At 32.3% G+C, this 72,089-nt stretch overlaps 1 protein-coding gene across 1 annotated transcript; it reads left to right on the top strand.

Moving 5' to 3' along the window:
* Positions 1–26,754: 26,754 nt before the first annotated feature.
* Positions 26,755–43,679, top strand: LOC146531745 (uncharacterized). Its single transcript, XM_085198440.1, has 6 exons — positions 26,755–27,074; positions 30,269–30,435; positions 30,753–30,936; positions 33,229–33,368; positions 39,233–39,452; positions 41,980–43,679. The coding sequence occupies exons 1-6, from the start codon at positions 27,044–27,046 to the stop codon at positions 42,057–42,059; spliced, it is 822 nt and encodes a 273-aa protein (XP_085054566.1). The 5' UTR covers positions 26,755–27,043; the 3' UTR covers positions 42,060–43,679.
* Positions 43,680–72,089: the final 28,410 nt, after the last annotated feature.

The raw sequence follows: 72,089 nt of genomic DNA, 5'->3' as shown, positions 1-72,089 counted from the left end.
TGGGGAATCTTACTTCTGACAATAATTTTAACAAAGTTTTCCCTTGTAACTATTCTAGTATAATTAATATTTACCAAAATAAAAACAAATTTTCTCAATTTTGACCGGATTTTATAATCAGAACCTAACCAAACTTTCATCAAACTATCCTTGAAGTGTATCCTTTCAAATAAGAAAAGAATCATTAGAATCGGTTGGCGTGATATTGAGTCATTCGTCATTTTGTCGCACACGTACCAATACAAATTTAATACTTATGTGATTTTCTCATAGATACCATTGTCAAAAATAGACCAAATAAAAATTAGTTCCCACATGGGAAGCACTACCTTTCAAATAAAAAAAAATCATCAAAATCGGTTCACCTAATCAAAAGTTATGAAGTAACATACATAAAAAAAAGAAACAGTCGTATTGATAATCTCCTTTTCTTACAGAAGTCGGTTAAAAAAGATTTGCTGTTGCGTCTGGTGATTATTATGATACTGTTGATTATTCCTTAAATAAACAGGCTTTGTTCGATTACTTATTGTTTTTTATTTTGCAAATAATAGCTTTAAAAAATATGGTAACAATTTACCCCAGTCTGTTAACAACTTGCCCCAACTCGGGGTAAGTTGTTACTTTCCGACTTCAGTCATAAAAAAATTCATAACAAAAAAGTCTTACAAAGAATAACCCAAATTACTGTTTTAATTGCAAGTCTAGATATGTAAGTTGATTTTGATTATATTGTATAAATACTGAAATCAAGTATTCGTAGCAATATTTGAGGTTAAAAAAAAATCGGAACTTTTGGCCCCGCTCTCCCCTACTGGGATGTAGTATATTTATTATTTCGAAGAAAAGATACAAGAAGACTTCAAAAGCCGTCGCGCTCATTATTTTAGACAGTCATATTCGAACACAGTGCTAACGAGTGAAGCTTTTCATATACAATAAGTATCAATTTCCAAAGAGATACAGAAAAAATATAGATATATGAATATTCGCATCATATGATGAATAGCTGCGCAGTTGTTTTTTAAACTTTTAAATTCTTAAAGAAATATATATATATATATATATATATATTTAAAAAATATTCATTTTAAAAATATATCGTTTTAGAACGTACGAGGTAGTTAGCTACCTAAAATAAAAATATATTTTGTGTATACAAGAATATTTTTCAAATACCATTTATTTAGAATTGAATTTAAATATGTGACTCTACATCCATACCATTATTAATATATCAGCATTATAAAAACTATTTTTGTTAAAATTAACATTTAAATAGTTTAAATGTTTAAATGTTTTATTCAAACACAGTACACGAGGACGCCTCGAGCTATTTTGAATGGAGTGTGTTGGTCATAATTTGTTTCAGTAATTCCAGTCACTTTTTTACTTTGTTTGCATTTTACGTTCGTAAAAGTGTATTATGCTAGTAAATATATTAATAATTTCTCTCTTTATTTAAAACACAAATAAATAATAAAAACTGTAAAGATCCAGCCAACCCATGGAAGTGGATGAGAACCAAGCTGCGGTGTGGAGACAATTAATACAATTAGCGCTTTTAAATCGACATTGTGTATTGTACAAGTATTCAAAATACATTAGTCAGTGGGTGAGAGAATATGGTATGATTTAAAAATAGGATAAAAATCTTGTGAAATTTAAACCCACTTTTATAAGTTTGTTTTAACATTTATTCATAATTTAGATTTTTTTAATAATCTTTACAATTAGATTTTTAAATATATTTGTAAATCACGATAATACCGCTCAACTTATAAATATAACAAAAAATTAAATAATTCGTTCTGCAACTTTTCACATTAAAATATTCCTTTGCTTTACAATGTAAAATATTATAATAAAGTGTATCGTCACATAACTCTAGACAAGTATGAAGTTTGCAGAATGTGAACATAATACATATATCGCAGTAATGTGACGGCGCACTGCAACGACTCTGGCATCGAGCAGTAAATATGTTTTAACATCTGGTTGCCATTTTTCTTATATGAAACTGATATGTTATATTTCACGATTGCGCATAAATATAAAGTGAGAGTGAACATAGAGATCGTACTCCATCGTATTAAGGGTACTTATAAAACACTATAAGTACCCTTAATACGTTGTTATTAAGAACTAGTGACTGTTCACGACTTTGGCCGCATGGACTTTGGCCCTTTGTATTTACTCCTATATACAGCTCGTTGTGATTGAAACATCCAGCAAGTCGCAAGCAAATGGGACCCACTGCCAAGATACTCCTTTCCTGTTATGTAAACACACGTTTTACTGTTCAAATTATAATTAAAACAATTTTTTGTTAATAATATATTTGCTTAATCGATCCTTTCAAATAAAGAATAGAGTCGGTATCATCCACCGAAAGTGCAATGTTTCTTATTAGCGAAAAATTGGGACCAAAGTGATTTATATGTAAGGACAATTTATTTGCATAAAACGTCCCCGTATTCTCCCTTATATTTACATAAAAATATCACACATTATACAAAAATGCTTAAGTAAGTATTAGGTAAAAATAATATTCCTTTTGAAGTATATCAATTAAGAAACACCGACGTGGCTTACTTGGTCGGAGAGCCTGAGCGTGACACCCGGGAGACTGTCCCGCGCCATTTCACTCTGAAACACACACATGTCTTTAAAATACTTTATTCCGATAATTAACAAATTTGAGTGTTAAAATGGAAAAGGGCTTTGATACCTAGTAGTGGTATATCTATAACTTAAATATAAAGTAATGTCTCTAAGAAGTAGTCACAATAAGTATCTAGTACTAATAGCAGCACGAGTTATTAATTTAATTCATGAACTAATAACTTATTATTATTATTATTAGTATTGCAATCTGTGACAGCTGGTACTTGTAGGGATGTCGCTTTTATTGCTAAGAATTGTATTAAAATATTCACTTCACTTCTTACATTCGTCAATTTGTGTTACGGTATAAAAATATAGCAATTAAATATTTGTTCATTGTGTAAACGCAACGGTAGTGGGCTAATTGCTTATTTGCCACCCGGGACAATGATTCTTTTAATATTTTCATTTACTCACTTTGGAAACCTTTTTGATTTTGATTTGATTTGAGCATGAATCTGAAAAATCTTAATATGCAAAGGCATATTAATATTAAGATTTTTCATATTTAAATTAATGAATTTCAATAGTGATAAGAATAATACTAATTTACTATAATATTCATTATATACGAAAATTATGCTATTCACAATTAATTGTTTCGCTTTTTTGAGAGCTACGATGTCACAGATAATCATGCAGACACACACACATACACTCTTATGTCTGTACATACTACAAAAAATAAAGCAATTCATTCATACGAGAGGGAATCTAACTCCCATCGCCTTTATAGTCCTACGCCGTAGCACTGCGCTACGAGGTTCTCACTACAGAGTCTCCAAAGGAATAAAGTTCTGAACAGGAACATTTCACGGGATAGATAATTGAACTAGAAAGATTATTGTTTGGATTTTTTTTTCACAACCAGATTTCATTTTCAACTTAAGGAATGAAATTTTCTAATTACTATTTACAGCACCTCTTATCTGTCGCGGGAGTTCCCGAGTGTATTAAACTTACGCTATTAATTCTTCTAAAGCGAATTGAAAAATTTGACTCTTAGTAGAAAAATATCTTCCTGTTATGAAATTGTTATTACTTAAAATGTATTTATTTTTTAGATTTTTATTCTTTTATATATAAGCGAAAACGTTGAAAATTCATCAACACATTACATTTTTAGGATGTTTAGGATACTCGAATAACGTTACAATCATACATAGGTGTATTTGCACTAAAGTCCGCTACGTTAAATATGTATAATATTCCAAGTGCCATCCCATGTCTAGAAATGGAAATTTGGAAGTTCAAGCCATTCTAAAGCTGTGCGACGTGAATTAACAATAGCAACCGCTCATTAAGCTTTACACAATGAAGACCTTGCTGAGATAAAACCGACTTTGCCTTAGCATTCACAATGAACTTTATGTAAAGACAAATACAAGGTGAAAGGAAAGTTTCCTCTTCACAAACTGGAAAAACCATAATTTTCAAATAAAAATCATTTCATTCAACAAAATTCAAATTCGAACTGCTAAAAGCTAACCGTGAAAAATTTTCTATCATAACAATTTCATCACCTAATCTGATTATTTTATTATTCTTTGAGAATAAGTTTACTTAAAGTTCAGTCTTTAATTTTATGTAAAAGTGGGTTAGATGTAGGTGAAAAAGACTATAAGCAGAGGAATTGTGTCAAATGCCTGAAGGCAATTACTTAAATAAAATATAATATCACACATTTAAAAGTCTATTTCCTCTATAAAATTACTTCGTGCAAAACGACGAGGTTTTCAATATGTTGCGACAGTAAAAGAATATAACTGTAGATTAAAATCACGGAATAAAAGGCTATGATATAACTATAGCTATTGCTGAGAGCACTACAGTTGATCGACGTACTGGCTCTGTAACATGGTATTTCCCTTTGTTAGCCTGTGATGGTACATCGAGCTAATGAACTTACAGCTGACAATGTCACTCGAGCAGGCAGGTCGCATATAGGGCTATTACGCGCTATTGGATTCAGGATTTTCATTAACTCTATGTTAGCGGGATTGTCAGTTAAAGTCCACAATTACAGGTGGGTTGGCAATTATGTTGAATTGATGTACGACAAGTGTTATTTTGTCTACTAATTGATGTTTGTGTTCCTACTTCACGCTCCTCGATCCGTCAACGCTATCGGAGGACTAAGAACGCTGCCAACGCTTTTAATAAACAGCATTAATAAACAGCAGCAAACATTAATAACAGCCTCCGTTACGTATCAATCTTAATGATGAATAAGCGATTTAAGTAAAAAATGTAAACAATCAAGATTATAAACAAATAATGATAAACTTTTATCATTTCAGGGAAACTTTTAGCTGTCGCACTATACGGATAACTTGTATGTATAAACCTTTGAAAGATTATTAATTGTATTTAAAAACAAACACTTTTGCTGTATGGCCGTGATGGTTTATTACGGCGTTTACGAGAGTGGACAGGCAGTCAGACTAATGAACTTTTGTAGAGTTTCCCATGTAACTACTACCGCTCGTAAAACTGGGTAACTGAAAGCGATTGCGCTCCGTACCCACATATTGTTACGTGTAATATAACTTCAATGCGGATGCCGAGATAAGATGCCTCGGCAGCTTATGCAGCAGTTATTCGCTAATTAATTCTAGTCCTTTACTCGAATATGGGACACCTCAACACTAATGTTGCAGTTCCGTCACTATAATCTCTGGCGCACGGCCAGCCTGTCTTAAGCAGTCATGAGCGTTAATTCTCAATGAGGCTAAGCCTATTATTGAAAGTTCTATTGCTTAATAGTAACATAAATATCACATTAAGTAATGCTACGTGTCGTCAATATTCAACAGTGAACGATAATGATTAATGTTTAAGATGAATTCCAAGTAACTATATGTGGAGTTATTCTTGAATCGTAGAATGATGAAATCGGCGAGATTAAGGAATAATAATTGATCTGTACTCGAATGTATGTTTAAAAAAATTACCTTTATCTGAGAAGTACACTCAATTTTACCTTTTTAGTTTACATGATGTGGAAAATGGGTTAAGTTAATGTAAGAATAGGTTGTTTTAAAAACCCACACATTTCTTTGTGCAGGATACTGCATGAAGCTATTTTTTATTAATTTTAAATAGGGATTTACGCGGGAAAAACCATAATTGTCGGCCGTGCGTTTCTGGATAGACATGAAATAACAAAACTAAATAAACTACTACTAAATATTATAATTTTTGGTAGCAAATCAAATAAAATCCCAAAAAAATAAATATACGTGTTATTCAGTGTATTTACAATAGTACTTACAGATATAAGCGTGCTAAAATAATCAAAGATTTGTTTTTAAATACATTTCAATAATATTAAATAAAAAAGCAGGCGAAGCCACATAGGAGACATTAGTGTCTTATATTTTTTAACAAAATGATATAACTAAGCTAAATTTAATTTTAAAGTGTACTTAGGTCAGGTTTTTTATGAACATTGAAAAAAAAGGCACACTTACTTAACCTCTAAAACAATATGGTATTTGAGGCAACAGTAAACATTGTCCTAATTTAACAATACTTAGCGAAAATATTATTACCTTCTTATTACCTCACTTCAATACTCACATCAGCCGACAGCACGAGAATGCACTTTAATAATCCCCAAGATTCCTTACCAAGTAACATTTAATGTTCACGTCTTCGCATCTTTCTTCTAACACGCTTACCTATCTTCCTGATATCAGTCTAAATTGAAACGCTTCTCACGTTTTTCACGTAAAGCAGCGTACTTACACACTGCAGTAAGAATATAGAACGATATTACTAAGAAACACCACTTTGTAGAAAATGCAGCTTTGGTTATAAAAGCCATTTTCGAATGTTTCTTATTTTGTTTGGGGAACGTACCTTTGCGCTTTTGGTAATTTCTCTTTATATTTGCTACGTAATAGAAAAATATTTTAGTTATTCTGTATTCTTCTTTTGCGGCTTTCAGCTTTCCAGGTAAAATAATAATAATAATATTCTTTATTGTACACCCAAAAATATAACACAAGAAAAGGAATCACGATAAGAAAGAAATGTACAAGAGGCGGCCTTATCGCTAAAATAGCGATCTCTTCCAGGCAACCTTAAGGCATAGGACGTAAAGTTAGTCTAACTATATTCACCAAAGACAGAATTAAAAACACTGAAAGTAAACAATATTATATAATCTGAAGGTAATTTATAAGTATAATGTTAAGTTTTAGGTAATAAAATATTTACAGTTTATTACGCCGATTATCTATTTACTGACTTTAGTATTATTGTTTTAGTTACCTTTAATTTTTTTTAGACTAGAAAGATTGTGAGGATGGATGTTTGTTCCACTTTCACATAAAAACCACAGAACATATTTAGATGAAACAGTCATAGAACGAAGCAAAAATTAACTGAGTTCCATTTAGAGCATAATATAAATGCTTGCTGTTGTGTGAAACAGATCCTGCCGTACTGTGCGGTCACATTATTCTGTGAGACCATTTACTAACAAACATTTCTGACAATAGCCATTACTCGTGCTGTCTCTTCATACTAATTCATAATAATAGTGATACTATTATTGGAATTATTGCTTTCATATCCTTAGTTCTGGACTATATCTGTTTTTAGGAATAAAAGAAATATATAATAACTGAATAGACTATAATATAAAAACTTTTAATATTAACAGAACTATTTATAGCTTTATTATTATCTTCTGAAGCTTAGCAGGTTTAGACATTCGTTTCATTGCTCTGAAATAAAACAAGAAGAACTGTTGTACACAAATTGTGGAAATAAATAGATCCTTCTCAATGGCGGTCAAAAATCGTTAGTTAAAATGTATGTGAGCGGAGCAATACATACGAATGTGGTCACAATCTAAACTGGGATAAATCGCGGAGCAGGCGTTACGCTCATAACTCTTCGGCTTCGGACCGCGTGACATTAGCGCGGTCTTGTCCCCTTGCACGGAATATTAAAGTTCTGGAATAGAAATAATTAATTTTCCTAAACAATCAAAATATTGTTTTATCATTTAAACTTTTTTTTGTAAAAAAATATAATTATTTCTTCTCCTAAATTGTTAACAAGCGTTTAGCGTGTAATCAGCAACTGCAAATGAGACAACATATACGAATACCGTCTGCATCACAGAGGAAATACATTTAGTTAAACAGACACTACGCTATACAGATAATTTTATAAAATCTCATAATTTACTAGCCGTGAATTTGTAATGAAATATACAATTTTATAATGTAACAGCTAGTACTAGGCAGGTGAAAATTTACTTACTATAGATGTCTTTCTTACTATTTTTAAAATAAGTCGTAGCATATCCTCTTTTAGTTAACATCATTTTTAGTTAATATTAAACCTTTGAAACATTAAAATTCAGCCCTGCGATTGCAAGAGGTTATCAGCGGGTCCTAATTTAATTCAATATCCCCGCCTTGTCGACCCTTTCCCGACAAAGCGTAAACGACTCTATGCAAAAATCTCTAACTGCGCATATTAATGTGGCTCGCTATAAAGCCGTTTGTTTTCTTATTTTCTTCGCTTATTAGCTTTTTCATTTACATATAACAAGTTAATTATGCGTTACCGTGGCCTATTATGTACAAAGAATAAAAGAGTCATGAGAATGTTGCTTCTAAATCTATTGTTTACATTATACTTGGAAGATAAAAAAGAAAACATTAGAAAAAAATATTCGTTGGAAATAAGAGCCCGCCTAGGTTATCTCATGTTGCAGTAAAATATTATTAAGAAAAAATGTATTAATTTGATTATTAATTATTAGCAAGAATAAGTAATTATTTTAAGTAAGTCCAAAACAATATAACTTAAAATATAGAAAACGAAAGAATATTTTAAAATGTTTAAAGATTATTTGAACAGTAAGTAGCTAATAAATGGAAGTAGAATGTTATAAATTGACCTGTTTGCTCTCGGTGAGAAACTCTGAAACGCAATTGTTTTTATTTATTCTTTGTGTACGATTTATATTGAATACGGTAAGAAAAGAAAGAATTTTTGCAGTTTTCTGTAGCTTATTGGTAAAAGAAAAAAAAAGCAGGGGCACAAGCTTGCAACTGTAAACGCGATGGCTGTGAGTTCAATTCCCACCTGTGGGAATTCCCCATTTCTAGAATTTGACGGAAAGTCGAAATCAGAGTGTCTTGACACTAGGCTAGGGAGCCTAGGGAGGCACTACATGCGAGATACAATGTGAAGCTGAAAAAAGATGCTTTAGATCGTGATAAAATATTTCGTAAAAATAAATTATAATTATCCTGTATATGCAAAAAAACCCCGTTGCGCGGTATTGTTAGATAACAATATAAGGTCCTACGTAGTTTCTAAGTAACTTAATGAGGAAGGAAAACACCCAAAATGTAAATGGAATGAGCTCTAACCGAAGTGGAAGGCGTACATTTATAGGCGGTTATTGATGTTTATGCATACTAAGTACTAACGGACGCAGAGAAATCTTTTCCATTATTATGTCAAGATCTACTTTCTTAAAACCCCTAAAGACTCTTGGATATACAAAGTATAGCCAATATCGAGATATATCTGCAAGTACAAGGAAATACATTTTCTTATAGGTGTATAGGTAGGTAGGTTTGAACTATTAATAGTGTAACATTTTTATGTCCTATTAGTCTTTTTGTTTTCTCGTAATTGATTTATAAATTAATTTCAAATAAAAGCAAAATTTGCTTGAAAAATAACAATATATTTTACATGAACACAATAAATAGTCTACTAGATTAATATTTACCAAAGATGTTACTTCCTTTATAGTGTCAAAGTGTTTTTATAACAGGCATAGTCTGCCTTTTGTGAAACAGTAACCAAAGCCACACAACCACACTTTGAGTTGTAAAAGAACCTACTTTTAATATTATTTTGACCTGACATAGTTGTAGATAACAAACGTAACGGCGGAAATGTCTAAAATTACAAAATACATTTTTTTTATTGTAGTGCCAGCGAAAAAGCCTAGTAGCGACACGAGATAAGAATATAACAAAGGTTTATCAGTTTCTAGCTGTAGGCACGTACTTACAAAGCTGTCGCATTACGAGACCCGAGTTGGCTTAGGATTATCTGTCAACAAGATATCTGAAATGGGCACCTGCAGAGAGGTAACTGGAAACAAGGCGTGAGATGGTTTCCGAGCGCGCGCTGATAAATTCGCGATAGTGCCTACAAAGGCTTATCTGCGTTGTTGTGTGGCATTTTGGACAGGGATATTGTAAATATTGTATTTTCTTAACACAAGAAATACAATTTAATCTCATGAGATGATTGTCATATGGTTAATAATTATTATTTCTTACCAATGACCTCTATTTATAATTTTCGTTTTATTTGGACGCTTATATACATGTTTTAAAGCTTTCGCTTAAATATTTTAATTATTAACAAAAAAAACTGACTTTAAGCAACGAACTAAAAAGTAAAAAATAATTTTACAAAGATTTTATTTTGAAGTCGGTATAATTGACCGCGCTCTGGGATGCCAATGATGATATTCTTCCCAAAGTTCTGTGCTTCATTTTTAAAATATCTTGATTGGTGGCGAAATATTATATTAGACGAGGGTCAACAAAACTATAGCTAAGTCACATTTTTATAAACATCGCGTAAGTACCTAAGTACTGACATAATTTTATTGTTGCGATTCAGTATAAATATTATTAAAAAAATACAATAGATATAAGAAAACATTTTGCTAACGTCTATCTTTTATTGCACCCTAATAATATTATTACTATTTTTATAGAAACAGAAAGTGTCGTTTCGTGACTCCTTTCAATACATTATCGTCGAAGTGTGACCATAAAACAAAAGAACAGTAAAACAGTATCTAATGGACGAATACGCTAATCCTATTAGACTCGAGATATACTCGGCTCGGCGACGAATAATGGATTGCCTTATTTTATTTGAAACTAAACTTCTGATCTTCAACATTATCGTCTCTGACGACCGGATGTAGAGACCCTTATGTTCAAGATCAACATTCACATTACATATATAATACATTGGCTTTGATAAATTTCAATAAATATTTACTTCTACTTTCCTCGAGTAGGCGGAGCCCACAAACAATCGATTTTGCAGCACACTTTGTGCCCTTCCGCCACGACTGGCATCTGTCACTGTCACTTATATCATCATACCGATAAGTACTTTGTATATTTTAGCAGCTTCATATTTTTCGGTGTGATAATGTAAGCAACACGACCAAAATGTTAAAACACTCTGTTCCAAATTCTCACTTTATTTTCGGAGGCAATATGTGCTAAATGTGGCAGAACTCAACACCATATTTTCTCTACCAGAGCGGAGAAATGAATATAATTTAAATAGATAAAAAAATAAATTGTTATATAATCGCGGAAGCCTCAAATTTATATATTACGTTTTTTTAATTAACAGCAAAGAACTTTTTTATAGTTTAATTTTTAACATATAAACTTGAATTATTAGAATTCCAACCCTACAGTCAAAGTTAAGTCCACTGACACCCGTAACGAGACTCCCGGAGGACTTAGCTCTACCAAACTCCGGTTCAACAGCTTTGGGCAGTTTCCTTAACGAATTCAGTATATTTTTGATATATCTCTTGAGATCACTAATATTTATATATACTTATAATAATATGGTATAGGCATTTTTCTAAATGTTTAACATGAATTTTGCGGACTATACACAAATTGAGGACTATAAAATTCAATATTTCACAAACACGTACGCCCGCTGACGTGACAAAGTTTTTGTTGATAAAATATACGTAACAATTTCAATAATTCATCTCGTTTATCAGAATGGGAAATGCATACAAACAAAATGATATGTTTACAAAGCTCTGAAAAAGGGGGGGTTTATTACCAATATTGAAAGTATCGAGCATCATATCCCCACGTCATTGCATTTGCCGCTTGTATTTGCGCGTGCTCGGGGGTTTAATATTGAATTTTAATAATTTGTTTTAATTTCATGCTAATGTGTTCTTGTCATATTCTTTTAATGTATGTATGTATGTATCTATGCTGCAATAATTTTAGATTTTATTATAGAGTTTCATGGTTGTAAATATTGCAGTATGGAAATTAAGTTTATAAAAATATTTATAAAATACCTACTAGATGCCTGTTTATATAAAAAGTTATTATTAAAAATAGATTGTGCATAATTCTTATGTACAGTAAAATAATGATATTGCGTAAAAAAATTAATAATACATAATTAATAATTATTATCAAACTTCAGAACACATAAAATTTTCATACTACCTTCGTAAATTATTAATCTTCATATATTGCACACTTCGTATTAAATAATCCCTAGATTAAAAGATGTAATTTGAGTCTCATTTTATTCAAGTGATATATGAAGGTCGTGGTTTGCCCGCAAAGCTGAAATTATGTCACCAGGCCTTTTCTTTAGGTTTAAACGATCAATCGTTAATTTTTAAGTTAATAGTGTCTGAATGTTATTACTATTATAATTCTATATACTCCCACTTAAGAGAGATCCACTTATAATATTAGTTTGTAACTAACTTTGCTAAGTTTCAATATTCTGATAGTTTCTTCTCTCCAATACAAACACAAATCTCAAAGTTTACTTCTCTTCACAAATCGTCTTATATAGTTAACTGAGCAACTGAACATGAAATTATTATATTCTTGTTATATTGGATATTAATTTTAATTGATATTTTGCCATTTATAATGAATGAATAAGGCCATATAGGCGCAAAAGGAAAGTGCCTGACTGTAAGCACAGTGGTTGTTGATGCTGTCCCCATTTAGGAGAATATATTATTTTCCCTTTCTGGTAATACAAAGGGAAGGTTTTCATTTTATTTTTAAATTGTCTTGACTAATTTCTGCCAACCCTGCTATATATGGGCGTTTGCTATAAAATATATAGTGTGACAAATTCCTTAAAAGAATATAAACTTTCGGCCACGATAATAATATTATATTAGAACTCAATGGAAATGTACAAGTACAAGTAATAGCACAAGTTAACTTCTATAAATAATTTCACTTAATTTATATAGCGCACGATGAAATGCAAAAATTTGCAGTTTTTTCTGGAAAAAATTCCATTAAAGGAAACAATGCTACGGACTGCTGTTACTGTCTTGAAATAAAGTCACGTACTGAAGACATGAGTGGATAACAATTACCGTGAGATCTCAGATGTTGTTGAAAATTACTTTAGAAGCATTAGTTAGTTATGAAATGTGTATTTTTATTATATACAAAACCAACAAGATAGATACTTAAAATTCAAATGTTTGATAACTCATACAAGATGCAAATGTTTTTTTTATTATTTACACTATCGATAATAATCTATATGTAATAAGCGGAGAGTAATTTAATTATGATGACAGACGTGGCGCAGAGGCACAAATGTGTTATGCGCGACTGGTTGTGGGTTCGATCCCAGCTAAAGGAAATAAAGTATTTAATATTTTAATTTCTTCGCTCTGGTGTCAAGGCAAAGCGCGAAGGCCTCTCAACAGGCAATGCCTCCAGAATTAGGCTGAAAATAGGGAACGGGGTGTTTTGACACTGGATTCCCTCTGAGTACCCTGCGGCATTACCTTTACATAGTAAAAAATACAAAAGTTTCAATTTAAGCTTAAATAATTTCCACAATTTCCCACAAGCTTTTAAAAATAATTTAAAAGGAACGCTTCCTTGAGAGTTAATGAGCCGACATTGTGATGATAATGTCTCTGGTGCTTAACGCGTTCTACGCGACGAAAGAATAATATCGTAGGCAGGTGTGGGACGTTTGCAGGCAAATTTTAAATCTCATAATATTTCCACTATCACGTTGTATGATTATAAGAATGGAGTTAAATTATGTAATTTTTTGGCAAGAAAATAATTTAAATTTAAACCTGTCGCGTTCATAGTGTCGCGTTTACCCTTTGTAAAGAAGAATTCATAATAATAATAAGTTACGAAGAAGAAGAATCATTATTGTTCTATTAATGTTTATTTACTACACAATTAGTTTAATACACTTTACCGAACTATTATATTTTTTTAGTTTTATAAAAGTTTTTGAAATAATAACATATAATATTTATTTAACAGCAACTAGTACATGTAAAGTGAAGTAGTGCAGGTCTAAATCTCTCGATTTATTCGCGGTCGTCTCAGTAATACGAAGAGGTACAACAGTGTTCCTTTATACCTCATAACTCAGACTTCTCTACTCTGCCCCTCACGCGAGCCTTCAACACATAACACCTACGCTAAGTAATAAGTATATTTCTAATATAAATGGTAATGTTGCAATTTTTAAGGACTTACCATCATCGTAAGAAGTCTGAAAGTAATCTGACACCAAATTAAAATAGCTTCACAGAGAATTTCGTATAATATGTAATTTGTATACATAAATTAATTTTATATAATAAAATATTATTTATTTTATAACAACGTTTATTTCTAAAATAAAAAAAATATATGTTTTACTCTAACACGTGTTAGTTACTCTAATTACAAAAAAGTGACATTTTGTATTTCGATATAATTTTTATTACAAAATACAATACATTCCGAATGATATTCCTGTGCAAAATAAATCATTTATGTTGCCAAATTATTAAATAATAAATGAGATACATATATATAATGTTAATAGTGTAAACATATTGGTAAACATAGTGATAGTAAGAAGAAAAATAAGCGTAATGGGTTTAACGAAACATTACCGCGTCTCTGATCTAATTTGCCGTTACTTGTGGTCTCTATACGAATGAAAAACATGGGGTTGCTTGATTATCGCTTCTAAATTAGAAGAGCGGAATCGCTAAATCTCATAGTAATTCCATATACTATTAAATATAAAAACTTTCTAAGTAAGCAATTATTCTTACATCCAGTTTGTCTTATATCAGTTAATTCCAAGGTATAAAGTGGGATTCAAGTTCAAGTAACTTTAGCACATGGCACATGGGTCGATTAAGCAGGTTTTTTATGAGCATCCTTATCAGTAACGGCAGCGATAATACTGCCTTAAAGCGCACCTAAGAGGATTTACGAGGTAAGAAATGTCGAATATTGGCGGACGATATCCGCGACTTTACTACTTTAACAGATATTAAAAACGAAGTTATTACTTTTAAGCTGCTTCGATATCATTAAAAAGTTTTAAACTATACGGTTCACGTTTTAAAATATTTGCTGAAGTTTACTTTGGAAAGACAAAACTTGGGTGGTATTTATTTACTGTCTTTCTAAATAATGAAAATATTTTTTTTGAACTATAACAAATCTAATTATATTTTCTTATTATGTTTAAGTAACAAAGTATTTATATTATAATTTATAATAAGGAATGTCAGTGCGACCGAATATAAGTCATATATTTTTATTCTAACAATTTACAAATTTAAAAATGATAAAAAAAATACCTTCAGGCTCAAATATACTCCTTTTTTCATTTAATATATCAACACCAAAGATCGTCATGTACAGTGATAATATATGTACCTATATGCTACTAACATAGTGATAAGGGTGCGGGTGACCCTGATTAATTCCTGTCAGGGATGAGCCCTTACAATATGAGCAAAATCTCTGAAACTACGTCTCCTCCAACGTTCTCGTACCCTTCTTAAATATCTTGTTAGTCAATAGTAAATCCACCTCTGTCCCCGTTTTTATACGACGTGAAATATAAATACCACCCTATCATGGCGGAGTAGGTTACTTTGGGCGGTAGTTATATATTCAAATCTATAATACGATTAGCTTCGAACAATATTGATGATATTCTGTGTTGAAAATATATTTTAATATATTGTGCCTTCTTGGTGAAGCCTGATGAAACAGCTTTGCGCTATTTTTTGCATAGACGTGGAACTAGTGTTAAGATAACGTATAAATACTGAAAAATAATGTATTCCATGACCAGTAGGTACGATCCATAAGTAGGTAGTGTAAGAAATAATAATAATTTTAAAAAAATGTAGGAGAGATTCACTTAAATAGAGGTGAGAGCGAAAAGTCTAATAGCATATTATAGTGGTGCCTATTTGAAAATTACGCATAAAGATAAATAACAAAAGTTGGCTCTTTAACTGCTGTTTGTTTATTTAAGTAGAAATGATTCATAATTCTGAGTAAATGCCATCCCCGTATGTTGCATGTTGTATAGAACCTGCGATACAAACCAAACGTTAAAGTTCTCCCACAGTTATCATCACAAATACCGTAGCTCGTGTGCTGTCATCTACTAAATCAGACCGGCGGTGGCCGAGAGCATTTGTTCCGCCGCGGTCGAGCTAGGGGCGGACAATTGCTAAATCCTTTCAGTACAGTAGGTCGATCATAACGCTTGCTTATATAGAATGGCTTCTACAAACGTATCTCTTTGTGAAGATTTAAAACCACATGTGTACATACGTGTACGTTAGTATATAAAACTTATATTTTTTTATTATATGTGCACTATGGAAGATTCAGATACTCTAGATACATAAAGGATATCTTATTTAGTAATTCTTCTCATCACAAATGAAAACACGAAATCGACAATCGAACTTGTTCTATACGATGAAAGCATAACACAAATCCAAAGTAATTAAAACAAGGAGCGTACAGAGACGTTATGTTAATTAGAAGCTGTAATCAATTACGTTTCAATTAAGAGATCATCGTCGCAATGTTACATTAGCTGGATAATTGGCTATGTTCTAATTAGAGAGACCACCGTGGAGGAGAAAGGAGTTTCCCTTAACGAAACAGAAAGTGAAAAGTGAGCGGTGTGTGAAAGGGAAGCCACTAATTACACGCTCAAGTAGTGTTACCTTTTCATACAATAATGATATAAATGACGCTATCATAGTGCAGTTATCTAAAGAACACATATTATCTGTCTTTTAAAATCTGCAAAATAAGGCTATTTAGACATCGAGATAAATGTATTACTTTTTCAAAAAAGTATACAAACAAACACCCGACAAGAAGGTTGCAAACGTGCAATGTAATTATGATTTTCTTCCGTAAGTACCAGCAAAACACTGAAATGAAATAAACGTTGTGATGCGAAGATGAGGCAAATGATGGAGCGACTGCCATGTACGTTTGTACTCATAGGTCGCGTGAAAAATATATCCACTGATCTTGTTTACATTGATGTCGTAATCCGTACGTGCGTGAAACGTTGTTACGCTGCCGTGAACACGTGTACGTGTTCGTAAAATCCTCTTATCACTCGGGCACATAAAGCTTCAAATTGAAATTTAACTATACTACATTCGGTTAAAAACTTACCCGAATATAACAATCAATGTACTCGAATAGTATGTCGACATTACGATAAACATTATGCTTTCAATAGCGGCTTTAATACGTTTTTTTTAAATCTGAAATTACATTTACATTATTTTGCTATAAGCAAAATATTGAAAAGCTTCTCATCTTCTTTGGGTCTAAAGAAAAGTGTAGAAATTAGTATTTTATTATTTTTTGAAAATACTAACAAAAAACGTTGCTATTATTCGTAATCAGAATTCATCAAAACTCTTTCATAACCAAATTTATTCTAAATAGCAACACAAAATTAAAATAACATACAGTATTTCTATTATGGCATACGAAAACATGAACATTATAAAAACATATATACCGCTCATAGACACTGTTGACCTTCCAACTCACCTGTTATCATCATAACATCACGTTCTAACTTCACACATATTTAATACACCGTGCACTGGTTGGTAAGACTTGGGTAAATGAACCACAGGTTCTGTTGTTTTAGGACTGATGAGCTATTTAAATGTTCGTCACGATACCTAGACATCGATACGCTCGTTGAATATGTAAACGAAGTTCTTTACAATTTTTAATAAAATTACTACGTAAAAATATTTAATAATTATAAACATTCTTACGATAAAAATTTAAATCCACAATTATCCTAGTCAAACCACTGGTCTACGACGGCATCGTCATTACAGTTATATTATATTCCCCAAATTAAACAATAAACACTCTTATAATCTTAAAGTAAACGTTTAAGCTAAATATATACATGAATGTATTAAATCTTACTTTAAATTTAACTACTGAAAGTCGTAGGCGTAGTTACTAAATCGAGCTGTAGACATTGAGCCTGTGTTTGAACAACGACCGAGGACGAGGTCTCAGTGTCGCTGAATCCATTTACCTACCATATGTATACAGGGTGGAATTGTCAGCACCACTTTAAATGAAACCACAGTTTTAACTACTCTATAAAAGCCTAATATAATTCGGATAAAATTATTACCAAAAATGAAAAAGTTATTTTTTCAAACAAAATAAATAATAAAATTATCGTTTTAAAATAAAACACCGTTTGTAAAGTATAACATAGGCACGCACACACTTACCTGTTAAATCGGAAACGTCGCACACGTATGTGTGCGTCACACGAAATACAGGTATGGATAAAAATCGTGAAATGAAAAAAAAATCCTACGTCCAAACTGTTGAGGTACCTTGTTTAATTTCTTAGGTGTGGGTTTGAAATATATTACCCTATATGCAGTTTCAATAAAAGAAGCGCTGCCTCTTCCATCCTGTATATACTTCACCTCTACTACTTCATTACTTCATATATATTTACATTTAGATAAAATAGGATTTTACATTTTTATGCTATTAATTTTATAAAATAAATAATATATAAATACTTACAATGATTGTCTCGAAATTATTTTCTGAAGCGATCGTGTTCTGAAAGGAAATATAATAACTCTTTAGTATGGATTATGTTTATAAAGACGGTTGGGTCTACTCGTAATTGATATAGTAAGTCGAAAACCCTTAACCTTGTGTATATCTAAGACAAAATAGCTGAAAGTCTTAGTCTATATAGTTATATATTACAATATGAATACGTAAACATTCTAAAAAACGTAAAAATATTTTACACCATGATTGACTAGGGCTATAAAAACCGTAGACACGTCTCAGAATGATTTTCTTTCCTCTCTCGGGATCGGCTTTGAAATATATTTACAAAACGGGAATCTTGATCCCTGCCTAAACCCATAAAACAAGTAGAAAGTACTATGGCGTTTGAATTTACGAATGCTATACGAATTGTTGCTATAAAACCATATCTAAAACATAAAATAATCGGTTTCTATAGCAAAATAAGTTTTTTATTGAACTAAGTCTTTCACGTGAAATATGAAGTACTAGCAGACCCGCGAACTTCGTATCGCCTAACAGTCGATTTTTTTTTATTCTGCTATTAGCGACACCGGGTCAGCTAGTAAGATAAAAAAAATAAAAACTTAAACCATTTTTAATTCTTGTAATATTCATTAAAAATTATAATAAAAATAACAATTTCCGATATCTTATTATGATGCCTACTTATTATATTTTATTTTATTTTTACTTATTCTAAATTCAGTTTCATTTTCATTGTAGTACTTTATGGTACACGTTATTTTTTGTTTGGTTATCTGGCGCGTAAACAAACAGAGCAGATGGTTTTCCAGCACGGGAACAGGCAACGTACAACAAACCATGCGAGAAACATGAGTTTTCTATATTAATACCACAAACACTTAATAACTGCCCCTGGGATTTGTTTATAGCCATTGCGAAAGCAAGCCGTACTGGAAACTGTAGTCTTTTAAGCTCGAATGGTATGTCAGTCGAAATCATTGGGATGCTCCGCATCATCAAAAAGTCTTCTCCTTTATACTTTCCTTTTAATATGATTGCTTCTATTACGTTATTCATTATTTTTTTATCGCTAATCGTGTGCCGTTACAAAGTTTCAGTTGGTTAATATTTCGCAACATTATAACTACACATTCAAGCTTTAATTGAAGGTTGTGAGGCGGCAATCCTGGCAAATCAAGTGAATTTAAAAATTCCGGTGGATAGTTCACGGCATCGTGTTCATTAGTTGCCGTATCAACTGACTTATGTGTCCTTATTTTGCCAGGAATGCCATCTGAAAAATTTATATTTAATTCATTTACATCAACATTTGGAAGCACTATATGAATGAGTTCATCTTTTGATTACGTTAACTGACAAGAACTATCAGGAAAGGTGATGCAGCCAGTCAGCGCATCTACAGGAAGTTTGCCATTACCAATATCAATGAGTTGTTTAGAGAATATGTCTCCAGATTGATCATTTTGCAACATGATACGCATATTCTTGCTTAAATGTAATACCTTGACATGTTTCCACAATTTCGAGGACTTTAAACATGAATTCAGTTCATCAGCTTGCATTGAACGTGGAACCACTGGAAATCCTCCTCCTTATAATAAAATCATTGCGCCACCAAATTGATTGGCAAACTGAGTTTTTACAATAACCTTACAATATTGGCAAGCAAAGTTCATAGGTCCAATAGCAACACAGGTGTAGGCACTGCTGGCATCAATTGATATATCGTAACAAAGAGCAGCTCGATTCAAATTTGCAACATTATCAGTCAACTATCGTGGTCACGTTCATTGCAATTTTCACGTTCTGGGTACGATTAGTTTCTTCTGGCTAAATTTGTCCACCGCCTTATAGAAGGCATTTTTTGTAAGCCACAAATACACAACACTTTATTAATTTTATAAAATTTGTGGCTTTTAGATTTAGTAATATAGACGCACAATGAGACGTTTACATTTCAATTGACATCTTACCATAGAAATGTTGACAAATATTGACATTAACAGACTGAGATCCCAGGGCCCCCAGACCTACATCATTTTAACAAAGCTGAAATTTTGAGGATTGATCTAATATGTACTTAAGACTCTCTAACTTAAAAAACCTTCAGAGATAGTGCCAACTTAAAGCACACTTTCAGTTGCGTTAAAGAAGAAAGTCTCTTTTTTTTCTCATTTATTTATGTACCACACAATAAAGAAAGTACAGAAAACTTATGATAACATGAAAAATGTGTACAATGGATAACTTATCTCTAATATAGATCTCTGCCAGAAACCCTTGAATGTAGCGGATGTTAAAAGAAATGATTCGGGTGCGGTATTTTAATATAATGTTAATAATAATAATAAACCTACATACAAATATACATAATATTAATCAATATTAGTATACCTACATAAATATATACAATGACATAAAAGAGTTGAAACAGAAAAAGAAAATTAATAAAAAAAAGACAAAGCGACTACTAAAGATTCTAATTGAGATTAAGAAATGTTGTTTTAATTTGATTTTAATAGTATTTAGAGATGGATTGCCCGACAGTATAGAGTTAGGTAGTGAGTTCCATAAGCGCACTGCTTGAACTGTGAAGGATTTTTCATAGAAAGAAGTATTACATATAGGGCACTCAAGCTTTCATAGAGTTACACATGAGCTTAGAGGTCTCTCACTTGGAAGTGTCAATTGAAAACGCTCCCTTAAGTAAGGAAGAGAGTTTTTATATATGTTTTAAAGTAAAAAATGTATATTTCACATTCTTTCACGTGGACCTATACTTCTGCCAGACGTCCTAAAGGTTCCTTAAAATTGGGGCAAATTACATTAAAGTAAATCTAAAATTTAAAATACATTATTTACGGACTATTTCAAGACCCCTCATAAGCAACCAGATCAATCCGATGGCTTTATCATTTTCCCAGAAAGAGATATACCGTTATTTTTCTCTTTCTCTGAAAGGATCCCATTTTCAAGTTAGTGAGTAAGCATACCGTCTTAACTACATGTAAGACTAATAGTCCTCAAAATTTCAGCTTTGGTAAAATGACGTCGGTCTGGCGGCTCTGGGATTTTGGGCTGTAATATTTATACGATACTAACGTTACTCAATTGTTTTGCCTTTCAGGAATCCAGCTACTAACATTTAAACTTTATAGTAGGGTATTAAAGTCCAAATTGACTTTTAAATATTAATACGGATCTTTTGTATGGGAATATAGAAGTGTTGTTTTTAGAACCTTTCTGGCAATTTTTTTAAGTTTTCTCTCCGTTAGAACCATCCTCGTAGTTCAAGGAATATTTTAAAAAAAAATATATTAGCGAAATCGGTTCAGGTGCTCTCGAGATTTGCGCTTAGCAACACATTCAGCGATTAATTTTTATAAAAAAGAAGATATTTCGTATATTTTATTGATATTATAAAATTACTTTTGTCTCGTTCCAGAGTGAGGTAATAAAAATATTAAATATTTCATTTCTTCAAGTAGGAATCGAACTCAGAACCTGTCGTGTATACAGTCCGGTGCTTGTGCCACTGCGCCACAACGGGCCTCAAAATTATAAGAATTTAATTTTTTTTATCTGTGATACACATATATGTTACTAATTTATGGATTTTTTTAAAACTTTTTATATTACTATTACTATTATTTTTATTACTATTTTAGTTACTTAATATATTTACTTAAATTTATATCATTTGGTGTTGAAACATTTCAAATAATAATTATGGTATCAAAAACGTCAAAACAAATGTTTATTACGTAGAATAATTTATTTTAAGGTAACTCATTATTTCTTATAAAATGTATCTGGGTGACTGGGGTTCCACATTAGATCCATTTTTTTTTATGTCAACAGAAAATGCTCATCACGTTGAATAACTTTTCCTAATTCGTTGTATTGATATCTCTTATAGATTAGGGGGGCTGCTAGGGTCTCACATCAGGTATTCGGACTATCAAAATAAATTATAGCCTATATGTTGCCGAAGACTAATAGCTATGCAACAAAAGAAGTTTCATTTAAATCTGTCTAGTAGTTTTTGAGTTAAAGAGTCACAACAGACAGACAGACAAGAATTCCAAAAATCATATTTTTACCTTCTATTAGTTGTATTGAGTCCCCCTGAAGTGTTTTTTTTAGTTTATATGTACATTGAGTACAGATTTTACCCCCTTTACAGTTTTATTATATATATAGATTACAGCCATAATTCTTTGTACATAAAGAAATTGTAAATAAAGAGTACTCGAGTTATTCTGTATAAATGTTATTAGCTCACAGCACTTTATTTTTAGCTCCTATGTATGAAATACGAGGCTGTATTTACACCCAGGAAAGATAAAAGACTGAAGATTTTTCACTGGAATGGAGCGATATCGGGTAACTACAGTGAAAAAGATAAATTCGATTGTCGATAGGATTTTCCATTATACCTACGTTAAGCTCACCTATTCCCCAATTTATTGATTTTCTCAGAATAAATGGTTATTTGGTTATTTTATAGAATTTTATATTAAAGAAGAGATACATAACATTTAATATTATCATATCCTCGCTCTGGTAACAGAACACCTCCAGAATTTAATGCAAAGTGTGGACCGGAAGTGTCCTAAACTTAGTATTAGGAGGTCTCAGGTTCTTTAAATGAAAATCATCCTCAATAATTAAAAACAACCGAGTGTGTGACCTGAGCAATTATCTCAATTATTCAATTGTTAAGAATAGAAAAAAAATAAAGCTCTTTAATAATTCTTCTTACAAAAAGGCTCATGAATGCTCTAGGTGGAATTCCACATTCAGCATTAGAAACAAGTTGTCTACAGAGTTAAATAAATGTGGGCCATTTGCGAGTCCGTTTATCATCCAAAGAAAAGTGCTAACGACGCTCATATACGCTAAAGCTCGGGTTTAATATCGCAGATTGTTAACTGTAATTTTCATTAATGAAAAAGGTACAGCTCTATATGTAACTAGCGGACTCGCGCAACTTTGCCCGCTTTTTTGCACCCTCATAAAATAATTCTAATAAACCATAAAACACGTGATCTGTCCAAATTTCACGTTATGGCTGTGCGTGCGTCTTACCTTACTGTTAATCCTAATAAACTATTGGGTTTGTTTTCTTCTTTTTAGTTTTATGCAGTCAGTCTTCCACCCGAATTTGAGACACCGTCTGTTGAGTGACATAACTAACCACTACGCTGTGTCACTAGACCAGGTACAGCTTTTAGAACAATATGTAAGAATGATGAAATCCCAAGGCACAAAACACAACGGGCGTTGAGTTACGCCACTCAACATGTACCGAAAAAAAATATTCTTATACTTATGCTACAAAATTCATTTCATTGCTCTAATATCGCACGAGTCTATTATTAATACTTTCACGACATGCTCTTATCCGGCTGGAAAATTTTAATATTACATTTACAAAATCAATTTTCTCAGGTGTTGAAGCAGATTTCATATCTACGAAAAGTCACGTATTGCGAAGTAAAGGTAACATAAGTTAAACTGTAATATGCTTATAGTGATTATGCTAGATCATTATTCTCGATTTTATGGCCGCGGTAAATTATAAAATGATGCCACGAGATGGTTTACATTGTAAAATTTTATATTTATTATACTACTATGTGCATTAATATTAAATATTCATTTATAAACTAGTTTATGGAAACTTATAACTCATTGTTATTGGTATTTACTGATATTCAACAGCAAGTTCAATTTATTAGAATAGAAAGTACACATAATTTTGTTGACCAATTATCATCGAAATAATTAAAATAGATGAAAAAAATCACATTTTATTTTTAAAAATATACAATGTTATTAAAATTAATAGTCGATGGAATTTCGTGTTAAAGTATATTTTATTATATTGCATTATAATAGTAGTGATAAAGGTTTTATATTTGAACAAACACAATGCTTATTTTTATAAACTATCTGGCGATATAAAACGTACTGAACTTTAATTTACACATTGAATTTTATGACACAAATTTTCTTTTTATTTACATTATTTTTCAAACTTATGCTAAGTTTTAAATTTCTTTCTTTCAATTTCTTATAATCCAAACGTAGAGCCTAATGAGTTTCTTTAATTAGTTATTCGTCGAATGTGAGCGTATATGCCAAGAGGTCTAGTAGAGTCAGTTCTTTAGAATTAAGTTGTGGAATTGAATTTGAAAAAGAAGTCTCGCGATAACTTGAGAATATTTATGTTGCGAGTAAATTGTTTGCCGGCTAGGCAATTTCAAAAGAAGTATTCAGTTAGCATTAGGTTGGCACACCGTTAAATAACGTACTATGGTAATTTTTTAAAGGTTGGAGAAGTGTTGAGTGGTGGAACTCAACGCCGCCCTTTACCTCGACACCAGCGCCGAGAAATGGAAATATACTATATATATTTAAATAAATATTTCATTTCCTCCGAGTGGGGATCAAATCGACCACCGGTCACTTTACAGTCACACTTTGTGCACACTTTAAAATTATAACAGCCATTAACTTTCATCACATTCCTCTGGCAAAATCAAAACAGAAAATAACATAGATACTTTAACCATTCTCAAGCAAATACATAATCCCAAAGGTTGTAATTTCGTGTTTGGCTCCTTTCTGTATTTTGTAATGTACATTTTCGTAGTCGGCCGTAAGCTTGTCGAAATCTTTCCTTTTGTTCCGGATCAATGTGGGATAGGGAAAGATTTTGTGTACAGCGCCGCATACTTTCCTTCTTAACAAATCTGTTATGAATATTTCATGTAATATTAGGTAGATTTGAAAGACTCTTTCGTTTCGTTCGTTTCGCTTGGTCACTATATTATTGGTTATTAATTACTTATATTATTTAATGTAATTTACGATTCAATAGATTACAGAAAAACAATGTTAGTAGCAGTCACTTATATAATTTTATCACTAGTTGAATAATATATAAGAAAATAATATAAGTGACGTGGATTTACCTCAAAAGCTTTTTTGCTTTTAAATTAATTACCGTTCAAAAATTTAATACATTATACAAAGAGGACATTGTCAACAACAACAACACATGTCCAATTAATTTATCAATGATGAATAGGCCAAAACTTCTCAAAACAATGAAATATAACACAAAAAATCGATTTGTGGTTAACTTTCGCAAGAAAGTCATCGAAAATATTAGGGATTGCGGAAAATAAACCTTTTGCTCAATTAATGGACTCTCCAATATAAAAAATAACATTACAAGAAGTTCCAGACATTAGCGCGTTCAACCAAATTTCCAGCTTTATGTTATTAGAATAGAAATAAACATGATATCGAAAAAATGTTATTGAATAATTACGTAAGAATAATTTGATATCGTCGCAGCCCTGATATAGTGAGAAATACATGATTCGCAATAAATAACATTTTATCACAAATAACTATCAAAATTATATTACCAGAGCGCGGCGGCGTCAACGACTCTCCTCGCTCTCGTCTGGTCGCAGTGGCGTATAATTGGATTGTCTTGTCTCGTTTGTACCAACATTTTGATTGCCGATAAAGGTTCTGAGGGTTGAGTGATAGCTTTCTGTGCTTATATGTTAAAACTTACTGTATTGTTACCGAACTCGTATAAAAGAGGGTAGACGTAGGTGAAAAAGTCTATAAAAGCAGTGGAAGTGTGTCAATTGTGATTGCTCGTAGACAACAGCCTTGATTGATAGGAACCTCGTATGAAGTTTTGTTATTGGGTTATGCATATCACTTATTGCAATTACGTAGAACCTCTTTCCGAATAATTTAGAAACATAGACGATATGAGTTTTTATCGTGTTTTTTTAATAACGCTAACCGCTTCCGATTTCTAATAGTATGTTATATTTTTTATTAAGACTGAAAATATTTCAATCTGAAAACATATTTAAAAACTGCACAAGGCCAAGCTCAGTGGGATATTATACAAATGTAAGCGTGTGGTATGAGCTTTTAGCCATTTAACTTTATCGTTAGTTTATAATGTACTTACTGACCGCGTCACTGCCAGCCTCCGACTCGACGTCTATCTGTTGGGCCGCTTCATCAGACACCGGATGCTACTCCGCGAACTAGTTAATGTTCTCTATATAAACCGACGTAGTGTAATAGCTATCTATATCATACAAAGTTCGTAAAGCTTGTAAGGTTATTAAATGCTAACAATAATGCTCTTTTTTGAAACTTTTTACTTAAGAATTTCACCTCGTTACACTTTATCTGTTATCGAAATTTAAAAGTTAAGCGTCCTTTTGTAGAGATCGCACCGCGCATGAGCACCCTAGCGGGAAAACCAAGGACACTCGGCGAGCGGGCCCAGAGGGAGGAACACGACTCCTCGCCACTCTATAACGGAATACGGACGTGTCCGGTGACTCGTAAACAACGCGATTGTCAACAACATATATTTATTGCTAGTTTTTAACTGAAAATACTAATTTCGAAGATATTTCTTTAATGTAATTGACGTGACATTTTTAATATGTGTGTGATGTTTAAAATGAAGAAAAGAAAACTATTAACTGTGATGTTATTTTTGTGAATATGTCATTAGTTTGACAGACGTGCTTGTGAGGTGCCACGATACATATTATTTAAAGAGTACAGTTCTCTTAAAAGTGACAATGAAGGTTGTAACACTGGTAGCGCTTTGCGGTAAGTACGAGGAAAAGCATTATTTATTAAATAATATTTTTAAAGATGTTTGGGATATCAGTTACAACACTCAAAAGGGAAATAGAACAGCATCTATTATACAGAAAATATAATATAAAGCCGGTTACTTCTTCTTCAATAGAAGTCTTAATTATTCTTTATGTTATTTTTAATAGGTTATCCCATTATATAAATGAGGACTATTGAAATTATTAACTATGAAAATTCATATTCGTATAATACTAATATAGTTAAGTAAAATGTTTTATAATACATTTATAAAAATCGGCACAACTCATATAATTGATTTGGCATAGGCACATTACTATATTGACATGTATTTGTGTCTCAGGTTATCTTTTATAATTGAAAACAAATGGAACTAATTAGACTATTGGAGAGAGAGAATTAAAATCACAAACAAAAAACAGACAGTTTAGGTTAAAAGTTGGGTTTATTCTTTTTCTTTATTTTATTCAGGCTTAAGTATCGCTACAATTGGTACTTTTTTATTTTGCTAAAGGAATTTCAATTTTCCAATCCTTCAAATTGTTTCACTATGGTGCAGTGGAAAGATAAAGCTTTTTAGCTAATTTGTTTTTAGTTTCGTTACAACTCGACAAAAAATAAAAGAGCTTTTAATTTTATGTTATGGTTTTTCTTGAGTTCTGTTTTACTATAAATTTTAATTGTATTAAAAGATTTATGCAATTATGGCACGTATCTGATAACTTTAAGAACGATTTTATCTACTAAAGCATACAGTATGCTCAATTTCCCCATATATTATGTTATGTTAGGTTTTACGTATTATAGGTTCCTCTATCGCTATCAAAAAAATCATTTTTAAATAATTTAATACCTTAAATAGTTTACAAGAAATAACTTGAGACAAATTTAAACAACAGAAAGTTATTTGCAATTAAAAGCATGTTGTAAATTATGTATCTTACAATAAAGCGCGACTTGCTACGAAGCCAATATTGAAATCTCTGATTAATAGCTCAAACAACTAGTGAACTCAATTATTAATTTCATCATCCCCACTATTTATCTTACAAAACGAATTACATTACCGTTGAACCCGAGTTTGGGAGCTTTTAATACAAAACTAAGTTATCTAAGCTGTAAAGTTACAATGACACTCGCTCACAACTTTCAACAACACACACACCTACATTCATTTCACAGTGTCATACTCACAATTAACCCTCTCTGAGTCGTAATGTCACGTCATAACCGCACTGTGTTTGTATGATATCGCTACGTCTAGTACAACTAGACAAACATTCATCAATAATTAAGTCTTCGACATGAACAACCCGCGAGCTTTCTTTTCGGATATTCAAGATTAAAATAAAAAAATGTTAAGTTTACCATTCCAATTGATTTCGTATTAACTAAAGTAGGAAGAGTATATGAATGCACGCGTGTTTAATTAGCGTATTTCCAATTATAAATGACCTTTTTCAAATTGGGTTACTTATCTAGGGAATACGCTGGTATGAACGACAAGGCCCTCTGCGACCATCAATACAGTGTTACTAGCACACGTATGATAGTGGTGGTAATACGATGTGCAAGTAACATACTCTCATGAATTTATTAAATTTACAGTTTCACAATTTTTTTTCTTGTAGCAGGGTAAAAGTAGACAAAAAGCAGTTATTGTCAAAACACTTCGTTCTCCGCTTTCCGCCTGAAATCAAGACGTTCTATGTTAATAACTGTTCTGCATGCCGCATTTTGCCTTGTTTTGGTTCAGCAAGTCCACGACTATCTCAATTGTCGAATCTTAAAAAAAAATCGTGTTTAAAAGGAGTTCCCAAATAAAGTACAGTTTTATAAAACCAATGTTCTTCGTGTAAAGTTATCAATGCATGTTTGTTTGTGCCGAGCCTCGTGACCTTTGCAAACATTTGCTACCGTCGTTTATTACGTTTGCTCTGTACATATTTCACGCTATTTGAGTGAAAAAAATATTCACAGAGGTTTATTTCAGTAGCAATGTACTTTGTCGGCACCGTCAGTGTTAGGATTTGCGTTCTTCGTCTGTAATGTGCCGTAATATCTTCGTCCGTTTCGCTTGCTAATGTTAGCTTTCCTAAAATAATAATAATAATGTTTTGTTAGCAGTGTAGCGTGTCTTATGTTGGCCCATGATTACATGTATGTATGATACATAAATATTAGCTGTCTAAGATATACATCCAGTATGATACATCTACATATTAAAAATGCATATTTATTTATTTATTTATAAGGCCCACCAACAATTGATACAATTATCACATGGCATAAAAAAAAACCAATTAAATTATTTCTAATTGCTCAGTTATTTACTGGTGGGCTCCACATGCAATAATAAATTTAACGATAACAACAAACAACTACTTAAATATAAACACAACATAAAACAATAATAACTTACACATACTACACACAAGTTATACGTTCTTATATATTCTTTGACCTAGGAGAATTTTTTAATTCGTACCAAGAAATTATTTAATTATTACAAACTAACTGTCCAACCGTAGTGTTGAGTATCGATACTTCAAACCCCGCAGCATCTGAAGCCCTTTGCCTGTACGCTGGAAATGCGTGAAGATGTCTCTTCTGATAAAGTAAAAGTTTACTTCATAATACATTTACTATGAACTATATCGAATTACGTTATATTATTCAACATTATATTATGTTGAATGAAAAAAATATATTTTCATTTTTTTTTTTTAAGTTAGTATATTAATTATGAATAAAGGAGTTCTATAAAACATGATAAACTGCGAAAAATAATTGAATTAACATTTCTTAAATACCTCGGGAGAACAAAGAGACATCATAAAATAATATAACATTGGATCTACCGAAACGAGAGCCGTATAATAAATATAATTTTAGATTTTTAACGACATTTTTACGTTTTAATTAAAAACGGTCTAAATTAAATTTAGAATCATAAAAACAGTGTTCCAAGCTGATGATTTATTTCATAATGTATTTTGGCTTTGAACGGATCCTGATAAAATAACCGTTTACTCTGTAGTTATTTTGGCAGAGTATTTATAATTTAGTTTTCTTTAATATCCCACATGATAAACATTATATAATAACACAAATAGTGCTTTGTTTTATTTTATTTTATTTATTTTTGTCTATAAAAATGATAATTTCTAAGTCATTTGTTGCAGCGCTAACATCAGCTCATGAAATAACTCAGCTGAAGGTCCCGCTGTACGCGGACCCTCGGCGCGCGGCTGAGCTCAGTTGTCACTTCCAGATGGACGACCAGAGACTACACTCCGTCAAGTGGTACAGAGACATGCACGAGATATTCAGATATAGACCCTCACAGAAGGTAGCTTTGATCTTTATTTAATAGCCTTTTGACTGTCCGATATATACATACATACAGCTAAGCTTCTAAACATGTAAATGTGAAGTGCTGTCTAGGATTTCAAAGTAACTGTGTTTATTTAAATACATATTTATATAGGTAGTAGTAAAATGTATAGGTTAGCATTAATTGGAATGAGAAAAATAATTGCGAGCTACAAGCCTTACGCTATCATTATATAATTTCAGATGTCATAGATAATACTATAGGTACTACTAACTTCTGAACTTTTTCAGATTTTGATGCTATTTTGAACTAAGCAATGAATATCTGCACAGGTCCCAATCCGGCTGTTCAATGTGACCGGCATAATGGTGCAAGGCGGCGACTGCCAAGAGGACTCGTGCACGGTGCGCGTCATGCCGCCGCCCGTCGCCGCGAGAGCTGCCTACACGTGCGAGGTGTCCACAGAGGGGCCCAAGTTCCAGATAGCGAGGCAGACGAAGCATATGACTGTAGTTGGTGAGAGAATAATATTATTAAAAGATTATGATAATTATTACAAGCAAATTTTTTTAACCGTAGACTTTCAGATGTAAAATGAGAAATTATTTTTTTAATTTCGTAGAAATTTCTAGAAATTTCTTAGTCCTTCCCTTCCACTCTATACCTACCAATATGCCAAATATAAATTTTCTAACTTTGGTATAGTTTCGTATGTGTGTTACAAAACCATTAGACTGAGATCCAAGGGCCGTCCTAAAGGTTATTTAAAATTGGAGCAAATGATGTTAAACTATCAAGCTTTAATTTTAAATATGTCATTTACAGACTATTTCAAGATTCCCACACAGAGATATACCGTTATTAGGCGCTACCTCTGAAAGGGCCGCGCTTTCAAGTTAATTAGTAGGCATAATGTCTCAACTACATATTAGACTAATAGTCCTCAAAATTTAAGCTTTGCTAAAATGACCCAGGTCTGGCGGCTCTGAGATCTTGGGCTACATATATAGAACGTTGGTATTGAAACATTCACATAGTGCATTCGTAAATATGCGGTAGCGAACGTTGAATATCTAATAGTAGAATGTTGAATTCCGCTTTTATCAGTTACTTCATGAATATGTAAATGTTTAAATTGTAGAATATTGTGGATTTTAGAGAAGTTTATAGAGTAACAAAAATTTTGGGGAATATGGAATGAGTGCGCTCGGGGTTTCAAACAGTTTGTTGTTATTAGTAAAAGACTGATATTGAACAGAATAAAAAAATAATTTTCAAAATTTCGAGAATGAGGAAGCATATCTAAACAGAGAAGATGATTTATAACATATTAAAAAAACTAAACTCCGCCGTGCATTACAGTCTCCTTTATAATTTCCCTTAAATTAAAAATAGTAGAAAAATAAAAACAACGTGGCTGATATACCTGCTACATTATATATATTGCTAGATCGGCTTAAAAATCCAAATCATTATTAAATACTTAATTTTCGACGAGGTCGCGTATATGAGAATGGAATTAAATACATATTTATAATATTAACAACTATTGCAAGTATTTTTGTAATTATCACATTGTAGTCTTGATGGCATTTTCGATGTTATCTCAGAGTTTCCCTATATAAATATAACTCTACTCTCTAAAAAACTGAAGACCACATATACCAATACGCAGGCTACCTTAGAATTAATGTATACTAATTCGTTCAGTGTGATTTCTTTAACATGTATTTAATGGTATTTTTTTAATTTATACCTTTTTAAGCCATTTATTTACCTAATCAACCATAACTTTTCTAAATTAAATCGGCATTGCAGTAAATAATTATCATAAAAGTAATATTTTTTTGGACGTATGAAATAATCTTTTAAGCACTTATTGCTAAATCAATCTCATTTTAACATTTACTTATAAATAAGCAATCGATTACAAGCATTCTAGAAATCAATATTTATATTTCATAATTAACTGCAAACTAGTTCAGCGAAAACCACTTACCCAAGCCAACAACAACTTTGTTTAGTTTTACGTAATGCTTCTGTTTTAACGTAAATTAGTTATGTGAAGCTTTTGACTCCAACTAGAACGGCTCGTACCTACCTAACACTTTAATTACGTTTGCATTCCCACTATCGCACACTGTAGCGTTCTATGTAACTGGAGTTCCTTTATAAAATTATCTTAATCGGCAAGTTTCTGATAGTTGAGGTAACGTCCTGTACTTCAGCTAATTTGAACAACGGAACTTTATTTTAGCTTTGGGATCTTTTGTTTTTCGTAAGCTTTTGTTGTCTGTAAATAAGAGGCGGTAGAAGAAAACAACTTACAATGGATTTTTTTGTGAATTTGATAAATGTGTTTGGTTAATATAAGATAAGGACAATTGATACATTTTACGTCTGTATGAGCAAAATGCAATTGTCATCACTGTATCCCGAATCTCTATAAACAGAAGAGTAGGCAGAGGGAACCTAATATAACTCCACTCCGTATCTGCCGAATTTTTCGAGGTGTTGAGTGGTGGAACTCGACGTCGGGTTTTTGCCTTTTTACCATAGCGAAGAAAAGAAAATAATAATTCATTAACTTGAGTGCTATTGAACCCACAACTATCGTATTACAGTCACACACTTGTGTCCCTGCGACACGACGGCCACCAGTCTCTCGACAAAAAAAAAGAAATTCGATTTTTTTAAACAATTTGCTGATACCTTAACTTAATCTAACTCGTTACCAACTAAAGATTCGTTAGCGTTAGCAAATTTAATTTATATCGTACTTCGTATTGAAGTCCATTTCCCTCGCAGCCATGCCGCACAAGGACCCCACAATACTTGGCGCTCCTAAACTAGTGAGGCCCGGCGAGCAGGTACTGCTCAACTGCTCCTCTGACTACTCCCTACCGCCCTCTGATATTACTTGGTACATAGACGATGAGATTGCAAAGGTACGTATGTCGTATGTTAATATAATAATAGTTGTTTTGATATGTGTAAGACAATTGTCAGTGTGAGGGTATTTTACAGAAAATAAAATAATAATACCCACATAATTATTTATAAAAGAGGAAGGGAACGGCTATAAAAAGTGATGTTTTTGAAGGATTGAGTCAGTACGTCGTTATTCTGCCTGTCGTAAGGTGTAAAATTGTGACAGTGTTCAAATGTTTAAAATCAGTGTCATTGTTGGAACTATGCGTTTTAAAACGTGTATAAGTGTAAAGTGTTATATAGAAACAGTGTTAAGTGTGCTGTGTAAAGTGTTAGAAGTGTGTATATGTAAAAGAGGAACAATAAATTATGGTTTTTAAGTATTTTCTTATACTTAACAACTGACATTTTTACATATGTAAGTATTATTTAATATATCATATTTAAAATAATAATCGATTGAATATTTTGCTTCCTTGTATTTAGGCTATTCATGTAAATAAAAATAGTTAAAAATAATTTATTTAAAAATTATATATAGAACCTCGTTCCGCAATACTACATACATACACAGTACATGTGCTAATAACAAAATGTACTCATTAGAATGTACGGTAGTGTATATTCTATTTTTATATGAGCAAAACTTGTATGTGACCTTCTTTTGCAGTCTCTCATTAGGAAACGGTGTGCGATATGGAAAAGTTCGTATATTTATTAAACGTACATTTTAAATCTAAAATATGTATATTATCACCTTCCAGAACATTTTACTTAATAAATGTCATTCGTGTAATGAGAGTTTTTTATTTTGATTTATACAAACAGATATAACATTTTCGTATTTTGGAGTAAATATAACCATAAATATGATAAAAAAAATAATAGTATTCGTGTAGGTAAGATTGTGAATTTTAAATTGAAAGAATAATTGTGATCGAGCTTAGGTGGCGATTGAATGTGTGACTTAAACAAGGCATTGCACATTCAGCGATCTTCGTCATATTTGTAATTGTAATTTTGTTTTTTAAATATCGTTGAGGCTTATAGTAGCGGAGATGAATAGAGTTTGACCGTGGCTGCAAGAGCTATGAGGTCGATCCTTACCGGGTCATGATAATATTGTAAATATATTTTTTTATTCCTAATCATTGTAGCTGGTATAATAAACAAAAATGTTGAGTTGTTCAACACGTAAGAAGGTTCCTCACCGGAGCCAGTGGGCTGCGATAAGTCCACTCAGGAGGTCAATAATTTCGTCCCCGATAGTGATCTGATAGCAACTACAACCAACCACTGAGGCAGACGAAGACTTCAGGAGTAAAATTACTTTTATTGCACGCGAAACGCAAAAATCAAACGCATTTTACTCCTAAGCAGTTTGTAAGTAAATCAGGCTTTTGTTGACTTGTTGAAAATGTGAAAAGTTTAACTACAAAAACTTTTATAGGCGTCTACAAAGTTAATAACTTAACTTAAAAGAAGAGAAGAAAGGGATATTAAAATGCTATAAACTTTTCGTTTAGTATTTGTAGTGATTATTATAAGTTGAGGGTAAGTCGAAATAAAGCGTTGGCTTACTCAGTTGTGATCGGACATTAAACGTGTACAAATCAGTTGGCATTTTATTCTTATATTATCTCGAAAATACTACAAATTGGCGACGAGGGACTTACCGACGTTTGCAACAACGTGTATAAAGTGCATTTCATTATAAATTTTCGTCTGTAGTATTTTCGAGACAATATAAGAATAAAATGCCAACTGATTTGTACACGTTTAATGTCCGATCACAACTGAGTAAGCCAACGCTTTATTTCGACTTACCCTCAACTTATAATATTCACTACATCCCTCCACCAAAAATATAAAAATATACAAATAAAAACAATTATCCTATTGACAAGTAATCGAAACTATTTTTTACAACTTTACAATATTACTAGTTTATTACAATTATACATTTTTTTGATTCCGTGTCTTACGAATAGGATACCTTCGACCACTCTCGACCGTGACGGGCACTGGAGTAGTGTCCTCACCAGGTAACATGTTAACATTGTTTTTATCAACAACAGGCAGTGCCTGTTTAGTGCCCATCCTAGAATTTGAATCTACATTGGATTTATTACTCTGGTCTACATTAATTAGAACATCAGGATCCGATGACTCTGTTTCCTCCGATAACTTCTCTCTCTCTCCCACTTGATCCAATGTAGTTTCAGAATTCGCTACTGGACCGACATCATCTGTTTTTGGAACACAAGTTACACCAGTATACTTTAACAATTGATCAAAATGTTTCTTAATTAATAAATTTAGCACTGGAATGTATACCATAAAAAGTCTAGAACCAATCTTACTTCTAATTACTCCTAAATGCCATGTACATTTATTTCCATTATAATAAAAATGTTTAACTAAAACCTGGTCACCTATGTTAAAACAAACATTGCGTACACCGCCATATTGTTTACTTTGTAAATCTTGTTTATAGTTAACTGTTGCTTTAGCAGCAGATGCCAACGACATCGAATTAGGTGACGTTCGAGTATCTTTTAAAAAATCTAATGTGGAAAACAACTTCCTTCCGAGCATTAGTTCTGCGGGTGAATATCCCGTAGTGCAATGTGTTGAATTTCTGTAATCAAACAGAAATTTTAATAATTTTACATTTATATTTCTTTGGTTAGACTCAGTTTTTAAAATAATTTTTAGTGCCTTTTTAACAGTTTTAACCGTGTTTTCCGCTTGGCCATTTGATGCCGGATGATAAGGTGCAATCGTGACATGTTTTATATTATTACTTATACAAAAATTATTAAACTGACTCGAAGTAAAATTCGTTGCGTTATCTGTAACAAGAGTATGAACTAAACCAAATCTACTAAATAATTCGTACAACTTCATAATCACAGCGTCGCTATTTGTGGAAGACATAGGATAACATTCTATCCACTTGGAATGTGCGTCAACTACAATAAGAAAATTTTTCTCGTGCAACGCAAAAAAATCTAGATGTACTCTTTCCCATGGACGTTCAGGATACGGCCAGGGAGCCAGTGGAGCTCGAGGCGGGGAACTGCGGAAAGATGCACACGAGCTGCATGAACCTACCTTTTCTTCAATCTGTTTATCTATATTAGGCCACCACATACGACTCCTGGCTTCCGTTTTAATTTTTACTATTCCGAAATGAGAGGAATGTAATTCATTTAATAACCTATCTCGAAAAACTGCTGGAATTATAATCTTATGTCCCCGTAACAAGCAACCATTTTCTAAAGACAATTCTAAACGACACAAAAAATAAGGTCTCAGTTTCGCGTCATTCACGTTACGCGGCCACCCATTTTTTAAGTGATTAATCACTATTTTTAGAATTTCATCTCTCTCTCAGTCTCCTTCCTAATTTCATTAACAGTTACAGGTTTTAAAAGAATATCAGATACAAAATTTACAATACTAGACTTATCAATTTCCTTATCGTTTATCTCAATGTCATATCCAATGGGCACAGACCGCGATAAAAAATCAGCTGTATTATTTTCACCCTTAACAAATTCTATATTATAATTATACGCGGATAGGAATAACGCATAACGCTGCAAACGGTTCGCGGCTAGTTCAGGAATGCCTTTTTTTGTTCCGATAATTGATAACAACGGCTTATGATCAGTGCGTAACGTAAATGGAACCGTACGCCCGTATAAATAGTGGTGAAATTTCTTTACCGCAAATACTATCGCCGTCGCTTCTTTCTGTATTTGTGCATAATTACGTTCCGCCTTAGACAAAGACCGCGACGCGTACGCCACCACGCGCTCCGAGCCGTCCGCCTGCCGCTGCGCGAGCACAGCGCCCAGCCCCGCGGGCCCCGCGTCCGCCGTCACTATCGTCGTCGACTCGGGGTTATAGTGTGCTAAAACTCGATCCGATATCAATTCCTGCTTAATTTTTGTAAATGCATCATTCTGTAACTTCCCCCAAATCCACGGCTCGCCTTTTTTTAATAATGAATGCAACGGATTCAATATGTTCGACGTGTTTGGAACGAAACACCTGTAATAGTTAACCATGCCGAGAAAAGATTTCAATTCACTGACGTTTTTTGGACACTGAGCATCGAGTATTGCTTTTATTTTTTGGTTTGACTTATGCAACCCGTTTTTGTTAATTATAAAACCTAAATATTCCACTGAAGACTTAAAAAATTCACATTTATCCCGCTTTAATCGTAGCCCCGCATCTTGTAACCTACTTAAGACTACTAAGTTAGACAAATGTTCATACAATATTTTTCTGAGAATTTCATTTTTTGTTCTATTTTGATTATTATTTCTTCATTTTTATTTTTCTAACAGCGTTTAAAATAGTTATAAATCACTGTTAAATAAATGTATCATGTCATAATTTTATCATATACAAATATAATTATGTATATTCTATAGAATTTGTACTTCATCTATTTAAAGAAGTCCGTCGTGGCGCAGCGGCGGTTGTCTATCAAAACACGTCTTTGTTGAGATAAATTGAATACCATTATACGACTCCGGGCACTATTATGAACTGTGAATTGAAAGAGAAATCTGTTTTTTTCTTAATTACTTAGAAGTTGGGAATATAGTTGTTAAATAAGAAAGTTAAACAAAATTAAATTAATATAAGCTATATTTTCTGATATAGCAAGCTTGTATTTTAATACGTTATACGTTACCGTTACCGTCGAGTTTAAAAGTGTTCAAATATTACTTTAAGCAAACACTTGTTTCTTCTCCAATAATGTTAACACACTCTACAATGCCTTTACTAGTCTGTATTCTAGTATGAAAAAATAATATTAACATTGTAAATGTACTTTGAAGTTTTTAATGGACTTGCATACATTAACCACTCCACTGCATAATGAATAGTGATGGCCGAGTCACTACTTTGCTTAAATAAAGAGAATCTAATAGAAAATCAGGTTTTTCTTGATTATTTTTTAGATTTATTCAAAGATATAATATAATTAAAAGGCAGTTTTGAAAAATACTTCTTACACACTGTGTTATAACTGACTTACATATACTACTATTATCTATCAAGTTCCACCTGTCCATCAGATTTCAATAGTCTTTTTTTATGATTTTTGGGCATTCATCATCGTTGTAGCCACTGTTTTAATTTATACTCCTAGTGTCAGGTCACTTTATTCTCCGCTTTTTGCCCGAATTAGAGACAATATTTTTGTGTGGCGGAATTTAATGCCACGTTTGAATTAAAAATAATTGATTACGCAGAGTGGGAATAGAATTCACAACCATCACAATCAAAGATAGTCTCTATCACAGAGTGCTACAACGACTTCAAATAGATCGAAGGGCAATTTATTTAAAACTTTTAGCTTAACTAATATAAATCGTTCCATGAAAAGTAATACTTTCCTATCAAAGTAGAGATAGACTGAAAAAGAGTAATTTATCGCGCTTTAAAGTAAAATTAAAGTCTTTATCTCGTAGTTCTAAATTGCATTTTATAGAAATAAGGGCAGAAATAGCTTTATGGATGTACTTCCGGTACACAAGTTTGTCTCGTCCGCTGTAATTAAGCAATTTAACCTACACATTTAATATCATAACAAAAATTCTAGTTACCTATACGGACTGTGTTTATTAAAATTTTACATAACAACGACGCGACGTATACTTAAAAAATATTGAATATTTATTAGAAAAATAATTATATGTGTATTAAATAAATAAAATGGTAAGAGACACAGAAGATCTTTATTGAACTTTGAGAATGCAGTACTAGAGGAAGGTGCGCTGGAGAGCACTTAATAAGAGGTTGATGACCCACCCTTCATATATTTTTGTACTTATACTATATAATGTTACAGACGGAGCCCTGGCAACGTCTCGAGCTAAGCGCGCCCCAAGCAGGCGGGCTGCGCGCGTCCTGGCGCGTGTTGCGCGTGGCAGTGCCGGCGGCCGCGAGCGGGGCGCTGCGCGTGCGCTGCGAGGCGACCCTGCCCGTGGAGCCGCCCGTGGTGAGGGACGCGGCCGCGACTATCACGGTGTACTCGCGGACGGAATTGTCGAAATATGTGTCTAATGGAGGTATGCAATGGTTTTTGAATATTGTTGGTTGTAATAAATTGTTAAATAAAATATATTTTCTAATTTCAAATTTTATGTTACAAAAAACTGTTATTGATCGTCACACAATTTTATATTGTATATTTTTCTTTAGATAATGTTAGACAGCTCTCTTTGATTGCTGATTATTTAAAGATGGCGCCGTGGAGATCATTCCAACCAGACCGAGTAAAGTAAAAAAATATTTAAAACATAAAAATCCAGCAGTTGAGATTTGAATATATAGTCATCTCGTTTAGTCAGAAACATCTTTATTTCGCTACATTAACACTAGAAGTGCCGAAGATTGATACCCCCCTTGAACCGCCGTCGTGACAAATTTGTCCCATTCTACTTATTACGTTGATTGTTGGTATAATATAAAAAAAATATTATTAAAATAATTCGTAAAATATGTAGACCATATTTAATAATCAATTCTTATTCTTTTACAAACATAAAAGTACCAAAAAATAAAACACAAAAAAAGAATCAAATATTTCTAATACGTTCTAAGGGCGTGACAACTAACTGAATAACTCTTACAAAATTATAAGTTATTGAAATTAGTTAATATTATTATTAGGCCAAGTAATGCATTAATATATTCTTCATCAGTGATACATCACAGATGATTTATAACATTGCGTGGTAATGCCTCCAGAATTCGGCGGAAAATGCCAGCGGAGTGCATAGCACTAGGTTCCCAGGTTCCCTCTACCTACCCTACAATTGCCCACATTTGGTATCAAGTGTTTTTCTGAAATTCAAGCCTAGCTTAGTCATCCTTTCATCTGATACCTCACTTGGACTAGCGGCAAAATTTAGTATTGACACCAATTTTACCCCACTTTTCAGGCTATTATTTTTTAAGATTTATACATAAATGTATAGTTTTCAGATTTTTTCCTGTACTAGTACTATATGTAGATGCTAGCTGCCAAATTTCATAATTCTAAGTTAACTGAAAGTACCTTATTAATTTGATTCCCTTTATAGTGTCGAAATACATGTTTTTTTACTATATAAATAGTCATATCTTTTTTTAAGGGCGCTTTTTCAGGAAATCAAGGGACTGTAGTTCGTCATATAGTTCATATTCATATACTCATATGAATATCAACTCGATTTCTCCAAGCATCCCTGAGATAAAGGCACAGACAGACGGATGGACACAAAAATGATCTTATAAGGGTTTTTTTCCTTAAAAGCTACAGAACCCTAAAAACTTAGGCACTGACTGCTAAACCTACTATTAAATTTTTTTCCGCCCCCGCATTGCCCTTTCCCCTCCATTTTCCATGAAAATATGTCAAACTATATCCTCAAATAATAAAATAATAATGGCGGGACAAAAATGACCCAGCGGCAGTTCTAGGTAAATCTATTTTTTTTCCAAAAAGTATGACTGCTATAAAATTATTTATATTTTTAATTAAATAAAGGTGTAAAATTGGTAATAGTAAAAAAAAATCATCTACATAAATTAACAAATAAAAAAGTTATATACAATCAACCTTACGTTTGGGTCAAAAATGGGACGGCGGCGCTTCTAGTGTTAAGGTATTATGTAATCAAAATGCCTATTTATGTTACCCAATAACAAAAAAGTTATTTTTTATTAGACTTTTATAAGCTTATAAATAATTGTAACTTTGATTATTATATTACGTCAAACTAAAATCAAATTAAATTTCAATGAAATAAAATGTTATAATAATAACTTGAAATATTCCTTTAAGCTTACAAAGTAAATTTGAAACTTGATTAATATTTTATTAAGTAATATTTGAGTCTCATAGAAGGATAAACGCCCAGGGCGCGATCCTAGAAATAAGAAAACAGCTTCTATATTTTACAAAGTGTAGACAATAATATTGTTTCTTATCGCAAACTAAATTCTGATATAATATCTTATTTAGCTTAGTCAACCTTTTGTTAAGGAATAATAATCGTTATTTTACGACATTTTATTGTAATAGCTGGTCATTGGTTCGATTCCCACTCAGGGGAATGATCATGTTGATTTAATAAAAATAATATTTATTATAAAAAGTATACCACACTTGCTAAAAACTGTACAATAGAACATGACAGGTTAACGCTTCAAGCAGCCCTGGGGAAATTAGAAGTTTAATAGTAACATTTCTACATTTATTTAATATTTATGAGATACACCTAATATATTCAACATTGCTGTTATAAAATTTGCTTATTTATTTTGAAGGAAAATATTTAATAATACGTCTTCTTTTATATTATTTAATCAATATCAATATTATTTATACTCAGCATCTAATAATTTTAGACTTTTCTTGTATTAAGATACCATATTTCCTATTTTCCATTCATTTGCAAGATATTGTGTATTGAATGGAAAAACTCAACGCATTATTATAATATCGGAACGCTGCCCCAAGTAAGATCAAACCCGCAACATCCGCATTTACAGTCAGACGCTGTACCATTGCTCCATGACGGTTCCTCCTGAAAAAAAAAATTGTTACAGGTACATCCGCTGACAGCAACAGCTTGTTACTCGTCCTGGTCTGGACTTTTAGACAAATATCAAAGTCTGTCACCTTATGAGTCTTGGTTTGAATATATTTCAAGTGATATTAGAATAAGTGTAGTTAAAAGAACGGCCTCAACCCAAAATAGTTAAGAACTATAAAAATAATCGATATATAAGTTTTATTCGCTGCATTAAACACATTTGTGGAAGGAATACGGTTAGGTATCGTAACTATGAAACAAATAAATCAAAGTTAATTTAATTCAATGTAATAGATATATGAATAGATAAAATACTATAAAAGTACTTTATTTTTTGTATATTTCGAAACGTTTTTAATTAAATTATATTCAAAGATGTGTGTGTATAAATATATAATTTATTAGATAAATTATGTAATTATGTAATTATGTAATTTAACATAATATAAATAAACTTTTACTCTTAAATTCTAAGCTTTGTCCTGCATTTTAATTAACTAAAGATCTCCATGAGTTAAGTATTTAAAGAATGTATATAAGTACTGACGTAGGCATGAGTGAAACAATTTTAAGCTCATAAATAATGAATTTAAATTATTTTATTTTCTTCAACTTGTTTGATTTTATATTTCATAAATATAGAAGGAGCATATGTTTTTTATCATAAAATTCTAATTAATTAATGTCCATATTAATAGCAAGTATTCATTATCAATATTTACTTCATTATATTAGGCAAAATTAAATGTAAATAATATGCATAATTTTTCCTTTGGAATTCAAAGGAAAACACAGAAAATTGTAAATTGTACACTTGAAGTGAGATTATTCCATAACGACTTACCATAATTATTTCCTTTTAATTTTTATATTACTCAAAATGTCTTTAAAGACAGTACGTATCAAGATCGTCACCGCTGACGTTCCCTTGTTTACACTACAGTGTTTTATTTAAATAAGATAGATATAAGTATAGAAAATACAAAGGAATCAAAAAGGTGATCAGTTTCGACAAAGCAAAAGACTACACTACCATAGGAGATATATTCAATAAAATTACTAAAAATACATACATTACGTATGTCATATATTTCATTATCGAAATCTGTCGCCGGCTGCCGTCATGACAGTCGATCATACGATATGGCACAGGTCACAGAGAATAGGTCATATTTTATCTAAAAGAAGAAAACTTCAAAATTACTAGATTACTAAAACGTGCCAAAGGCATTTATATAATTGAATGTATTTCTTAAAATTTATTCATATTTTTTAATTCCAAATGATTCATAAAAATTAATTAATATTCTTTTAAAACAAATGAAATATAAAAAGATGTAGGTAATGATGAATTATATAAGAAATACAGCTTTCAGTATATTACTTTTGTATAGTTTACAATATAACTAGAGTTATTAAGTATTTTGTATATAAAATAAATAAATAAATTAAATATTGTTTAATTCTTAACCTGTAATTAAATATACAGATATACCACAAGATTGTATAAGATTTTATTAAGTAAAAATTAATTTGAGCCTAATCTTTAAAAATTTTATAACCTAATAGTTACTTCAAAATGTGTATAAATGTAGGCGTTAATCAATGGCTGTGTTTCACTTAAGATAATGTCAATTTTTTGCACAAAATCATCTTATTATCTTTAATGTACAGTAAATCGATATTTTGTTTTATTTTATTCATCAAATTAAATGTGATGCGTAAATAAATTATGATACGAACGTGTTGTGTTTTATTTATTTAAAGCCTTTATACCTCACATTAAGTAAGTAGTTAAGTAACTGCTTAATATCAAATGAAAATATTAATATTACACATTAATATTAAAAAAGGTCGTAAATATTAAAAATCACCTAATAATTTGTATCTTTATATATTATAAAAGAACATGTTCTCACTGACTGAGGTAAGACGCACGAACAGCCGTAACCGCTGTGCGCAGGAACGTGATATTTGGACAGATGATTATTTTCGTAATTTGGACATATAGGGGTTGAAAGTTAGTATGGAGTTTTTTTCAAATCTGCACCGATTTTTATAAAATTTTAAATTCAAACTCAAAAATATTTCATTGAACTTGTATGTCGTGGTTTTTTTAGAATTCACCCATTAAGGGTGCAAAGAAGGGGTTGAAAGTTTGTATAGACTCAAGTCAATGTCGCTCAAGCTCAAGTACTTCAGAGTATGCGTAAATCTGTAGAGTGGAGACCGTAGACCGTAGAGTATCAGGCTATTTTTTAAACGGTTTTTAAATTGTTAAGTGTTATTGGAAACTTGGACAGTTTCCAAAGAGGTGCGGGTTCAAATCCCGCTGGGTTCAAAATTTTTAATGTTTTCTACAAAATATTTTTCTTTCCTAAGTACGAAATAATACTTAAAAATGAAAAAATAGTCTAATATAAAACTAGTTTAAAAACAACAATTTAAATGGACCATAAATCTTTCTTACTTTAAGATCAACGAAATATAAACACTTACGAGTAAAATTTTATTTACTAAAGAATTACTGGTAACTTGGCCGTTGCCTGGGATCATATTATTTGTATTTCTGATATTCCTGACCCGCAGTTCCGTCAGGACGTGCCAAAATGGCTAAATTAAAACTGAGTGCAATTTGGACAATTATTTTGTTGCTTTTATAAGAAGCCGCAATACCATGCGTCTGGCGTGAATCCAGACTGGCAGCTTGTCAACTATTTTTTCCGCTTGATTTCTGTTAGATTTTTATTATTTAGATTTTTATAAAATACTAGCGACCATCGTGCGACTACGCTTGCTTGTAATATAAGAATGTTTAAGTATATTTATGAAAAAACCGACTAAGCGGGAGTTGGACTCGCCCACGAGAGTTTTGTTTCAATTTCAGGATTGTGATTGGAAAATACCTCATAAGTTTTGATGATGTGGCCAATAATAATATAATCTCAATGTATTCTAAAGCAATGTGTTTGTAAAATTGCGGGAAATAATATAATTGACTAAAATTAGGGACTTTCATAATTTTTATTAAGATTATCGTATTAAGTCTACATTATCTTATTTATAACCATATTTACAATCCATTATCCATCCATTCCATCCATTTAGTACCACGTCATTACTTTTCGTTTTCCTCAAATCTCTTTGTTGTAGGGTGATTAAAATTTACTTTTATAGGATAATAAGCACAAAATGAACATTGCTTTTGTGTTATGAGTCGCAGTGTTTATTCTTTTATACTTTATAAAAATATTGATGGTAACTGAATAAAGATAGCTTTTGTTCCTTAGATGTTCTTAGTTTGTTAATTAATATTCAAAGATATAATAAAGCAATGTAAGCTTTTTCTATATTTTTACGCTGTATTTGTATAAGCTATTCAATTTTTTTGTTAAATTATTATTTTATCAAAATTTGTATTCTTAGATAAAATTATAAAAACATGCCAAATAAATTACATTCTTTAGAGGCTACTTTAGTCACGTTGTTCGAAGCAATTTGACACAAACATGTTTCATTATAATATAACTAGCGGACGCGCGCAGCTTCGCTTGCTTAATTAGGGGTGAATTCTAATAAACTACGAAACATGTGAAACAATGAAATATTTTTAAGTCTAAATTTAAAATTTTATAAAAATCGATGGCGATTTAAAAAAAATCTATACAAACTTTCAACCCCTTATTTGCACCCTTAAGGGGTGAATTCTAGAAAACCATGAAACACATGTTCAAATAAATATTTTTAAGAGTCTAAATTTCAAATTTTATAATAATCGGTGGCGTTTTAAAAATTTTTCCATACAAACTTTCAACCCCTTATTTGCACCCTTAGGGGGAGAATTCTAGAAAACTATGAAACATGTATTCAATTAAATACTTTTAAGAGTCTGAATTTCAAATTTTATAAAAATCGGTGCCGATTTAATTTTCTTTCCATACAAACTTTCAACCCCTATTTCACCCCTTTAGGGTTAAAATTTTTTAAAATCCCTTCTTAGTGGATGTCCAGATTACGAAAGTAAACATCTGCCCAAATTTAACGTTTCTACGATCAGCGGTTACGGCTGTGCGTGCGTCTTACCTCAGTCAGTGAGGACAAGTCCTTTTATATATATAGATTATTGTGACCCTGCTGTGTGCAGCAGTTAATTATAAGTTTCAGTTTCAGTGAAATACGGTACGGTCCTCGCAATTAACGGCATCGCAGTATAATTCTGCATGAACTCTGTTGATTCTAGTTTAAGTGCTGTTGATTTGATTAAATTCAGGTCAGCTTTTAATATTTTAGCACATTAAATGTCATATTTTTAAATAAATTTTAATCATTTAGTAATTGCCTGTAATTCCAATATTGGAATATATGAATTTATTTTCAAAATATTACTCTATATACAGTAAATATTTAAAATTACCTTATCTTTTTCTTCAATAATTTGAATCTAGCAATCGGCGAGATCGAGTCACAACTTAACACTAGAAGCGCCGCCGTCCCATTTTTGTCCCAAACGCAAGGTTGATTGTATATAACTTTTTTATTTGTTAATTTATGTAGATGATTTTTTTTTACTATTACCAATTTTACACCTTTTTTTAATTAAAAATATAAATAATTTTATAGCAGTCATACTTTTTGAAAAAAAAAGAGATTTACCTAGAACTGCCGCTGGGTCATTTTTGTCCCGCCATTATTATTTTATTATTTGAGGGTATAATTTGACATATTTTCATGCCTCGGGGACGAGGTGGAGGGGAAAGGGCAATGCGGGGGCGGAATAAAATTGAATAGTAGGTTTAGCAGTCAATGCCTAAGTTTTTAGGGTTCTGTAGCTTTTAAGGAAAAAAAATCCCTTATAAGATCATTTTTTTGTCCATCCGTCTGTCTGTGCCTTTATCTCAGGAATGCTTGGAGAAATCGAGTTGATATTCATATGAGTATATGAATATGAACTATATGACGATCTACAGTCCCTTGATTTCCTGAAAAAGCGCCCTTAAAAAAAGATATGACTATTTATATAGTAAAAAACATGTATTTCAACACTATAAAGGGAATCAAATTAATAAGGTACTTTCAGTTAACTTAGAATTATGAAATTTGGCAGCTAGCATCTACATGTAGTACTAGTACAGGAAAAAATCTGAAAACTATACATTTATGTATAAATCTTAAAAAATAATAGCCTGAAAAGTGGGGTAAAATTGGTATCAATACTAAATTTTGCCGCTAGTCCAAGTGAGGTATCAGATGAAAGGATGACTAAGCTAGGCTTGAATTTCAGAAAAACACTTGATACCAAATGAGGGCAATTGTAGGGTAGGTAGAGGGAACCTGGGAACCTAGTGCTATGCACTCCGCTGGCATTTTTCGCCAAATTCTGGAGGCATTACCACGCAATGTTATAAATCATCTGTGATGTATCACTGATGAAGAATATATTAATGCATTACTTGGCCTACTAATAATATTAACTAATTTCAATAACTTATAATTTTGTAAGAGTTATTCAGTTAGTTGTCACGACCTTAGAACGTATTAGAAATATTTGATTCTTTCTTTGTGTTTTATTTTTTGGTACTTTTATGTTTGTTAAAGAATAAGAATTGATTATTAAATATGGTCTACATATTTTACGAATTATTTTAATAATATTTTTTTTGTATTATACCAACAATCAACATAATAAGTAGAATGGGACAAATTTGTCACGACGGCGGTTCAAGGGGGGTATCAATCTTCGGCACTTCTAGTGTTAACGTCTGAAATTAATAGAATATTAACCCATTTAGACCCATAGCCAAACTAGCAGTAAATAAAAGGTTTTTTAGGTAATAATTGATAGATATCGATGTAAGAAAATAAAAAACGTAAAAAAAAAAATATATTTTTTTTATTTAAATATAAAAAAAATGCCGTCCTTAAATGGGGCCAATGGGCACATGTAGTATCTAAATTTTCGAAACTATTTTTGCGACACGAAGTGTTTTATAACACTTTTTACACTATCAACGCGTTTTTTTTATGGCACATTGCACGTCTCAGTTGCTAGCAAAATTTTTGGGAGTAGTGGTCTACCCCGTGGTGCTGCAGACTTGGTACTGCAGAAGCTGCTGGTCGCATAAATACGTTGATGTTTTCGTCTCTTAAATCGTGACGAGCGATGTAACGAAAAAATTAAGCTAATCTATCCTGTTTATATTAGTTAGCAAGTGCAGGTGCCGCGAATTTGCAACAGCAAGATCCTATGTATGTGTGGATAAAACCCACCACCATTTTAAGCCACGTACAGCATTGCTATATAGGTAAAAAGATTATTCAGCCTGATCAACCCCTCCCATACCACACTGTAAAACCTTTGCACTAATAAAATTTAGTTAACTTGGTAAAAGCAGTAATCAAAATCGTCTCGGTTTTTCTTTTCATATCCTTTACTGCTGAGTTTCATCTTTTAACAATTCTTAAATTTCTCAAGACGACCTTGTATATTAGTCATAGTTGGATCACTTTTACACCAACGGGGTTGCTCAAGATTACGGTTCCTCTACGTCTCTTAGCAAAAGGTTGATAAATGCTTCTATTGGTAAGCAGGCAGATTAGCAGTGCTTTGTATATCTACATCTTCTTCTTCGTCGATTACCATACCTGGTTTTCGAGGCAGCGCAACTAAATATACCTTTTTTTTTTTTTTTTAACGCTGGGAAATGCAGTTTACGCAGACCGACAGAGCGGTACTGTGGGGCTCACCGGAGAATGAACCCGATACTACCCACTAAAACCCAGCGAGACCTACCCACCTAAGCAAGACGCCGCAGGATCGCTCACGCATTCCACTACGGCGACTCGGTGGAAAGCCCGCCTGTAGCGGACCACCGTCATATTATAGGTGACTCTCTAGGGTAAGGGGAGTTGGAGATGAGCGTACTGCCTTCTCCTATTCCCTAACCTGCGACGACGGAGCGGGCCTGCATTTGCGCCGGACTCGCGCTCCCGCTCCGCGGCCTCCTTTAATGCCATCACAGAATCGCAAAAGGAGACCATGGTAGACCAGTGCCTCTCACTATCTAGCATGGCCCCCACCACACTTGACAGTGAGAGATCTCTACCGACTACATCCATCAGCACATGGCGCTGTGGGGCCCAAGCAGAGCATTCGGCCAGTGTGTGATGCGCCGAATCCACCGGCGCATTGCACTCGTAACACGCTGGTGATACCTCCCGACGTGCAATCTGGTGCAGGTATTTACCAAAGCAACCGTGCCCTGTTAGTACCTGCACCAGTCGGAATGTCAAAACCCCAAAGTTTCTTTGGACCCAGCGTTTAAGGTGGGGGCGAACAGCTTCCACCGTCACCAAACCTGCCGCCGGAGACCTCAAGTCCAACTCCCATCGCCGCATCAGGGCTTCATCGGCTCTTCTCCTGATCCGCACGATATCCTCTGTCGATGGTCGTTCACCTCGCGACCGCTCAGTTATACGGAATGCGTGAACTCTAGCCAGTACCTCCGCCTGTAACTCCCAAGGAGGATCGCCCGCCAGGAGAGTAGCCGCCGTCCATGACACAGTACGGTAACCCCGAATAGCTCTTACCGCTATGACCCGCTGCGCTTTTCGCAATTGGATCCTGTTGCGAGCGGTAAGAGATTCAGCCCACACAGGAGCACCGTATAGCGCCATAGACCTCAACACGCCAACATAAAGCTGTCGGCATGTGGCATCAGGTCCTCCGACATTCGGTAATAGCCTACCGAGGGCCCCGGCGGTGTTCACAAGCTTCGGCACAAGCTGAGCGAAGTGTGAAGCAAACGACCATCGACTATCCAGGGTCAGACCCAGATATTTCATCTGACCTCGAATTTCCACATCCTGCCCCTGTATACGTAGAGTGGCTCCACGGGGAGGCCCCTTGCGCGGTCCATGAAAAAGCAGAGCTTCCGTTTTTACACTGGAAATCCTCAGGCCCAGTGCTTTAATGCGATCGACGACGTGGTGGATGCCGACTTCAGCTAAACGTGCTGCCTCACTGTAATTCCCTCCCCGGGCGGTAACAAGTGTGTCATCGGCGTAACAGATGACGCCCATACCGGGGGGCAGGCGACAACGTAGGAGCCAGTCGTATCCGAGATTCCACAGTATCGGGCCTAAAACCGACCCCTGTGGCACTCCGCAACCCACCCTTCGACGACCGATTTGACCGTCACTATCCGTCCATAACACCACTCTATTTTGAAGGTAGTTATTTAATAACCGCCGGAGATAGAACAACTAAATATACCTCGCCGAAGTCTTTTTCTTCAATAATTACAACTGCGATTGCTTCTTGAAGACCCTTATATTCATTGCGACCGCTAAATATCCTAAGAGTCATTATGAACTTTGGATGGACATGCATATAAAAACATAAAAATTGACCTCTGATGTACCCATTGGCCCCAATTGGGGACAGCATCGTAAAAGTTGAATTTGTCCTATTACGACTCTTCTTTTCTAATCAAATGTAATTATATTACATAGAATACTAAGTACTTAAGTATGTTTTGTTCCAAAACAAATGTATTTAGAAGAAAAATTTAAAAATAAATATACTTACATTTTGCCTTCACAGATTTCGTGAAACAGCTTTACAAAAGGCACGAAATGAACTATTGTAAAAAATTTTTAATTGGATTTTACGGCTACAACATAAGGATATACTACTTATCTTTACAATTCTAGACATAAACTGTGTAAAAATAAAAATATAAAAAAAACAAGGGTACTATTGTAGGTGTACCCATTTGGGCACGGCGGGTCTATATGGGTTAAGCGATATGTCAACTAGCACCTTGTCACTTTCGTGCATTTCTGTGTTGGTGCTAGTAAATATCATAAGAATTTTCTATTCCTCTTCGCCCGTAGCGGCCGAATAAATTATTTAAACAAATTAGCATATATGTACGTACATGTTCATAAAATTTATCGCCAAAATATTTTTGTGATGCAAGTAAATATAGCGACATAGAAGAAACAAAAACGAAAATTTAACCAAGCAGCTATTATAAGATGTTTTAAAAACAATACAGCCATCTTATGAACATGAAGAGGAACAGCGGCAAACCACTTTTTGCTAAAACAATAAAACTTCTTAATGTTGCTTAACGACATCTACAGCGTGAATTTATGCCACCGTTGAAATGTCAACAGCTATTTCCCTACATTTATTATGGAAAGCGGATTAAGCGTTTAAGACTGGCGGCGGGCGCAAGACTGTCACTCCAATGAAATGTAAACAGGTTGATTTTATACATTTTTAAGTACAGTTAGTGGAATTAGACCTAGAAGAAACTTTCACCTTAGTCATGAGTAGGTTTTTGTTAAACTATTGTTATATTGTAAAGGCATAAGTTACTATTATAGAATGATTATATAAATCAAAATGGATACATAAACAGAAGCTTAGTTAGAAATGCTGTAAAAAGTAACCACTTATCACTTGCGAATTTCAATGAAAAAAAAATAAAAATTAAAAAATGTATATATCAAATAATGAATATTATATAAATTTTGGAGGCATTACATGTTGAGTGGGGCAACTCACAATTACAAACTTATGATTCAGCGAAACGACTGAACTCAACGTATGAGTTATATGTGTAAATACGTGTGTTAGTGTACAGTATAAGTATAATTATAAGTATAAGTTCAAAGGCTTTCATTACAGCGTACACGCCCTTACATTATTGCATTTTTATCAGGGATATATATATATTTAAATGTAATATAATGGCCTATGTTGCTCAGTAAAGACGCAACTTTCTAATGAATTCAGCACGGATTCAATTTTTGAAATCCGGACTGATTTCAATTAGTGATAGATATTGTGTGAAAACCATACAAACATACATATATAAATACAAATGTTTTTGATTGTTTCTTTACAATATTAGTATAGATGTACAGAAATGACTTTTCTACAGATTTATTATTTTATTTTATTTATTTTTATCATTATAAGTATAGAATACTTACACACTATCATTACTGGAATGTTTTCTCATAGTAAAAAAATATTACACATAGAAAATGAAAACTTATAAAAAGGATACTTTTAAGTCCACTTAAGAATGTAAAGGCAGACTACTAGTTTTCCTTTCCCGTCAATTTAAAGTTAGCCATAAGCCAATTCCGTATCGGCGCTTTCTCCTCAAAAGCAAAGTTAGTGAAGTTAAAAATCAAGATATTCTCTGGACTCGAGTCGACTTAAATTCGTTATTACTCTCAGTTTAACTCTTCAGCAAAATGGTAGATTTTTTTTGTTTGAAGAATTATTTTTAGACATATTTTGAAGGCAATGAGTTATGGGTGGAGAAGATTGTAAAATAAAAATATTCGCGGAGTAGGAATTGAAACCATGAAATTCACTATCCATAAAGCTACGCGATGGTTGTGGGTTCGATCCCCACTCGGGGACGGAAAATATTTACTTAAATTTATCCTAGCTTATATTATTATTATATTTCCGTTTTTTCGCTCTGGTATCGAGGCAAAAGCGCGGCGTTGAGTTCCGCCACTTAACACGCAATGCCTCCAGAATTCGGCAGAATGTGGGGAACGGAGTGTGTTAACACTATGTTCTCTCTGCCTACCAAACATAACGTCGTGATCAAAATTCATTTTCTACAAACAATAATGCTCGTACTTCTTTCTCTCAGTCTATCATTTTACCGCACACTTAGAACTAAAGTTTCCACTTTGAAGGAGAAATTTGGCTCCAGCGTCATTTCCTTGCTAATTAACGAGCGCGTGTGCATTGTTGGGTGCATCTCGGTCTGTTGTAGGGTTGGTGCTCTTTCATTAAATAGCATGTAAGTTATTTATTTGTGCTCCTCTGTCAGCTTAATAATTGCTTAATGGTTTAAATAGTAATTACATAAGCTTGCTGTTTATATAATTTGCGATCACTACAAATGTTTTTTTTTATTGTTTAAAGGACATAAAGAATTTTCTAATCAAAATGTTTACTGTACCTTAAAAGGTAAAAGGCTTTATAATATATTGATGTATTTATTTAATTTTGTGCTTTTTACTTAGCCAAGAAGTAATTAAATGTCGCATGTCTTATATCCTACTTCTAAAAGCTTATACTTATAGAAATCTAATTATCTTAATGTGTCTCGAACACAACCCTGTACAACTGTGAAATTAGCTGCGAACTTACTTAAACTTGGTTGAGGAGACTTATTTATGGAAAATGGCTTACTTTACTTAATTGAATATATCTTGGACATAGTACATTATGTTTAAAATGTACTTGGATCAAAATATATCTGTTATACAGGGTGGAATTGTCAGCACCACTTTAAATGAAACCACAGTTTTAACTACTCTATAAAAGCCTAATTAATATAATTCGGAAAAAAAATAATTCCCAAAAATGAAAAAGTTATTTTTTCAAACAAAATAAATAATAAAATTATCGTTTTAAAATAAAACGCGATTTGTAAAGTATAACGTAGGCACGCACACAATTACCTGTCAAATCGGAAACGTCGCACATGTATGTGTGCGTCACACGAAATACAGGTATGGATAAAAATCGTGAAATGAAAAAAAAATCCTATGTCCAAACTGTCGAGGTACCTTGATTAATTTCTTAGGTGTGGGTTTGAAATATATTACCTTATATGCAGTTTCAATAAAAGAAGCGCTGCCTCTTCCTGTATATAGAAAATATTTACATAAAGAAAATTTATTATCCTATCCTATCCTATCCTATATCTTATAAAACAAAGTCGCTTTTCGTGTCTGTCTGTTGTTTCTAACTCTTCTTCTTCTAAACCACCCAACGGATTTAGATGCGGTTTTCACCATTAGGTCGAGTATTTTCCGTAGAAGGTTTATATATAGTTTATTATTTGTACATTCTTATGTAAATTAACATAAATACGATAAATGTGTCTAAAGTCCTACCCATTGAGACACTTTCGCGCATGCGCTGCTTTGATGGTAAGTACTACATGAAAATAACGTACTGGAGTATTGTTCCTCTTAATAAGATCTACAAAAAAGTCCGCGAGAGCATATTTTTATCTTTTAAGGATAACGTGTAGTGATCATATTTCTGTCTAAAAATAGTAATTTCAATATATTTTTTATTGTGAGGGATATTTTTCCATAATGGTATTAATCCTTATCCTTTAAAATAATTTATTAATTTTCTACGTTAAACGAAGATAAAATTTGCTTTTTACACTATTTCGAAATTGCGAATAGTTTTAGAGAAAAACGCATTTAATTGTTGACACATCACGCCGTTGACTCATCAGCTGTGCCGACTTAAGTTTTACTTATCCTTTACTCTCAGCATATAAATAAGTATATTAGTTACGTTGGCCATTTAATGTAGATCAAAACTGTCTTTTACTGTTTTTTCATTTTAATAAGTACTTTAGAAGTTGTTACAATATCAAAACATCTTTGCTGCGAAACGCGCCCCGCGACGTTTTGCTTATACAAGCGCGTCATGAGCAGTCATCGGTGGTTCAGTGGTAGAATGCTCGCCGGCCACGCGGGCGCCCCGGGTTCGATTGCAGGCCAATGCATTCTATTTAATTTTCCTCACAGGCAGCCACGTAGTGCTTGCTTTTCATCAGGGACAGAATACCCTCTTCAGCATTAACCACAAGCTCGAAAAAAAAACCCCGCCCGCTATAGAGGCATAGCAACGAAGATTTAGATGCGTTTGCACGTATTGGATAATTGGAGTTGAATGTATTATTTCAGCGCGATATATTTGGTTTCATATTTTTTGTAGTAGTTATTAGTAGGAAGGCTTTTGTTTATAATTTCTTCCGTTTAAAAATAGTCATTTAACTATCTAAAAATAGTCATTTAAATATATTTTAATAAGTATTTAAAAAGATTAGTAGCACAGATTTAAAATTACGATACCTACTAAAAAATCCTTGCCGAGTAAAACAATTAATTGGAAAATCCTTATTGGAACTACGAAAATGCGGGTTGCATTAGAGTTTAATTAATTTTCACATTATCTTAAGTGCTTTGCAAACATACATTATATGAATAATCCAGTAGTAAAAGCGGGCGAAGCCGCAAGGGGGTCGCTAGTATCTTATAAAACAAAGTCGCTTTTTGTGTCTGTCTGAACTTTCTAACTCCTCTTCTTCTAAACCACCCAACGGATTTTTATACGGTTTTCACCATTAGGTCGAGTGTTTTTCAGGGAAGGTTTATATATAGTTTATTATTTGTATATTCTTATGTAAATTAACATAAATACGATAAATGTGTCTAAAGTCCTACCCGTTGAGACACTTTCGCGCATGCGCTGCTTTAATGGTAAGTACTACATGAAAAAAATGTACTGGAGTATTGTTCCTCTTAATAAGATCTACAAAAAAGTCCGCGACGGCATATTCGTATCTTTTAAGAATAACGTGTAGTGATAATTTTTCTGTCTAAAAATAGTAATTTCAATATATTTTTTATTGTGAGGGATATTTTTCCATAATTTTATCCTTTAAAATACTTTATTAATTATATATATATTGTTCACAGATTGAACCTATGATATGAACTATTGTAAAAAATTTTTAATTGGATTTTACGGCTACAACATAAGGATATACTACTTATCTTTACAATTCTAGACATAAACTGTGTAAAAATAAAAATATAAAAAAAACAAGGGTACTATTGTAGGTGTACCCATTTGGGCACGGTGGGTCTATATGGGTTAAGCGATATGTCAACTAGCACCTTGTCACTTTCGTGCATTTCTGTGTTGGTGCTAGTAAATATCATAAGAATTTTCTATTGCCTCTTCGCCCGTAGCGGCCGAATAAATTATTTAAACAAATTAGCATATATGTACGTACATGTTCATAAAATTTATCGCCAAAATATTTTTGTGATGCAAGTAAATATAGCGACATAGAAGAAACAAAAACGAAAATTTAACCAAGCAGCTATTATAAGATGTTTTAAAAACAATACAGCCATCTTATGAACATGAAGAGGAACAGCGGCAAACCACTTTTTGCTAAAACAATAAAACTTCTTAATGTTGCTTAACGACATCTACAGCGTGAATTTATGCCACCGTTGAAATGTCAACAGCTATTTCCCTACATTTATTATGGAAAGCGGATTAAGCGTTTAAGACTGGCGGCGGGCGCAAGACTGTCACTCCAATGAAATGTAAACAGGTTGATTTTATACATTTTTAAGTACAGTTAGTGGAATTAGACCTAGAAGAAACTTTCACCTTAGTCATGAGTAGGTTTTTGTTAAACTATTGTTATATTGTAAAGGCATAAGTTACTATTATAGAATGATTATATAAATCAAAATGGATACATAAACAGAAGCTTAGTTAGAAATGCTGTAAAAAGTAACCACTTATCACTTGCGAATTTCAATGAAAAAAAAATAAAAATTAAAAAATGTATATATCAAATAATGAATATTATATAAATTTTGGAGGCATTACATGTTGAGTGGGGCAACTCACAATTACAAACTTATGATTCAGCGAAACGACTGAACTCAACGTATGAGTTATATGTGTAAATACGTGTGTTAGTGTACAGTATAAGTATAATTATAAGTATAAGTTCAAAGGCTTTCATTACAGCGTACACGCCCTTACATTATTGCATTTTTATCAGGGATATATATATATTTAAATGTAATATAATGGCCTATGTTGCTCAGTAAAGACGCAACTTTCTAATGAATTCAGCACGGATTCAATTTTTGAAATCCGGACTGATTTCAATTAGTGATAGATATTGTGTGAAAACCATACAAACATACATATATAAATACAAATGTTTTTGATTGTTTCTTTACAATATTAGTATAGATGTACAGAAATGACTTTTCTACAGATTTATTATTTTATTTTATTTATTTTTATCATTATAAGTATAGAATACTTACACACTATCATTACTGGAATGTTTTCTCATAGTAAAAAAATATTACACATAGAAAATGAAAACTTATAAAAAGGATACTTTTAAGTCCACTTAAGAATGTAAAGGCAGACTACTAGTTTTCCTTTCCCGTCAATTTAAAGTTAGCCATAAGCCAATTCCGTATCGGCGCTTTCTCCTCAAAAGCAAAGTTAGTGAAGTTAAAAATCAAGATATTCTCTGGACTCGAGTCGACTTAAATTCGTTATTACTCTCAGTTTAACTCTTCAGCAAAATGGTAGATTTTTTTTGTTTGAAGAATTATTTTTAGACATATTTTGAAGGCAATGAGTTATGGGTGGAGAAGATTGTAAAATAAAAATATTCGCGGAGTAGGAATTGAAACCATGAAATTCACTATCCATAAAGCTACGCGATGGTTGTGGGTTCGATCCCCACTCGGGGACGGAAAATATTTACTTAAATTTATCCTAGCTTATATTATTATTATATTTCCGTTTTTTCGCTCTGGTATCGAGGCAAAAGCGCGGCGTTGAGTTCCGCCACTTAACACGCAATGCCTCCAGAATTCGGCAGAATGTGGGGAACGGAGTGTGTTAACACTATGTTCTCTCTGCCTACCAAACATAACGTCGTGATCAAAATTCATTTTCTACAAACAATAATGCTCGTACTTCTTTCTCTCAGTCTATCATTTTACCGCACACTTAGAACTAAAGTTTCCACTTTGAAGGAGAAATTTGGCTCCAGCGTCATTTCCTTGCTAATTAACGAGCGCGTGTGCATTGTTGGGTGCATCTCGGTCTGTTGTAGGGTTGGTGCTCTTTCATTAAATAGCATGTAAGTTATTTATTTGTGCTCCTCTGTCAGCTTAATAATTGCTTAATGGTTTAAATAGTAATTACATAAGCTTGCTGTTTATATAATTTGCGATCACTACAAATGTTTTTTTTTATTGTTTAAAGGACATAAAGAATTTTCTAATCAAAATGTTTACTGTACCTTAAAAGGTAAAAGGCTTTATAATATATTGATGTATTTATTTAATTTTGTGCTTTTTACTTAGCCAAGAAGTAATTAAATGTCGCATGTCTTATATCCTACTTCTAAAAGCTTATACTTATAGAAATCTAATTATCTTAATGTGTCTCGAACACAACCCTGTACAACTGTGAAATTAGCTGCGAACTTACTTAAACTTGGTTGAGGAGACTTATTTATGGAAAATGGCTTACTTTACTTAATTGAATATATCTTGGACATAGTACATTATGTTTAAAATGTACTTGGATCAAAATATATCTGTTATACAGGGTGGAATTGTCAGCACCACTTTAAATGAAACCACAGTTTTAACTACTCTATAAAAGCCTAATTAATATAATTCGGAAAAAAAATAATTCCCAAAAATGAAAAAGTTATTTTTTCAAACAAAATAAATAATAAAATTATCGTTTTAAAATAAAACGCGATTTGTAAAGTATAACGTAGGCACGCACACAATTACCTGTCAAATCGGAAACGTCGCACATGTATGTGTGCGTCACACGAAATACAGGTATGGATAAAAATCGTGAAATGAAAAAAAAATCCTATGTCCAAACTGTCGAGGTACCTTGATTAATTTCTTAGGTGTGGGTTTGAAATATATTACCTTATATGCAGTTTCAATAAAAGAAGCGCTGCCTCTTCCACCCTGTATATAGAAAATATTTACATAAAGAAAATTTATTATCCTATCCTATCCTATCCTATATCTTATAAAACAAAGTCGCTTTTCGTGTCTGTCTGTTGTTTCTAACTCTTCTTCTTCTAAACCACCCAACGGATTTAGATGCGGTTTTCACCATTAGGTCGAGTATTTTCCGTAGAAGGTTTATATATAGTTTATTATTTGTACATTCTTATGTAAATTAACATAAATACGATAAATGTGTCTAAAGTCCTACCCATTGAGACACTTTCGCGCATGCGCTGCTTTGATGGTAAGTACTACATGAAAATAACGTACTGGAGTATTGTTCCTCTTAATAAGATCTACAAAAAAGTCCGCGAGAGCATATTTTTATCTTTTAAGGATAACGTGTAGTGATCATATTTCTGTCTAAAAATAGTAATTTCAATATATTTTTTATTGTGAGGGATATTTTTCCATAATGGTATTAATCCTTATCCTTTAAAATAATTTATTAATTTTCTACGTTAAACGAAGATAAAATTTGCTTTTTACACTATTTCGAAATTGCGAATAGTTTTAGAGAAAAACGCATTTAATTGTTGACACATCACGCCGTTGACTCATCAGCTGTGCCGACTTAAGTTTTACTTATCCTTTACTCTCAGCATATAAATAAGTATATTAGTTACGTTGGCCATTTAATGTAGATCAAAACTGTCTTTTACTGTTTTTTCATTTTAATAAGTACTTTAGAAGTTGTTACAATATCAAAACATCTTTGCTGCGAAACGCGCCCCGCGACGTTTTGCTTATACAAGCGCGTCATGAGCAGTCATCGGTGGTTCAGTGGTAGAATGCTCGCCGGCCACGCGGGCGCCCCGGGTTCGATTGCAGGCCAATGCATTCTATTTAATTTTCCTCACAGGCAGCCACGTAGTGCTTGCTTTTCATCAGGGACAGAATACCCTCTTCAGCATTAACCACAAGCTCGAAAAAAAAACCCCGCCCGCTATAGAGGCATAGCAACGAAGATTTAGATGCGTTTGCACGTATTGGATAATTGGAGTTGAATGTATTATTTCAGCGCGATATATTTGGTTTCATATTTTTTGTAGTAGTTATTAGTAGGAAGGCTTTTGTTTATAATTTCTTCCGTTTAAAAATAGTCATTTAACTATCTAAAAATAGTCATTTAAATATATTTTAATAAGTATTTAAAAAGATTAGTAGCACAGATTTAAAATTACGATACCTACTAAAAAATCCTTGCCGAGTAAAACAATTAATTGGAAAATCCTTATTGGAACTACGAAAATGCGGGTTGCATTAGAGTTTAATTAATTTTCACATTATCTTAAGTGCTTTGCAAACATACATTATATGAATAATCCAGTAGTAAAAGCGGGCGAAGCCGCAAGGGGGTCGCTAGTATCTTATAAAACAAAGTCGCTTTTTGTGTCTGTCTGAACTTTCTAACTCCTCTTCTTCTAAACCACCCAACGGATTTTTATACGGTTTTCACCATTAGGTCGAGTGTTTTTCAGGGAAGGTTTATATATAGTTTATTATTTGTATATTCTTATGTAAATTAACATAAATACGATAAATGTGTCTAAAGTCCTACCCGTTGAGACACTTTCGCGCATGCGCTGCTTTAATGGTAAGTACTACATGAAAAAAATGTACTGGAGTATTGTTCCTCTTAATAAGATCTACAAAAAAGTCCGCGACGGCATATTCGTATCTTTTAAGAATAACGTGTAGTGATAATTTTTCTGTCTAAAAATAGTAATTTCAATATATTTTTTATTGTGAGGGATATTTTTCCATAATTTTATCCTTTAAAATACTTTATTAATTATATATATATTGTTCACAGATTGAACCTATGATATGAACTATTGTAAAAAATTTTTAATTGGATTTTACGGCTACAACATAAGGATATACTACTTATCTTTACAATTCTAGACATAAACTGTGTAAAAATAAAAATATAAAAAAAACAAGGGTACTATTGTAGGTGTACCCATTTGGGCACGGCGGGTCTATATGGGTTAAGCGATATGTCAACTAGCACCTTGTCACTTTCGTGCATTTCTGTGTTGGTGCTAGTAAATATCATAAGAATTTTCTATTGCCTCTTCGCCCGTAGCGGCCGAATAAATTATTTAAACAAATTAGCATATATGTACGTACATGTTCATAAAATTTATCGCCAAAATATTTTTGTGATGCAAGTAAATATAGCGACATAGAAGAAACAAAAACGAAAATTTAACCAAGCAGCTATTATAAGATGTTTTAAAAACAATACAGCCATCTTATGAACATGAAGAGGAACAGCGGCAAACCACTTTTTGCTAAAACAATAAAACTTCTTAATGTTGCTTAACGACATCTACAGCGTGAATTTATGCCACCGTTGAAATGTCAACAGCTATTTCCCTACATTTATTATGGAAAGCGGATTAAGCGTTTAAGACTGGCGGCGGGCGCAAGACTGTCACTCCAATGAAATGTAAACAGGTTGATTTTATACATTTTTAAGTACAGTTAGTGGAATTAGACCTAGAAGAAACTTTCACCTTAGTCATGAGTAGGTTTTTGTTAAACTATTGTTATATTGTAAAGGCATAAGTTACTATTATAGAATGATTATATAAATCAAAATGGATACATAAACAGAAGCTTAGTTAGAAATGCTGTAAAAAGTAACCACTTATCACTTGCGAATTTCAATGAAAAAAAAATAAAAATTAAAAAATGTATATATCAAATAATGAATATTATATAAATTTTGGAGGCATTACATGTTGAGTGGGGCAACTCACAATTACAAACTTATGATTCAGCGAAACGACTGAACTCAACGTATGAGTTATATGTGTAAATACGTGTGTTAGTGTACAGTATAAGTATAATTATAAGTATAAGTTCAAAGGCTTTCATTACAGCGTACACGCCCTTACATTATTGCATTTTTATCAGGGATATATATATATTTAAATGTAATATAATGGCCTATGTTGCTCAGTAAAGACGCAACTTTCTAATGAATTCAGCACGGATTCAATTTTTGAAATCCGGACTGATTTCAATTAGTGATAGATATTGTGTGAAAACCATACAAACATACATATATAAATACAAATGTTTTTGATTGTTTCTTTACAATATTAGTATAGATGTACAGAAATGACTTTTCTACAGATTTATTATTTTATTTTATTTATTTTTATCATTATAAGTATAGAATACTTACACACTATCATTACTGGAATGTTTTCTCATAGTAAAAAAATATTACACATAGAAAATGAAAACTTATAAAAAGGATACTTTTTAGTCCACTTAAGAATGTAAAGGCAGACTACTAGTTTTCCTTTCCCGTCAATTTAAAGTTAGCCATAAGCCAATTCCGTATCGGCGCTTTCTCCTCAAAAGCAAAGTTAGTGAAGTTAAAAATCAAGATATTCTCTGGACTCGAGTCGACTTAAATTCGTTATTACTCTCAGTTTAACTCTTCAGCAAAATGGTAGATTTTTTTTGTTTGAAGAATTATTTTTAGACATATTTTGAAGGCAATGAGTTATGGGTGGAGAAGAGTGTAAAATAAAAATATTCGCGGAGTAGGAATTGAAACCATGAAATTCACTATCCATAAAGCTACGCGATGGTTGTGGGTTCGATCCCCACTCGGGGACGGAAAATATTTACTTAAATTTATCCTAGCTTATATTATTATTATATTTCCGTTTTTTCGCTCTGGTATCGAGGCAAAAGCGCGGCGTTGAGTTCCGCCACTTAACACGCAATGCCTCCAGAATTCGGCAGAATGTGGGGAACGGAGTGTGTTAACACTATGTTCTCTCTGCCTACCAAACATAACGTCGTGATCAAAATTCATTTTCTACAAACAATAATGCTCGTACTTCTTTCTCTCAGTCTATCATTTTACCGCACACTTAGAACTAAAGTTTCCACTTTGAAGGAGAAATTTGGCTCCAGCGTCATTTCCTTGCTAATTAACGAGCGCGTGTGCATTGTTGGGTGCATCTCGGTCTGTTGTAGGGTTGGTGCTCTTTCATTAAATAGCATGTAAGTTATTTATTTGTGCTCCTCTGTCAGCTTAATAATTGCTTAATGGTTTAAATAGTAATTACATAAGCTTGCTGTTTATATAATTTGCGATCACTACAAATGTTTTTTTTTATTGTTTAAAGGACATAAAGAATTTTCTAATCAAAATGTTTACTGTACCTTAAAAGGTAAAAGGCTTTATAATATATTGATGTATTTATTTAATTTTGTGCTTTTTACTTAGCCAAGAAGTAATTAAATGTCGCATGTCTTATATCCTACTTCTAAAAGCTTATACTTATAGAAATCTAATTATCTTAATGTGTCTCGAACACAACCCTGTACAACTGTGAAATTAGCTGCGAACTTACTTAAACTTGGTTGAGGAGACTTATTTATGGAAAATGGCTTACTTTACTTAATTGAATATATCTTGGACATAGTACATTATGTTTAAAATGTACTTGGATCAAAATATATCTGTTATACAGGGTGGAATTGTCAGCACCACTTTAAATGAAACCACAGTTTTAACTACTCTATAAAAGCCTAATTAATATAATTCGGAAAAAAAATAATTCCCAAAAATGAAAAAGTTATTTTTTCAAACAAAATAAATAATAAAATTATCGTTTTAAAATAAAACGCGATTTGTAAAGTATAACGTAGGCACGCACACAATTACCTGTCAAATCGGAAACGTCGCACATGTATGTGTGCGTCACACGAAATACAGGTATGGATAAAAATCGTGAAATGAAAAAAAAATCCTATGTCCAAACTGTCGAGGTACCTTGATTAATTTCTTAGGTGTGGGTTTGAAATATATTACCTTATATGCAGTTTCAATAAAAGAAGCGCTGCCTCTTCCACCCTGTATATAGAAAATATTTACATAAAGAAAATTTATTATCCTATCCTATCCTATCCTATATCTTATAAAACAAAGTCGCTTTTCGTGTCTGTCTGTTGTTTCTAACTCTTCTTCTTCTAAACCACCCAACGGATTTAGATGCGGTTTTCACCATTAGGTCGAGTATTTTCCGTAGAAGGTTTATATATAGTTTATTATTTGTACATTCTTATGTAAATTAACATAAATACGATAAATGTGTCTAAAGTCCTACCCATTGAGACACTTTCGCGCATGCGCTGCTTTGATGGTAAGTACTACATGAAAATAACGTACTGGAGTATTGTTCCTCTTAATAAGATCTACAAAAAAGTCCGCGAGAGCATATTTTTATCTTTTAAGGATAACGTGTAGTGATCATATTTCTGTCTAAAAATAGTAATTTCAATATATTTTTTATTGTGAGGGATATTTTTCCATAATGGTATTAATCCTTATCCTTTAAAATAATTTATTAATTTTCTACGTTAAACGAAGATAAAATTTGCTTTTTACACTATTTCGAAATTGCGAATAGTTTTAGAGAAAAACGCATTTAATTGTTGACACATCACGCCGTTGACTCATCAGCTGTGCCGACTTAAGTTTTACTTATCCTTTACTCTCAGCATATAAATAAGTATATTAGTTACGTTGGCCATTTAATGTAGATCAAAACTGTCTTTTACTGTTTTTTCATTTTAATAAGTACTTTAGAAGTTGTTACAATATCAAAACATCTTTGCTGCGAAACGCGCCCCGCGACGTTTTGCTTATACAAGCGCGTCATGAGCAGTCATCGGTGGTTCAGTGGTAGAATGCTCGCCGGCCACGCGGGCGCCCCGGGTTCGATTGCAGGCCAATGCATTCTATTTAATTTTCCTCACAGGCAGCCACGTAGTGCTTGCTTTTCATCAGGGACAGAATACCCTCTTCAGCATTAACCACAAGCTCGAAAAAAAAACCCCGCCCGCTATAGAGGCATAGCAACGAAGATTTAGATGCGTTTGCACGTATTGGATAATTGGAGTTGAATGTATTATTTCAGCGCGATATATTTGGTTTCATATTTTTTGTAGTAGTTATTAGTAGGAAGGCTTTTGTTTATAATTTCTTCCGTTTAAAAATAGTCATTTAACTATCTAAAAATAGTCATTTAAATATATTTTAATAAGTATTTAAAAAGATTAGTAGCACAGATTTAAAATTACGATACCTACTAAAAAATCCTTGCCGAGTAAAACAATTAATTGGAAAATCCTTATTGGAACTACGAAAATGCGGGTTGCATTAGAGTTTAATTAATTTTCACATTATCTTAAGTGCTTTGCAAACATACATTATATGAATAATCCAGTAGTAAAAGCGGGCGAAGCCGCAAGGGGGTCGCTAGTATCTTATAAAACAAAGTCGCTTTTTGTGTCTGTCTGAACTTTCTAACTCCTCTTCTTCTAAACCACCCAACGGATTTTTATACGGTTTTCACCATTAGGTCGAGTGTTTTTCAGGGAAGGTTTATATATAGTTTATTATTTGTATATTCTTATGTAAATTAACATAAATACGATAAATGTGTCTAAAGTCCTACCCGTTGAGACACTTTCGCGCATGCGCTGCTTTAATGGTAAGTACTACATGAAAAAAATGTACTGGAGTATTGTTCCTCTTAATAAGATCTACAAAAAAGTCCGCGACGGCATATTCGTATCTTTTAAGAATAACGTGTAGTGATAATTTTTCTGTCTAAAAATAGTAATTTCAATATATTTTTTATTGTGAGGGATATTTTTCCATAATTTTATCCTTTAAAATACTTTATTAATTATATATATATTGTTCACAGATTGAACCTATGCACACGAGGGCGTGTGACGATGCAGGACGGCCGTGACGGCGCGCTGCTATGTATTAGTTTTAATTATAATCTCGCAATTATTACATTTCGATTTTAATTGATTTATGTAATGGATTATATTAGAAGAATATTTAAAATGGAGCGGGTAACCCCGAATAGGGTAGTAGGTGTAGCCACAAATAATAGCGGAGGTCATTGGTTGACAGCTATGGCGTGAGATGTTCACCAATTAACCTATTGGCTCCTAATCTATTGTAATTTTATTAATCTTGTGAGATTTATTGTAAAACTGTTATGTAAACGAGTAATAAGACATTGTAGAATATAAGTGTGACTTTTATTTAAACATCTCTGTTGCTACAACGCCCACAAATGAATAGTAACAGCCAAGACCGCTTTGAGGCCCCTTCTGATGCTTCTACATATATATAATATTAGTATTTAAATTATATTAGTATTAGAAAAATATTATATTAGTATTTAAATTATAAAAAAGAAGAGACTTAAAATTTAATTACAAAATAAATGTATTTAATATTTTAAAAGAGTACTTTATATTTTACAGTCATATAATGCGTAATTTCAAAAGTAGGTCAAATAAGAATCTCTGCGCGCCAGGTTGGAGACTTACTTTTAAACGAGTTGCATGTGTGCTGTTCGAAGAGCAAACGTTGTAGTTCCTTCATGAAAGTGGCCCTTTTTCTCTATTACTGATATCGGGTATTAGCGATTTAATTGAAAATTATTTTTAAACTTTAAATTCCTTATAAAGATTAAGTTAACGAGAAGCCTTGGCGTTAAGTTAAGTTACCAAACTTAACTTAACTGTGACGTGTACATATTATATTCTTAGTTTCAAAGTAGGTATATATTTAAGTGTAGATTTATATGAGCGCAAATATAATAACTTCAGCTAACTCAAATACGGTAATAGTATTAGATAATAGATATAAAGCTTACACAAATTTAAAACTTCACTTAAAAACCACTATATGAATATTTAATTTAGCCTTTGTCTTATACTTTTAATTTTCAAAATACTTTTTAGAAATGTATACATATTATATCCATAATTTATATGTGTGTATATATATATATATATATATATGTTTATTTATTGTTTACTATTATATATATATGTGTGTATATATATATGTATTTTATTTTTATTACTATTATTAAATAATCTCCTGCAATTTAATGCACCACCCACCATCTTTTTTTATACAACTCCAACGACCAAAGGTTGCCTGGAAGAGATCGCTTTAAGCGATAAGGCCGCCTTATTGTACATGTTGTTTCTACGTATTTTTTATAATTTGTGTAAATTTTATGTGCAATAAAGTATATTGTATTGTATATATGTATATATATATATATATATATATATATATACTTAAATATATACCTACTTTGAAACTAAGAATATAATATGTACACGTCACAGTTAAGTTAAGTTTGGTAACTTAACTTAACGCCAAGGCTTCTCGTTAACTTAATCTTTATAAGGAATTTAAAGTTTAAAAATAATTTTCAATTAAATCGCTAATACCCGATATCAGTAATAGAGAAAAAGGGCCACTTTCATGAAGGAACTACAACGTTTGCTCTTCGAACAGCACACATGCAACTCGTTTAAAAGTAAGTCTCCAACCTGGCGCGCAGAGATTCTTATTTGACCTACTTTTGAAATTACGCATTATATGACTGTAAAATATAAAGTACTCTTTTAAAATATTAAATACATTTATTTTGTAATTAAATTTTAAGTCTCTTCTTTTTTATAATTTAAATACTAATATAATATTTTTCAGCAATTTTCTTTTGATAGATAAAGTACCTTTAGAGCTGAATGTGGTTGGTAACCTTGGCTATGATTTAAATACGTAATTACTACTAGTTTTAGTATAAGCAAAACATTTAAAAATAATGAATCAACTTAATGAATAAAAAATATGACCTAATTTATTTCAAGATAATACTTGAGAATTATCTTATCAGGATAATTAATTTAATAACGACGTAAAAATAATATTACATTATTGTAGAAGTATTTTAATCAAGAGCTACTGAGCCATTAGGCTACTTAGAAGAAAACGTTTTACGAGTCTTACGTTTTGTGCAACTGCAGTCTTTCATTTATCACAATATATATTGTGCTAAAGTGTAAAATTACGTTCCAAGTTTTAAAGTACAGTTCTCTAAAAAAATTATACAATAAAAGGTATATAAATATATATAAATATTAGGTTCTCATTACGTTTATAGCTGAACAATAATAGAATATCAATATAAAAATTATGTCACATATGTATACTTTATTATAATCAATAGAAAAAAAATCAGGTGATATTGATGTTCTTTCTTTAGTTCATACTTTTCCATCTGGCCCATGACAAAATAGTTACATAAAAAATACTCTTGATTAAATCAAATTATTTCCATAAATAAAACAAACCACATTCTCCAAACAATATTACTGTAATTTCAGATAAATTAGGTCAAGGCTTTGGGTCCCTACTTAATTACCATTTTTCGAATGTTTTTAATGCATGTTCGCCTGGCGCCAGTTACCAGTTTAATATTAACAAAATAATGTCTATGAATGTAAATGAGCATAGTACTATTGTACTATTACATGGAAATAGTTTGTCAGTGAGGAGACAAGATGTGGTAAAGAGTATAGAAAACTTGCTTAAATTACATAGTAAAAGTAAATGTAAATTTGTTATATGCTCTTTTCCATATTCTTCTTGCCTTACAGATAGACAAAATAGGTATATTTATAATTTAAATATGACCTTGTATAATGCGACTCAACGTCATAGTGACGCGATTTTTTATTTAGATTTAAATAAGTTTATTTATAATAGTTGTAAGTTGACAGAAGATACATTGTATCTACCTTTATATTTTAAAAAACAAATTGCTACTTTAGTAGCATATAATATTCGAAACCCTGTTATACATTGTATAACAAAGGAAATAGTTTGTAATAATAATTTTTCATTAAAAAATAATAATGACATAATAAGTTCCAGTTTAAACTAGATAACGAGACAACACCTAGGCCGTTTACATTGAATATTGTACACCAAAATATACAAGGCTTAGGAGGCAAAGAACTGGAATTAGAATTGTTTCTAAAAAAATTTAATATACATATAATGTGTATAACTGAGCACTGGATCTCGAGATGTAACAATACAGTAAATATAGAAAACTATACATTGTCAAGTTCGTTCGTTAGAGAGAAGGCCATCCGCGGCGGTTCGCTTATATTAGTGAGAAATGACATACGTTGTAAATCGCGACCAGATATAGTAGCTCTCTCCGACGAACGCTCCATTGAATTGTCCTGCGTTGAATTCAATAGACATATTATAGTATGCGTGTATCGACCCCCCTCAGGTAGTTTTGAAGTATTTGAAGAGAAAATGGAGTATGTTCTGAATAAGTTGAGTTCTAATAGTAAATCTTTAATCATATGCGGAGACTTTAAAATAGATATAATACAGGTGACATCATTAAGCCTCCGTCTTCTAAACTTATTTAAATCTTTTAATTTGTTTAATATGTTCTTTGAACCAACTCGTATAACGAATACGTCCGCTACTTGTATAGATAATGTTTTTTGTCATTGTGGGCCTGTAGAAAAACAAATTATTACTAATCTGAGCTCGGATCATTGTGGTCAACTGTTTTCGGTAATAGATAAAACAGTCGCAGAACGTAAACAAATATCAATTAGACCAATTACTGAAAATAAAATTAATCTTTTTAATAATAGAGTGTGTGAAAGAATTGCAAACTTAGAAATAACCGGATTAAATCCGAATCAGCTATATTGTAAAGTTTTTAATTTACTCTCTACAGAGTTTGATAACATTTTTAAAGTTAAACTAATATATAAAAACTCGAAATTAACTTTTAGCGACTGGGCAACTGTTGGTATATACCGAAGCAGAAACACACTATACGAATTATATAATATGAGGCAATGGAATCAAAATCCGGAGTTCTTGTTAAAAGTTAGAAATTTTTCAAAAATATTTAAAAAGGTGTGTGTGTGGCCAGGCTAAGTCTATGCATATAAGAGCAAAAATTTTGAACTCTAGTAATAAAATTAAAGCTACATGGGATGCTATTACTACTGTAACTGGGAGATCTAGAGCTGTCAGTGAACCTATTAAATTAAAAGTTAATAATATAATCTTAAATTCAGATTTAGAAGTGGCAAATACTTTTCAAATTTTTTTTTCTGATATATCAACTGAAGTAACACGTTCACTGCCATCATCTCCTTCGGAAGCAGAATTAATACTAAAAACCCATGTAAATAGTTGTAGACAAAATTTTGTGTTTAAGAATGTGTCACCAGAAGAAATTGTCAAAACTTTTAAAAGCCTTAATTTAAAGAAAACTGGTGACTTATGGGGCATGTCTGTTAAAGTTTTTAATTCAATTATACCTAATATTGCTCCTTACCTTGCTTTAATTTTTAACAATTGTGTAGAATCCGGTACTTTTCCTGATTTAATGAAATATAGCAAAATAGTGCCGCTTTACAAAAGTGGAGATAGATCTGAGCCTGGAAATTACAGACCGATTTCTGTTTTGCCATCCTTAAGTAAAGTATTTGAAAAAATAATGTTCAACCAGCTCACAATTTTCTTAAATATTAACAATTGTTTCCATAGTGAGCAATATGGTTTCACCAAAGGCAAGTCCACTACGGATGCGGGTGCTGCACTCCTGAAGCACATTTATGACGCATGGGAGAGGTCACAAAATGCAATTGGAGTGTTTTGTGACTTATTCAAAGCCTTTGATTGCGTAGACCATGTAACTCTGTTATTAAAATTAAAACATTATGGTATACAGGATACTGCCCTTGACCTTATTGCCTCATATTTAAACCAAAGAATCCAGAAGGTTAGTATAAATAATGTAAAATCATCTGGATCTCCTCTAAAGATGGGCGTTCCACAAGGATCCATTCTTGGTCCCCTTTTATTTCTTCTTTACATTAACGATCTACCTTTTTATGTGAAGAACCTATGTGATATTGTACTTTTCGCGGATGATACCTCTTTAATATTTAAGGTTGACAGAAATAAAATAAACTATGACGATGTGAATAGCGCATTATCGCATATTCTTCGTTGGTTTGATGTTAATAATCTAATGTTAAATGCTAAAAAAACTAAATGTATTGAGTTTGCTTTACAAAATGTTAAAAAAAATAATTTCAGTCTACTAATTAAAGGAGAAACTCTCAATTTGTCGGAATCAGCTATTTTCTTAGGTGTAACTATAGATTCCAAACTCCAGTGGAACGCTCATCTGGAAGCACTTGCGGATAAACTCAGCTCTGCCGCGTTTGCAATTAAAAAAGTAAGACAAATGACGGACGTCGACACTGCCCGATTAGTCTACTATAGCTATTTCCATAGTATTTTATCTTATGGAATGCTGTTATGGGGCAGTGCTTCAGACATAAATTCAATATTTATCCTCCAAAAAAGAGCCGTGAGATATATTTATAAACTAAGAGCGCGAGATTCTCTGCGAGATGTTTTCAAAGATGCAGGTATTCTTACAGTTGCTTCCCAATTTATATACTATAATATTCTCTTTGTCCGACAAAATATACATTGTCATAGTAAACATAGTGACAATCATACGATAGAAACGAGAAATAAAGATAAGATTGTTACTCCAAGTTTTCGCCTCCAAAAAGTTAATAAATCTTTTATGGGTCTGAGCATACGTGTATATAATAAAATTCCACAGTGTATTCTAGATTTGCCACTTCCAAAATTTAAAATATCAGTAAAAAAAATTCTAACAAGTAAAGCTTATTACACTGTTCAAGAATACTTAGAGGACAAACATGTATGGAATTAATGTCTATTGAATGTAATGCAGGATAGCTGCCAACTAATGTAATAGATTGTACCATTGATTTTGAAAAGAGCAACTGTTGAGTTTCTTGCCGGCTCTTCTCAGCAGAACTGCCTTCCGAACCGGTGGTAGCTTTTTGTTCATATGTTCATTCGACGATTCAAAAGTGCTTATTATAAGTTTATTTGAATAAAGAATATTTTGAATTTGAATTTGAATTTAAGACGAAATTTAGGAAACCCATAAATATAATATAAGGAAGCAGAGGTACTACTGTCAGGTTATATTCAATATGAAAATGTTCACAAGATAATGTAAGTCGACGAATGGATACTTATTGGAAATATTTCAATTCAGTCGGAAACAATATTAGATGCATGAATAAAACTCCCTTATAAATGAGATATCTTTTACGCCCTAGCTGAAGTAAGGGATTGAAACATGAGGCTCTATTCTCTAGGTTATTTGACGAATAACACTAACCTATGAATACGAAATATGATTTTTATATCCAAATCGGTCAGAACTATTCATTCATGGTAGAGCATTAGCAGTATTAAAATATACATTAAGCCTGACATTATATAGACTTTTTTAGTTCGATTTAATTTTAATAAATAATTATCATAATTTTCATTCCTTCTTTGGTTACTAGGCAAAGCAAGGCATTGAGCCACTCAACACGGAATGCCTCGAAAATTCGGCGGAAAGTGGGGAACAGAGTGTCTTAACACTAGGTTCCCTGCTCCTACCCGCGTTACTGCGCATATAA

This window comes from Heliconius melpomene, chromosome 15 (genome assembly GCF_056956725.1).
Source record: "Heliconius melpomene rosina isolate 202511_hmr_F chromosome 15, ASM5695672v1, whole genome shotgun sequence".
Classification (NCBI taxonomy): domain Eukaryota; kingdom Metazoa; phylum Arthropoda; class Insecta; order Lepidoptera; family Nymphalidae; genus Heliconius; species Heliconius melpomene.
Note: the sequence above shows the minus strand (reverse complement) of the source record. Positions and strands in the feature narration are given on the sequence as shown.

Bases quoted from the DNA above. Each gene is read 5' to 3' on its own strand.
- LOC146531745 (XM_085198440.1), top strand. From the start codon at position 27,044: ATGAAGGTTGTAACACTGGTAGCGCTTTGCG. The intron at 30,937-33,228 runs GTGAGAGAATAA...TTTCCCTCGCAG, and splicing joins GAAGCATATGACTGTAGTTG to CCATGCCGCACAAGGACCCC. The intron at 33,369-39,232 runs GTACGTATGTCG...ATAATGTTACAG, and splicing joins TAGACGATGAGATTGCAAAG to ACGGAGCCCTGGCAACGTCT.